The sequence below is a fragment of the Coenobita brevimanus genome, chromosome 23, assembly GCF_032717465.1.
Source record: "Coenobita brevimanus isolate Jiangsu-jjx chromosome 23, ASM3271746v2, whole genome shotgun sequence".
Taxonomy (NCBI): Eukaryota; Metazoa; Arthropoda; class Malacostraca; order Decapoda; family Coenobitidae; genus Coenobita; species Coenobita brevimanus.
The window spans coordinates 3,792,501-3,843,362 of NC_136976.1; the positions used below are offsets into that span (position 1 = coordinate 3,792,501).

General features: G+C 42.2%; 1 protein-coding gene across 1 annotated transcript; it reads left to right on the plus strand.

Moving 5' to 3' along the window:
* Window positions 1–3,343: 3,343 nt before the first annotated feature.
* Window positions 3,344–50,618, plus strand: Chc (clathrin heavy chain). The gene is made up of 26 exons (XM_080267213.1): window positions 3,344–3,499; window positions 10,914–11,121; window positions 12,242–12,292; window positions 13,000–13,098; window positions 15,579–15,793; window positions 16,335–16,514; window positions 17,683–17,856; window positions 18,307–18,456; window positions 19,080–20,012; window positions 20,388–20,564; window positions 21,150–21,338; window positions 21,704–21,829; window positions 22,905–23,076; window positions 23,650–23,852; window positions 24,854–24,999; window positions 25,971–26,154; window positions 27,179–27,371; window positions 27,979–28,136; window positions 28,640–28,785; window positions 29,383–29,509; window positions 30,572–30,739; window positions 31,132–31,281; window positions 31,458–31,589; window positions 32,479–32,760; window positions 37,236–37,539; window positions 43,629–50,618. The coding sequence occupies exons 1-26, from the start codon at window positions 3,458–3,460 to the stop codon at window positions 43,751–43,753; spliced, it is 5,034 nt and encodes a 1,677-aa protein (XP_080123339.1). The 5' UTR covers window positions 3,344–3,457; the 3' UTR covers window positions 43,754–50,618.
* Window positions 50,619–50,862: the final 244 nt, after the last annotated feature.

Genomic DNA, 50,862 nt, shown 5'->3' on the forward strand with positions numbered 1-50,862 from the left:
ACCCGATCCATACGCGTCACTCCACACATACTCCTCAGACACCTCATCTCCATTACATTCAAACTTTTCCTCTCTGCTACACCCATATTCCATGTTTCAGCCCCATATAACGCAGTCGGTACCACAACACCCTCATACAGCCTTCTCTTTACATCCATTCTAAGCGAACGACATTTAAACACTTTTTTCATTCCTCCCAGCACCTTTCCTACTTCATTTATTCTAAACTTCACTTCTGAATCTATTCTTCCATCCACAGCAACATGTGACCCTAGATATTTAAAACAATCTACCTCCTCAAGCAACTCACCATTCAAAACTATATTCATCCCCCTACTATCTATCAACCTCGTACACTTCATCACTTTACTCTTATTCTCATTTACTTTCAATTTCCTCCTTTCACACACCCTTCCAAACTCCTCTACCAACTGTCTCAATCTCTCCTCTGAATCAGTCACCAGTGCAGTATCATCTGCAAACAGCAGCTGCTTCAGATTCCACTCTCCACCATCAACATTCACCAGACTCAGACCTCCACCTAAAACTCTTGCATTCACCTCCCTTACAACACCATCCATGTAAATATTAAACAACCAAGGCGACATCACACATCCCTGTCGCAGCCCCACTCTCACGGGAAACCAATCACTCACAGCATTTCCCACTCTTACACACGCTCTACTATTTGCATAAAAACTTTTCACCCCTTTTAGTAACCTACCATCAAGTCCATACAATCTTAAAACAGTCCACAAAGCCTCCCTATCAATTCTATCATACGCTTTCTCTAAATCCATAATGCCCAAAACACATCCTTGCCTTTCGCTAAATACTTTTCACACACTTGTCTCACAGCAAACACCTGATCAACGCATCCCCTCCCTCTCCTAAAGCCACACTGCTCATCACCAATCACTCCCTCTGTACCCTCTCTAACTCTCATAATTAACACTCTACCATAAACCTTACCTACAACACTCAACAGACTTATACCCCTAAAGCTAGTACATTCATACTTATCACCCTTGCCTTTATACAATGGGACCACACAAGCACTTGCCCAGTCAATTGGCACCATACCTTTCTCAAAACACACATTCAATAATCTTACTAACCAGTCAACAATAGTCACTCCACCACCCTTCAGGCATTCCACAGCACACCCATCCATACCTGCAGCTTTCCCTGTTTTCATCTCCTTTACTGCCTTCTCCACTTCCTCCTTCGTGATCAAAGAATCATTCAACTCTCCCAACACATTTATTCCTTGCACCCTTCCATCCGCCACAATCTCAGCCACCCTTTCCTCCTCTACATTTAACAATCTTTCAAAATACTCTGCCCATCTCTTCCTTACTGCATCCATCTCAACATCCTTCCATCCTCTGATTTTACCCGTTCTTCCTTCCCAGACTCTCCCTTTCGCACCCTTTTCACCTCCTTCCAAAACATTTTCTTATTCTGTTGAAAATTCTCTGTCAGCCGCCTACCCCACCTCTCATCTGCTGCCACTTTAGACATTCGACTGATGGTTCTCAAAATCTTTTTCATCCTTGCCTGATCCTCAACCCGTCCACCAAGTCTGATCAAAATCGCATCAAAAACCGCGAGAGAGAGAGAGAGAGAGAGAGAGAGAGAGAGAGAGAGACCCTGCTCAGTGATAACAATGACATGAAATGGGGTTAAACAGGCAGATAGATAGATAGATGGATAGATAGACTCGATCGATAAACAGATAGATACCGTAGATAGATTGATAGATGCACACTGGTTCAGCCGATTGAGAGATAAGTAGATATAAATAGATATAAATGGCCTGGCGGACGTGATGCAGATAGATAGATAGATGAGTAGATAGACTGATAGAAAAATGCGTAAATAAGTGACAAATAGGTAGATAAATATAACCAAAGTGAGAGAGAGAGAGAGAGAGAGAGAGAGAGAGAGAATGTGGTGTGATGTAGTGTAGTGTGGTGTGGTGTGGTATAGTGTGATGCGGTTTAGTAAGAAGTGGTGTGGTGTTGTGGTATTGTGTGGTGAGAGATGGAGCGGTGTACTTGGTGGTGAGATGTGCTGTACTGTGGTGTGATAGGTATGGTATGATGTGGTGTTGTGTGATGTGGTAGGGTGATATGTGGTGTAGTGGTGTGGTAGAAATTGGTATGATATGGTGTAATATACAGTGCAGTGTGGCGGTGGTGACAGCGTGGTATTATAGTGTGGTATGGTTCTTCAGTTTATTATAGATTTGAGAGAGAGAGAGAGAGAGAGAGAGAGAGAGAGAGAGAGAGAGAGAGAGAGAGAGAGAGAGAATATGAACGTAAAAGTTGTAAGCAGCCTCACACCTCCTACGCCACAGAAGCAGAGAGACCACTACTTTGGGCTCCATCTCTCGTCTGAATAAAAGGCCTTGTTTCAGCTGAAGTAAATAATTTGAGTTATCAGTGTGGATCTGTCAGTCACGTTTACTAGAGCTGTCAACTTCCCTCTGCGGCGTGTTAAATACTCGGCTACATTATGCAAACGTCACCAACGAATTACAGAAAAAATAACACATTACGCTATTTATAGTTTTGGAATTATATATACTGAGGTATATATGCCAATTCGCTGCCCATCACGTTTTATACTGAGCGCGATAACAGTTTTACTCATACGCAGAAAGTTCTAAATTTGTGTCGGTAGTGTTTGGGTAATTGACCGTACGGTTCTGCACTGTCACTTGCCCCTTCTAAATTTACCCTCATTGCACCGAGATTACTTTGTTAACTTGAAGGATTGAAACTAATTATCATATAAAGACAGTCGTGCTGATTACAGCGTTGAATATAGTCCATGTTTTGATTTGCATTATATTAATAAAAACCTAGAAGAGGAGAGATCAGAGGATACAGATATGATGAAAGTTCATAATACCGAAATTATTTTGATAACTTGGGGCTTTAAAACCATTCACGTTTGTGCTGACTAATGGTGCTGGCGATATGAATGGAGTTCGGGGTCGAATGTGGTACGTGTTTTGCCGCATAGTAAAATAATTAAAGGCTGGAGTAAGAGAGATCAGAGGGTAAGGATACGATGGTGGATCAATGAGAAATCTGACAGAGGCTGCTCAGTTGGCAGCCGCGGTGCACTCATCCCCTTCCGCCACGGAAACTGCGCCTTTAAGCATTCCCATTTAACTCAAAATCAGGAGACAATAACTAATTACTATCAAATATTTGATTTTCCATAGTAGAAATGTGGTAGTCAGTTTGAAGAGCTGTAAGATAGAGGTTGTAATAAGTAGGCGGAGGAATACACAGAGGGCGGCCTCCTAGACTTGTCACCGAGGCGGACATATTGGATAGTGTTGGTCTCGCTGTGTGAGGCTCTGGATGGGTGGCGATAGCTCATAATAACCCCTTTACCGCCGGATTTTTCGCCTCTCTCACCCCCCTGCATCCGTCTCAAGATGTCGCAGTCCTTACCAATACGATTCCAGGAGCATCTACAGGTAAAATGGCTGAAATATGAAAAGGGGGGAGGTCATGATCTCAAAACACCCTCTGACCGTCATATGATAAGGCGATCCCACGGGAGGGAATTAGTGAGATCCAGCCGCTAGTTCCTAATCCCACACTCACCCAGGGCCCGACAGGTGCTCTGGGGGATTAGGGAAAGGAGCGGGTGGCTGGGGAGTCTGGAAGTGACGGGGAAATGACGATGGGTGGGCGTAGGGGGTGCCAGGTGGTTGGGTGGATTGCATTTCCTGTCACGAGATTTTTGCTCATTTCTCAGCCTTCCCGGTTGTTTAAAATCCCAAATCCGTTCCCTAAATATCCGACCAGTTGCTAGAATGGCCACAGAACCGCTAGAACCACATAGGAGGAGGGAGGGGGCTGAAAAATGCATAATTATGAATGGATGACCAAGTGAAAGCAGACATCAGTGACGAAAAGGTGGAATTTGCCGGTAGAGTGAGATTCATCCCCAAAATTTCGAGGGCGCGGCAGTATAAGGGTAGCATTGAACATTTGAACCCAAATTTTGAAATCCTGAAGGTAGAGTGAGGTTGGTGGGTTTGGATGGATGTATTCAAATTCATCATCATCATCCAGTCAGTGATCACCTTTGTTATACGTGGGGTAGTTTGATGTAGAAATTAGTAAAAGAAGGTATTGCTCATAAATACTTTAATATACCACACCTCTATTTGAAGGTAAATTTTTACAAGTTGCCAATACACCCTCACAAGTTAACCTAACCAAACAGACCTAACCTACCCATTTGAGCATGATTTCAAGCATTCAGATTTCTGTGAAACATGATTAAAGACTCAAAATTATGAGATCCCTAGTTTAACTCATATTTGCCATGGCTACTTTTCTATATTTCAAATGTGTAGTAGCGGTGTGCAGTTTTAAAGAGAAAGCATTACAGCAGAATATTAGCCTATGATATTTAAATTCAAAGTTTTGGTGACTAGGTTAATTTTACTGTTAACATTATTTGACAAGGAAAGGTCTTTCAGGTATAACTTTAGAAGTAACCAACATTACCAATTTTCATTATATTACGTCCCTGAACTATTCTAACTAAGACTTACCTTTTAAGCCTAGTTTGAGTTGGGGGAGCAAATTTTGTAGGGGTAGTCATATAGTGGCTTAGGTTAGGCTGTCGCTCAGTAACGGATGAATGTTGCGCCACATTGGCTGGTGCAGGCTTGTGCATTCGGTCTATGTCAGGCCCTAGGTTAGATCAAGTTAGGTTTGGGTTAGTTTAATGCAAAAAAGTGTGTTTTTAATTAATTGATCTTGATTTTGGGGAATAAACTCATTTTTGGAAATCTTACTCAAAATTCCAAAAGGGGGATTTTCCCCCCAAAATGAAGGTCAAAACTATTTAAAACACAGTATTTTGCATTGAAAAACAAAAAAATAATAATAAAAGAAAACATTGGTTACTTCTAAAAATTTACCGTCTTTCATATTGACGAGGTTCACTGTGGGTATATATCTCCCCTCCAGTTTAAAAAATATAACTGAAATTGAGTATACTGTACTTGTCAGTAACTCTCCATTTTCAAGTCTCGCAGTGATCAGTGTAGTGGAAATCCTCAGAATTTGTAGCAAGAATAGCCCTGGACTGGTTTTGGTTGGTGACCTTTTCAATATTTTATCATACCAGTCCTTAGAGATGTTCTGGTTATGTGGAGAGGATGGAGGAGAGACTGACTAGAAGTGTGTGTGTGAGAGGTGGATGGGGATCGGAGATGTAAGAAAATGGAGGAATGGAGTACAAAGATGAATGGTATAAGAGGAGGGGGTTGGGGGAGCAGGAGACCAAGGATGAGATGGAGGAATGGAGTGGAGAGAGATATAAGAGGGGGGGGTGACATGGAGGGGGGGCAATTGAATGACAGAGGATGGGGTGACTTGGAGGCAGTTTGTTTGTGGCCACCCCATATTCGAGTAACGTTCGTGGCTGTACATAGAGAGACCAGTACCTCGCCACTAAGAGTCAGTAGGTGGGCAGATGTTCATATGTTCAGGCTGATATTCCTTCATTTGTACCAGGTGAGGGGAATTACTAGTTTTCCGTTAAAGATCTTTGAATAAGTAAAAAGGACAGATTGTAAGGGATAATATGGAGTTATATTAATATCTGTAATGAACACTAATTGAACTGCTGTAATATAACCAAACCCATACATATCCTAACCTTGCTGTGCCTCAACAATTGTACCTTATCATTCACCTGTCTGACGTAGTTTAACATCCTGTTCTGTGCTAACCTGACATAACCTTGCTGCACCAAATCTAACATAACTTTTGCTTAGTGTGGCCTTACCTGACCTAACCTACTCAAACCACACCACACCTCACCACATCCCTTTTTTCCCCTCTCCTCACCACACCACACACCACATCTCTTATCTCCATGTTGTCTATCTATCTATCTATTGCCAGACGCCTCAATCCCGTTTGGGGTGGCCACAAACAAATCGCCTCCAAGTCGCCCTGTCCCCCGCCATTTCACTGCCCTGCTCCCAACTCACACCCCCCTCTCTCATATACCTCTCCACCCCATCCCTCCATCTCATCCTCGATCTCCCCCTCCCTCTTCCATGTTGTGCTAGGGTTAATGTTGATACACTGTATGTCTGTCTATTTTTGCCAGCTGCCTTAATCCTGTAAGGGGTGGCCACATATAAATCACCTCCACATCCCTCTGTCCTGTCACTTGTCTGCCCTCCCTTCAACTCTCTCTCCCAAATTATATCTCCACTTCATTCTTGTGATTTTATCTTTGGTCTTGCCCTTGTCCATCTTCCCCTCTACATACATTCACATACATTTTTCTAGTCAGTCTCTCATTTACAATCCTCTCATGTATGGACACTTGTAATTTCTTGTTTAAACCATCACATTTATTTTGCAATTTTTTTTTTTTTTTTAACCATTCTTTGTCTGCATGTCATGTATGTTTCCAGAAGCAGAAACAGAACTAGCATTTCTATATTTGTTACCAGTTTTTAAAGTACCTGTCCTGCAGTTTTCATGGTCCTTCAGCCAGTCTGAATTGTTGCTAAAATGTTTTCACTTTAACCTGGTCTAAAATTGCCTTCTCTTTGCATTGAATTCTGAAGTGCAGCAATATTTTAAGCTTAAAACTCAGTCCTAGTCACGAAAAAGTGCTATGGAAAGGCTGTAGAGTCGTGGTATTGTCTTTTCCTGCCACTGAACTGCACGGAATAAACTGCAGAATGATGGAAATCTGGGCCAAGTTGGAGTAAAAGGAATATAGTACCAGAGACATTTATAATTAGTCCGTTTAAGGTTTTTATGACACTTGTATAGCGAAAGGATATTTTTACCAGCCTGGTTTAAGGCTAGCTGTGTCCACGTTACATACCCAACTTCAAGGACAGTAATGAGCTTTGAGATGAGCTGTGACAAATTACATATCCAACTTTAATATAAGGACAGTAATGAGCTTTGAGAGACCTGTGACAAATATGGTAGTGATACATATCCGGTACCCTACCAGTTTATTTTCCCGACATAAGTAGGGGGCGCGAGGTATAAGAAAATAATTTAGTTTGCTCTGATATGTTTCACCTTATTGGGCACTTCAGTAATATATAACAAAATTTTCCATATTTTCATGAATATTTAGGACAACATAATCTTGGAACATAGGCTAAGCTGCGAAATATCATGACATCTTGGTGGAAAATTACAAAGAAATATTGAATGTTCATGTGCAGTATTGGTTAAGCATAAAATGAGATTGGATCAGTATTTGCTTCTCGTGCAGGGACATCATAAGAAACACAGAAGACCATTAGTTTCCCATTAAAGTTGAAAGTGGAGGGAGCAAGTGCATTCAACTCTGCAGAAAAAATACGGTAATCAAAATGTGATTATCCACTGATGAGAGAAACTTGTTGCCTAAACTGTTGAGATCAAACCCTTTAACACACTGACAAGAATTTAGGTGATTTTAAATTTTATGCTTGCTATTCGCAGTTTAAACATTTGGTAGCAGTAAGAACACAAGTACTGTAATAATGGTTGGGGGTGAAGAATTTTGTAATCATTGTAGGTGTTATTGTCATACTGGTACATTTTGTAATCTGTAATTTCATTTGTTTTGAAGTTTCAAGGTTGAAGATGATACCGGTAGTTTACCTTAACCTTCTGAGGATTTAAAAAAAAAAAAAAAAGTTGGTCAGTGTAGTGTACGCATTTCAAAATTTGAGGACTTTTTTTTTGGGGGGGGGGGCAGATAGCGTGAGAAGTACAGTTTAATTAGTTTAAGGTTTTGCCGTCAGTCCCTAATTGATCTATCCCATGAAAACCTCAACATGCCTTCTTGTGACTGTTATGTCCTGAAGTTTTGCCTTTGCTGAATAAAATTATGTCCAGTACAAGAATAAGACCTGAGAAATTACTGTTGAAAGGTGTTTGTTATTCAGTCTCATCCTTTCAGTCCAAAGACTCCCTAAGATTAGTAGCTAAAATTGTAGGGCAGAATTTTAAGAGAGAGCCACTGTACTGCGTAAGATTTCTGCATGTTGTGACGCGAGGAGGAACAGTACAAACATTGAAGGCAAACTGTGAAGACGTACGGTATATAACAACGGTACTTGAAGTGTATGTCTTGACTGTCATGGGTAACAGTACAAGACATTTAAGAAAGTACTGTGACATTGTGTAATAAATGGAATATATGTTGTGCTGTGAGGGTCTACATAACAGGCATTGAGAGTAGTGGGCGTTGTGAGTGATGTGCAAATGATGAAAGTATGTGTTGAGTGATGTGCATGTGGTGAGAGTGGGTTGAGTGATGTGCATGTGGTGAGAGTGGGTTGAGTGATGTGCATGTGGTGAGAGTGGGTTGAGTGATGTGCATGTGGTGAGAGTGGGTTGAGTGATGTGCATGTGATGAGAGTGGGTTGAGTGATGCTCATGTGGTGATAGTGGGTTGAGTGATGCTCATGTGGTGAGAATGGGTTGTATGATGTGCATGTGGTGAGAGTGGGGTGAGTGATGTGCATGTGGTGAGAGTGGGTTGAGTGATGTGCATGTGGTGAGAGTGTGTTGAGTAATGTGCATGTGGAGAGTGTGTGTTGAGTGATGTGCATGTGGAGAGAGTGTGTTGAGTGATGTGCATGTGGAGAGAGAGGGTTGAGTGATGTGCATGTGGTGAAAGTGTGCTGTGGTTTGAGGGGTGTGATGGTAAGCTGTATGCTGAGGACGAGGTGAGTGTTAGTGTGAAAACCAGCAATGCATAAAATTACCATCTCTCTATTGAATTCTGAGCTGTATTAACGCTAGAATATGGAGCTAGTCACAAAGAAGTGCTGTGGGTAGGGTGTATAGCTGCATTCCCCTATTCTTCCATTGAGCTACAGGAAATAAGTTGTAAAAAGAGCAAATCTAGGCTAAGTTAAGTAACGACAGTGTGGGCATAGAATTATCACTCCATGTTAAATTTCGAGCTGTAACCAGACATTAATGCCGGACTTTGGTGCTGCTCACAAAGAAGTGTTGTGGAGAGGGTATAGAGCTGCAGTCCAGTCCAGTTCTGCCATTGAGCTGCAGGAAATAAAAGAGGAAAATACAGTAAAACCTCTACAATTCGGCATAATACGTGCAAGCCTTGCCGAGTTGTAGGGATGAACTTTAAGCTCCCCTCTCCCCCAGCGCGCGCGCACACACACACACACACACACACACACACACACACACACACACACACACACACACACACACACACACACACACACACACACACACACACACACACACACACACACACACACACACACACACACACACACACACACACACACACACACACACACACACACACACACACACACACACACACACACACACACACACACACACACACACACACACACACACACACACACACACACACACACACACACACACACACACACACACACACACACACACACACACACACACACACACACACACACACACACACACACACACACACACACACACACACACACACACACACACACACACACACACACACACACACACACACACACACACACACACACACACACACACACACACACACACACACAAGGAAAAAATGGAAAGAAATTAAAAGTTTTTACAATAAACAGTAAAACCTGCCTTACATGATTCCATGCAGTCGTAGGGTGTATTCCAGGCACGGAGGAGGACTTTTGGTAGTTTTTGGAGGTGTTAGGGGGGCTCAAGATCACTTTTGGGCACATCTTTACTGTACTGTACTTGACACTGAACACTGTGTAAAGCATATTTAGCCTAATGCTATAAAGGCCATACTGTAATGTATTTATGACTTGTACTGTACTGGGGAACTAACCACTTAACACTTAAACATTACTGTACAGAACTTATTCACTAAACACTGGGGTAGCACTGGGAGATGCCATGGTTAGCTTCTGCAGGTACAATCCACTTAAGAGTGCCTAACACTTAGTCACTAGCAGAGCGAGTGAGGAGAGAGTGCAACACGGGCGGCGGACTAAGGCAAACTGGCCCACACGTGGCACGCAACAGGCTTTGTTTACATCCCCATGCACACGTGATGCCGGGTTACTCTTGCTGAATGTCGGTACAAGTCGGCATCTTACCGAGTTGGGGGGACTTTTGCCGACTCTCTTTCTCTCATGAGTGCATTTTTGGGAATTTTTTAATTTTGATTTTTTAAATGAATATTTTGGAGCCTTCCTGAGTTGTAGAAGTTTCCGACATGAAGGATGCCGAATTGTAGAGGTTTTACTGTAGCCTACTTAAATGAACTCTAATTAGATTCCCTTCCCTTGCAAAATTGTTACCTCACTTCCAAACACTCCAGCCCTGCAGGGGCTCCGTGTCACCGCCTGTGTTGTGATTTGACCCTCACACTGACATTGAGTTGCTGACCAAAATTGTGTACTCCCCAAACTCCTCCTCTTTGGAAATTTCCTCCCCAGATTAGTTCCCCCCAAACTCAACCCACAGCTGTTCAGGTCCAACTATTACCTGGTACAGATTTTGTTTTGAATGGAGGGCACCTGTAGTATGGTGTATGGATTTATTTTTTTTTCTGTTTTTTCCAGTGCATATTTCTCCCATCCTTTAAAAAAAAAAAAAAAAAAAAAAAAGTGTGGAAAAGTTGTTTATTCAGAAAAGTTTCAGCCATACTTGGATTTTTTTTCCCTGCATAAATATCTTTTCAGTATGTGGGTGTAATTTTTCCATTCGAACAAGTGTTGCCATGAAAAAAATTACTATGTATACTGTATATGCATTATTTTTTTTTATTATTATTCAGTGTGTCATTATTATATATACTGTAGTTAGTGGCATTATTATTTTTGTTATTATTATTATTACTGTATTTTTCAGCTCACCAATGTTGGGATACAAGCGTCCAACATTGGGTTCAACACCCTCACCATGGAGTCGGATAAATTCATCTGTGTGCGCGAGAAGGTCGGGGAGACAGCGCAGGTGGTCATCATTGACATGGCGGACCCCACCAACCCCATCCGACGCCCCATATCGGGAGACTCCGCTATCATGAACCCCGCCTCTAAAGTTATTGCGCTCAAAGGTAAGTAGTATCGAGTGTATTCCTGTGGGGTGAGGGAGGTTAGGAACGTCTCAGCTTCAGTTCTGTACATTCAAACCCCCTTGTACAGTCTCCCATGATTCAGTTGTTTACTCGTAGGATCTTAATGGTTTAGCACCTCCCCCCTTGCCTATTTGTTTTATTTTATTTTTTTTATGCTTTATTGTCATTTTTTTGGTTACTTGAATACTACCATCCCCAATGAATTATATACTTTTTTTTTTTTTTTTTAAATTGCTGTTTTTGTGTATAGTTGCTACAAACCCTGTTGAAGTACCTTATTTATTTATTTATTTTTTTGTACGATTGCCATTTTTGCTTATACAGTACAGTTATTACAATCCCCCACAAAGGACTTTAAAAAAATATATGAGATTACGATGTTCTGCCCATACAGTCACGGTGATCCCATGTGAAGCCCTTTTTTTTTTTTTTTTCATTATTATTATTGCCATTTTCATTTGTGTAATTGCTGGTATCTCTGCATTCAATATACGAGTGATCATTATACGATTATCCATGAATGTAACCCACTTGTATGGCCAGCTTTGAGTGTTCTGTAGTGGTTTATCTTGCATTACACATTTTTTTTTTGTTTTTTAATGGTATTTACTGAAGTTTCATATCAATTTGTTCTCCAGGGTAAGGGGTGGGTAGTATATTTTTGTGGGTTTAGGGAACATCTCACTTCTCAGCATCTGTTCTGTCAAGGTTAAAATGGATTGTACAATTTTTATCGTGTTATGTCCTTTGCATTGTTTTGTTGTAAGGGTGGGCTTGGGTTTTATTTTTATAAGCTTAGGAGGCCTTGACATCTGTTGTGGTGCATTCTTCATTTTGTTATTATTATTATTATTATTATTATTTAGTCTTGTGTCTTATCTGTAGCAAAGGTTTATATGCACCTTGAGATTAAAATTGACTAACTTTGTTCAGACCTAGATATAATGCAGCTGTATAGATCATTGATATCATCAGACCCCACCTGTGGTTGATTTTATTTCTTGATGTGTAAAGTTTTGAAACAAGATGGCAGGCTTGTTAGTAATGTTTATCTAGGTGGAAGGATTGTGTGTAAGCGTAATGTTATTTTTCTTTGCAGCTCAGAAGACGCTGCAGATATTCAACATAGAGATGAAGACCAAAATTAAGGGTGAGTGTCAGCTTTTCCCACTTGTCTTAAAGATAACCTTATGAATTATCCTAACTGAATCTGTCTGTCTGTCTCTCTGTCTCTGTCTGTCTGTCTGTCTGTCTCTCTCTCTCTCTCTCTCTTGCTCTCTTTTGTTAACTTCCAGGCTTCTATCACTTGGTTCCTTCTTCAATGCATTAAAAAAAAAAAAAAAAAAAAAAAAAAAAAAAAAAAAACTAAAGAGAGTTTGTTTGTGTGTTGTGGGAATAGGTCAGTCAGTGGCATCAATGTCTGTCCTGCATTGTGTTAATTTCCTACTCCTGCTGCCACACCCAGCCTACTTCAGCAGACTTAGCCATCCCTGTAAGGCAAGGTAACCCCAACTGAGTTTATTGCAGTGATATTACTAGTCTGCCCTGTATGTGGAAGCATTAAGAATGTGTATTGCCCTCTTGTTCTTCCTCCTCCTCCTCCTCCTCTCGTCTCTCCTCCCTCTCCTATTTCTCTCTTCCTCCCTCTCGTATTTCTTCCTTACCCTCCTGTTTCTCTCTTCATGCATTTTCTCTCCTCCCCCTCCTCCTCTCTTCCTCCTCGTTTTTCTTTCTTCCCTCTCCTTTTTCTCTCTTCATCATTTTTCTCTCCTCCTCCTCCTTAGATCTCAGTCCACCTCTCCTTCACCAAACCAGCCAAATATAATCCTGTCCCTAATAACCGTTTCTCCTTTACAGCACACACCATGGACACAGAGATTCAATTCTGGAAGTGGATATCTGGAAACAAGCTAGCATTAGTGACAGAAACTGCTGTGTTCCACTGGAGCATGGATGGTGAGTGTGTTTCATGGGTGTTTTCATCTTGGGAGGCTGCATAGAACCCTCTCCTTATCAGTTTCTCCTCCCAGTACAGTCCTTTGATTTTCTCGTATGCCTCACCAGTTTCTCTTCAGTTCTTTGATATTCTCGTATGCCTCACCAGTTTCTCCTCGCAGTACTTTGATATTCTCGTATGCCTCACCAGTTTCTCCTCACAGTACTTTGATACTCTCGTATGCCCCACCAGTTTCTCCTCACAGTATGGTACTTTGATCTTCTCGCATTCCCTACCTGTTTCTCCTCACAGTACATTGATATTCTCGTATGCCTGACCAGTGGAAAATTGGAATGATGTAAGGTAATATGTGAATAATGTGCAGTGCGTCCCTGTGTCCAAGGCCTGGAGGGGCTGGGTTTACGATGGAAGAGTTGAGAGGTAGGATGGGACTGGAGTGTATTGGTGTTGTGATGAGGAGAGGTAGATTGAGATGGTTTGGATGTGTGGAGAGGATGGGGGATGATAAATGGGTGAGGAAGGTGAGAAGTGTTAATATTGGGGGTGGGGTTATGAGGGGTAGACCAAGAAAGACATGGGACGAGGTCATTACGTGTGACCTCAGGGTTAAGGGACTGAACGGGGAGGCTGCAATGGATCGTGCAGCGTGGAGAGCCGCCATTAGGTGACCAAGGCCAACACATGCAAGCATGTTGGAGCCTTTGAAAACGAAAACGATAAAAGAATATACAGTGCTCGTCAGAAGTATAGAGCGCCCTGCGTCCCTCCTGAGAAACAAACCTTTCAACATTGAAAAAACATATAAATAATGCATTTTATTTACCTTTAGTGCTTCGTAGGGTAGCCTTTACGTTTCTTCACGGACCTGAGACGTCTTGGAAGTGATAGGGCGAGGCTCCTGAGGTGCTGGAGGGGTATTTTGTCCCAGGAGTCACAAATGGCGGCTTCCATCTTAGGCAGAGAGCTCACATCTTTCCCTTGGAGACTCTTCTTTACGAGGTACCAGAGGTTTTCAATGGGGTTGAGGTCTGGGCTATTTCCTGGCCAGTCTGTCATGAATGATACCTCGCAGTCACGAAGCCAATTGGTGACCGATTTGGCCTTGTGAGCAGGTGCACCGTCCTGCTGAAACACTCGTGCACCTGTTAGCTCGAAGGAGTCTGGTAAATGATCACACAAAAGCTCCAGGTAAACATCCTGATTCACTCTGAGGTTCTTGGGAAGTACAACAAGCTTCCCCAAACCCTTCCCTGAGAAACAACCCCATACCATGAGTGAATCAGGATGTTTAACTGTGCTTTCAACATACCGTGGGTCAAGTGGGTCACTACCTTTGCGTCGATACACACGTGCTCCTCTGTTACAGGTAACACTAAACGTTGCCTCATCAGACCACAACACTGACAACCATTGCTCCTCACCCCAGGTTAGATATTTATTAGCAAAGGCAAGCCTACGAATTCTCTGGCTCTTGGTGAGAAGAGGCTTTTTCACAGGCCTGTGACTTGTGTAACCAAGCTCATGCACCCTACGAGACACTGTTCTCACTGACACCTCACCAAACACTTCCGGGTTGCTCTCCTTAATTTTCCTTGCACTCACACGAGGATTAAACTCCACTGCACGTTTTAAAACATTAACAGACCTTGGGGAAGTTTTCCTAGGCCTACCAGACCGCGGTTTCTTTGTGGGAACTGCACCACTGTTTTCCTCCCGAAACCGCGCACACCAACGACGCACTGTCGATCGTGCCACACCAACCAATTCACTAATTTCCTTTGTCTGGTGGCCTGCCTCCTTTAGAGCAATGATCTGGGATATGATTTCACTCGATAGTTCACAGGTAGGTGCCATAACAAAGTTGTGAAGGCCAGAACACTGCGGGACACTCGGTAAAAAATGGCGCAATTTGAGAGGGACACTCGGCGGAGTTCCTCTCTCTCAGGCAGCCCGTGGGCGACTAAGGCGGGAACCAACCAGCGCGTCGGAAGGCCTCAGGCTACCGTGACGTCATGCTCGGAGCTCAAACTTGTGGCTCAATTCTTACCCCCCAAAATGGGTGATTCTTTTTGGGCCATAAGTATTGTGCGCCTGGCGGACAACGCTGAATACTTCTGATGAGTACTGTATGTGTAAAGTTGTAAAGCTTGTGTTGCCTGTGGGTTAAGATTGTAGTCATTATTGTGTTTGTGTGGGGATGGGTTTTGAAATAGGGCAACGATAAAAGCTGTCATTTGTCTCGATAAAACTGGTATTTTGGTATGGATTATTTGCTTGATATAGTTCATTTTCTGTCAGGGTGGTAGGTGAGGGTAGTATATGAGGGAGGGGGGAGTGAACTGGGGGGAGGGCAGTCAAATGGTGGGTGACAGAGCGACTTTGAGGCGTTTTGTCTGCGGCCACCCTTTGCGGGATTATGATGTTGGGCTATAGATAGATAGATAGATAATAGTAGGTGGTAATTCTCTCTCCCCCACAGGTGATGCCCAGCCACAGAAAATGTTTGATCGCCACAGCAGTCTCAACGGTTGCCAGATCATCAACTACCGCACCGACGCCAAACAGAACTGGCTGCTGCTCATTGGTATATCGGCTCAGCAGAACAGAGTGGTTGGGTTCATGCAGCTGTACAGTATGGAGCGCAAGGCATCGCAGCCCATCGAAGGACATGCTGCTGGCTTTACACAGTTTAAGGTGGGGATTCATATATAAATTAATTTCCTTGATTATCTTTGTATTGATTGTGTTTATTCCCTGTTAAGTTGCAAATGAGTTCTCTCTCTCTCTCTCTCTCTCTTTTTTTTTTTTCCCTAAAAGTTGTTGTGAAGTCAGGATTGAATTTTTGTGCTGGTGACTCTTTAATTATGAGCCAGAAGCATTTGCATTACTTTTGTTTTTTTCTTTTTATTCTTTCATATATTCTAAATGTTGAACGCCGTCTCAGTTACTTATTTTGAGATGGAGCAGAGAATTTTGAATACCTGAATGGTAACTGAATGGATATGTGGCCCATATCGCATGACACAATGAATAGTTCTACTCCTGTGCATAAATTTGTCTTTCTGGTTCTTGTTTACTTCATCTGTTAGTTGGAAATAGTACAGTGTTAGGATGATTGTTAGGGTTGGAAATAGTACAGTGTTAGGATGATTGTTAGGGTTGGAAATAGTACAGTGTTAGGATGATTGTTAGGGTTAGCTTAGTGTTGATGATTGATTTTTTTCCCCACCGCCAGATGGAAGGCAACGCAGAACCGTCAACACTGTTCTGCTTTGCGGTGCGTAACGCCCAGGGTGGCAAACTGCACATTATTGAGGTGGGTCAGCCAGCAGCCGGGAATCAACCATTTACCAAGAAGAATGTTGACGTTTTCTTCCCACCAGAAGCACAGAACGACTTCCCTGTGGCTATGCAGGTAAGAGGACAGTGATGGGAAGGGAAGGGATAGGATGGGATGGGATGGAAAGGAAAGGAAAAGAAAGGAAAGGTTAAGGAGGGGAGGGATGGACTAGAAAGGAAAGAAAAGGAATGGAAAAGAAATGGGAGACTAAGGAGGGAAGGGATGGAATAGAAAGGAAAGGAAAGGAAAAGAAAAGGAAGGTTTAGGAGGGGAAGGAAGGGATGTTAGGGAAATAGAAGCAGGAGGGAGGAAAAAAGGAGAGAGGAAGGATGAAATAGAGCTTTAGGAAGAAAAAAATAGATTGTGAAGGGAAGGAAGAAAGGTTAAGGAGGGGAAGGAAGGGATGTTAGGGAAAGAGAAGCAGGAGGGAGGAAACGAGGAGAGAGGAAGGATGAATTAAAGCTTTAGGAAAAAAAAGATAGATTGTGAAGGGAAGGAACATGAAGAAAGTAAGAATATGGCAGGGGTGTATATAAACAAAGTGGGATGGTCAGGTATATAAACAAAGTGGGATGGTCAGGTATATAAACAAAGTGGGATGGTATATAAACAAAGTGGGATGGTCAGGTATATAAACAAAGTGAAATATCAGCCATTTACCAAGAAAATATTGATGTGTTATTCCCACCTGAAGTACGGAATGAACCTGTGACTATGCAGGTGAGAGGAGGGGTAGGGGGGGAAGGGGGAAGGGAAGGGAAGGGATAGGAGAGGAAAGGTTTAGGAAGGAAAAGGAAGAGATGTTAGGGAAATAAAGGCAGAAGGGAGGAAAAAAAAAAAAAAAAGGATTGATTAATTGATTGTAATATTCTAGCATCCAAATTCATGGCCATGGAGAGGAGCGGGAAGAAAGGGAGGTAGATGAGGGAGGAAAAGTGTGGATTGTAAAGGGAGGGAAAATTAATAAAGGAGAAAGGAAGGGTATTGTAGAAGTGTATCAGTTTGTAAAGTTAGTAAAGGAGAAAGGGAGGGTATTGCAGGAGTGTATCAGTTTGTAAAGGAAAGTTAATAAGAAAGGGAGGGTATTGCAGCAGTGTATCAGTTTATAAAGGAAAGTAAAATTAAAGGAGAAAGGAAGGGTATTGCAGGAGTTTTATCAGTTTATATTACCTATGATTTTAAGTAATTATTCATGAGAAGTTAAAGGTAAATTCTAAACTAATTAACGTTTTCTCCTCTCCAGGTGAGCTCCAAGCACGACGTCATTTACCTGATCACAAAGTACGGCTATGTTCACCTGTACGACATTGAGAGCGGCACCTGCATCTTCATGAACCGCATCAGTGGCGACACCATATTTGTCACTGCGCCACACGAACCCTCCAGTGGCATCATTGGCGTCAACCGCAAGGGACAGGTGAGAGAGAGAGAACAGAAAAGATGGGTGATAAATAGAATTGAAAAAAAAAATGTATGGGAGGAAGATACAGAAGTGACGATAAATGATGGGCATTAATCTCATGTTAGAGAGAGAGAGAGAGAGAGAGAGAGAATTTACTGTATTGGTAAGAAGAGATAGTGAGAGAAACCTGTAATACACTGAAAATACAGATCAACAGTGGCATAACATTAAGAAGAAAAATATCAACTCAAATCTCACCACAGCCTCCCCTGCCCCTCCCAAAATTATCAACTCAAATTTCACCACAGTCCCCCCCCTGCCCCTCCCAAAATTATCATCTCAAATTTCACCACAACCCCCCCCTGCCCCTCCCAAAATTATCAACTCAAATCTCACCACAGCCCCCCTGCCTCTCCCAAAATTACCAACTCAAATCTCACCACAGCCCCCCTGCCCCTCCCACAGGTGCTGAGTGTGAGTGTTGATGAAGAGAACATAATCCCGTACATCACCAACGTGCTACAAAACCCAGACCTTGCCCTTCGTATCGCCACCAGGAACAACCTAGCGGGGGCCGAGGATCTCTTCGTACGCAAATTCAATACCCTCTTCCAGGTACGTCATCCCCTGCGTCAGCGTTATTTGTTGCCATAATCCCGTGGAGGGTGACTACAAAGAGCCTCCCATGTCTCCCTGTTCCTTCATCAGACTGTGCACGCGTCCCTCATTCATATGCCTCTCCACACCTTCCCTCCACTTCATCCTCAGTGTCCCCCTTTCCTTACTTCAGTACTGACACAAACTACAACCCACAAACAATCACTATGTCCACACCAGTGCAACCCCCACACCACAGCACACATACCACATCTACCCCACTATCACAACTCGGTCCTTCAACGTAGCCCCAATGAAAGATCCGTGGGAGTGCACAGTTGAAGTGGTCTGTTTCTTGCAGTCCACCTAGTTCACATCCAGATAAGCTTGGGGTAGGAACAACAAAACACTGTACTTCCAATTACCTTTCATCTTTGTGCCTCTACTTCATTCTTATCACTTTCCATTTTTCTTGAGTTACATTTTCTCAGGCATAAGAGACTTGCATACCTCTTCATAACCAGATTCTTTTTACATTTTTTGACTTGTCAGTATTTCCTCTTATATATGTAACCAATAATTGGCTAAGAAAGTACTGTGTAAATTTCTTCATTTGCTAATTGTATTATTCCTCTCCACAGAATGGTCAGTACAGTGAAGCCGCCAAAGTTGCTGCCAATGCCCCCAAAGGTGTGCTGCGAACCCCGCAGACCATCCAGCGGTTCCAGCAGGTGCCAGCTCAGCCAGGCCAAACCTCTCCTCTGCTCCAGTACTTTGGTATTCTCCTGGACCAGTCCCACCTGAACAAGTTTGAGTCTTTGGAGCTGTGCAGACCGGTGCTGGCACAGGGTCGCAAGAATCTCCTTGAAAAGTGGCTCAAAGAAGACAAGCTGGAGTGTTCTGAAGAGCTTGGGGACCATGTCAAGCCTGCCGACCCCACACTAGCCCTCTCTGTCTACCTGCGAGCTAATGTCCCCCACAAAGTCATCCAGTGCTTTGCTGAGACAGGCCAGTTTCAGAAGATCGTGCTGTATGCCAAGAAGGTTGGCTTCACCCCTGACTATATCACCCTGTTGAAGAATGTGATGCGAGTCAACCCTGACCAGGGCCTGGCCTTCTCACAAATGCTGGTGCAGGATGATGAACCCATGGCAGATGTGAACCAGATTGTAGACATATTCCTGGAGCTTAATCTCATCCAGCAGTGCACGGCTTTCCTTCTCGATGCACTGAAGAATAACCGTCCCACCGAGGGTCCTCTCCAGACCAGACTACTTGAGATGAACCTGATGTCTGCACCACAGGTAGCCGATGCCATCCTGGGCAACCAGATGTTCACCCACTATGACCGTGCACACATCGCCCAGCTGTGTGAGAAAGCCGGACTGCTACAACGTGCCTTGGAACACTACACAGACATGTACGACATCAAGCGTGCTGTTGTACACACCCAGCTCCTAAACGCAGAGTGGCTGGTCAACTACTTTGGCTCTCTGTCAGTGGAGGACTCTTTGGAGTGCTTGAAGGCCATGCTGACAGCTAATCTAAGGCAAAATCTCCAAATAGTTGTTCAGGTAAGCTTTCTTCATCTGTTAATTAGTTATTCAGAAGCAAAATTGCCATGTTTCTGTCACTATCCTCCCCATATATGCTGTTGTTAGTACTCCTACATGTCTGTAACGTTTAGTAACTTTCTTGTAAAATTGCATGGCATGCTTCATTTACAACCAGTAATATACAGCTTTGTTCTGTTCTCGCCTCCACCACAGTCTTCCTCTTCACTCACCAATCTGACCCATTTTTATCCACTGTGATAGCTTCTGCCATTATCTCATAAATAATAAAGTTTTGGGTTTGGATGATGGTAATTCCAGGTTTTATTAGTTATTTTTTTACTTGCCCATGTATCAGAAGGAAAGAGTTGTTATAATATTGTCTTCCCTTTTCAGATTGCAACGAAATATCACGAGCAGCTGACAACCAACGCACTGATTGATCTCTTTGAGTCATTCAAGTCGTTCGAGGGCTTGTTCTATTTCCTGGGCTCCATCGTTAACTTCTCACAAGAGCCGGAGGTCCATTTCAAGTACATCCAGGCAGCTTGCAAAACAGGGCAGATCAAGGAGGTAAGAGAGGGAATGTGTGTGTGTGTGTGGGGGGGGGGGTGCATGTCTGCCTACCAGCATATATGCATATGAGCTGTCAGATTGCCTACTGTTGATGAAAATGTTAATACAGTGATAGTGATACATCAATTGTGATTAGATTGATATTGCTGTTGATGATGGTAATGTGTATTTATTCGTTCATTCATCTAATCCTATATTGCCCCATGCATGAGAAGCGTAGGAGCCCAGGGCTAGGCATGATGGTCCTGACATTTAAGATGAGAGTGACCAGCCTCACTCATCCCTGAATACGTGTATAGTCGTGATAAATGATTGGTTGTGACTGATGATAATGGTGACAGTGATGGCGAATCACTGAGTGATGAGATTAATAATGCTATTGATATTAATTAATGGTAATGGTGGTAATGTATAACAGTGATAACTGATATTCCTAGCTTGTATCATTCCTCACCCCAATCATAGGTGGGAAAGAAAAGGAAAGGAAAGGATGATGATGGTGATGCTGATGATGATGTTGGTGATGCTGCTGCTGCTGCTGATGATGATGATATGTGATTAATCTTGTCCCCTTTAAACCAGGTTGAGAGAATATGCCGTGAGTCCAACTGTTACAGCCCAGAGCGTGTGAAGAACTTCCTTAAAGAGGCCAAACTAACTGATCAGCTACCCCTAATCATCGTCTGCGATCGTTTTGACTTCGTACATGACCTCGTTCTGTACCTGTACCGCAACAACCTTCAGAAGTACATTGAGATTTATGTACAGAAGGTAAGGGTGAACACAGGGTAGAATTTGTAACAGCAGATCGGTGTATAGTTAAGATATAAATAGGTAGATAGATTGATAGGCATTCTCTTTAACTTTGCCTGAAATTGCCATTTGTCCATTGTGAATACAGAGTTGCAGCGATAGATTTATAGTAGAATATGATGCTGCTCATGCTGTGGAAAGGATGTGGAATTGTAGCATCATCTTATTCTGCCATTACGTAAGCCACAAAAGAATGAAAATATGGGTCAGGTTAGGATGAAAAGAGTCTGGGATCATGAGAAACGTATCCCAAGATTGAAGATATGTGCCAAGGAAAGAGATCCAGGGTGTCTGCTACTGCCATATTTGTCTTGTGTTTCCAGGTGAATCCGTCACGATTGCCTGTTGTGGTGGGAGGCCTTCTGGATGTGGACTGTGCTGAGGATGTGATTAAGCAGCTCATCATGGTCGTTCGTGGACAGTTCTCGACGGAGGAGTTGGTGGAGGAGGTGAGTGTAGAGGGAGGGTGGTGGAATTGATGGAATGATTCAAGTCACCATTTACAGAGCTGATATCAACTCAATCAGTCAAGTCTCCCATCACAAACACACTATAATTTAGGTTGTCTCTCCTGTCATCAATGTCCATTTCCATCTGTCTGTCTATTGCCAAACACCTTAATCCCATAAGGGTTGGCCACAAACAAATCACCTCCATGTCGTGCTGTCCCCCGCCATTTCACCACCCTACTCCCAGCTCACACCGCCATGTCCCATATACCTCTCCACTCCATCCCTTCATCTCATCCTTGGCCTTCCCCTTCCTCTCCACTCCATCCCTTCATCTCATCCTTGGCCTTCCCCTTCCTCTCCACTCCATCCCTTCATCTCATCCTTGGCCTTCCCCTTCCTCTCCACTCCATCCCTTCATCTCATCCTTGGCCTTCCCCTTCCTCTCCCCCCCTCCACGTCACTCACATACACTCTCCTTGTCAGTCTCTCACTCTCCATCCATTTACTTGGTCTAAAAATGCCTTCAGTTGAGCTATTTATTTTCAGTGTCTGCAGATAACTTCAATTTTGGAAAGACAGAGTGGAGAGGTTATGCATTTCAGTCCATCAAAACTCCAGATGACATCATTTGGTTTAAGAAAGATTACAGGTTGGAGGGGTTACGTATAGCCCAGGACGATACAAAACAAGAGGCCTTTCCTCAGTTTAAAATCGTAGCTCGGTGATAGCAGGAATAAATTAAAATGGATATCATGCAGAGTCTGTTTAATCTGTCTATCTATCTATCTATCTATCTATCTATCCATCCATCCATCCATCCATCCATCCATCCATCTAGCTATCTATTTGTAAGTCTGGATGTCGCTTTTATCAGAATTTTGCATTTTTCGGAATAGTTTGGGTCTTAATTAGTCTGTTATAGTGAGGTCTTACTGTGGACATCATTAAGTCTATCTAATTTATCTATATATCTATCTTTTTATCTCTGTCTCTCTGTCTATAACCCGAGACCCTAATCATGCTGAGTGAAGGGTGTAAACGATGGTAAATAATAACACCCGCTTTCTTTCAGGTCGAGAAGCGTAATCGTCTAAAACTGCTGCTGACGTGGCTGGAGTCGCGCATCCACGAGGGGGTGACCGAGGCCGCCACGCACGACGCCATTGCCAAGATCTACATCGACTCCAACAACAACCCCGAGAGATTCCTGCGAGAGAACCAGCACTACGATAGCAAAGTTGTCGGTGAGTCCTGCCTTGTTTGCTGCAGGATGAGCTGAGGAATTTTAAAAGTTTGAATGGTGACATGTGGAAGTTGATGGGGCTAGGGAGTTGATGGGGTGCAGTTGATAGGTGTGGAGGGTCACGTTGGGAAAGTTGTGTGTGTGTGTGTTTTCTCATGGGGATGGACTTTTGAATTTTGAAAGTTTGGGTGGTGAATCTGATAGGCTGTATAATGAAATACTTGAATGGAAGGTTGAGTCAGGAGTTTGGGGATGTCAATGGAGAGAAAGTGTTTTGTGTTACATTTGCTTTGCCCATTTCACTGGTTGTCATTGCTTCGTTTCTCCCTCCATCACATTTCTCTTTTACTTTCTGGACACTGCCATCCGCTTGGGTCTTTCCTGTTTTATCATTATTTCACCTCTTAGTTACAGCTACAGGAGATACGAGACATTTAAATAGAAGACGATGACGTGGAGGACAGAGATAGATGGAGACAACTCGTATCATGTCCAACCGCGGCACTGGAAAGAGAAGGACACTAAACGAAGATGATGATGATGATTTCTTACCCTCATTCTTTTTTCACCCCAGGCAAGTACTGTGAAAAGCGCGACCCCCACCTGGCCTGCATAGCGTACGAGCGAGGGCAGTGTGACCGCGAACTGATCAACGTGTGCAACGAGAACTCCCTCTTCAAGTCTGAGGCGCGTTACCTGGTCCGCCGGCGTGACCCTGAGCTGTGGGCGGAGGTGCTGCAGGAAACTAACCAATACAGGAGACAGCTGATTGACCAGGTAAATAAAAACTAATGACTAGGTAAATAACAGCTAATTGATCAGGTAAATAATGGCAGGTAAATAACAGCTAATTGATCAGGTAAATAACAGCTAATTGATCAGGTAAATAATGGCAGGAAAATAACAGCAAATTGATCAGGTAGTTAATTGGTGATTGATCAGTTTTTATTATATTAATTATTATTATTATTATTATTTATACCGCTTCCCATCCGATCAGCGAAGTTAAGCAACGTAGGGTCTGGTTAGTACTTGGATGGGTGACCGCCTGGGAACACCAGATGCTGTTGGCATAACTTTCTCCCTACATGTCAAGTGGGGTTGGTGGAGGATTAGTGCCCCTCCCTGTAAAACAATTAACTCTAAGCCCTTGGCCACCCCGTTTAGGATACATGGCGTCTGGCAATGAATTATTATTATTATTTTTCTGCTTGGTGAAGTTGGGCATCTCTCACTTTGGATAATGTACTAAGTTTATCATGGTTATGTTAAATTCAGTGAACCTTAATTATGAGGGAGGGATGTGTGTCTGGTTCAGAGTCAGATTTAGTCCTTGGCCATCACCTGATCCGAAATGGGCCTGGGATCGTCATCATGATAAAGATAATATGTTATAATAGATATTTGACCTTGCATGTTTGGAAGGCAGTGTAAAGTCAGGTCATCAGGTTTGGTTTAGGGTGGGTTGGATTGAGTTGAGAGTAGTTTGTGTTGTTGAGTTAGATTGGGGTAAGTTTGGTTAGCTGTTAGTATGGGTAGGATAAGTTGGTTAGGTTTAGTTTTTAAGAGAAGTGTGTGAACTTGTAATAGAATTAACTTAGTTGGGTTGAGTTGAGAGTAAAAGTTGTTGAATTAGATTGGAGTAAGTTTGGTTAGCTGATAGTATGGGTAGGATAAGTTGATTAGGTTTAGTTTTTAAGAGAAGTGTGTGAACTTGGAATGAACTTTGGAATCAGTTGTTTGGCCTTTATAGACAAGGTTTGTGTGTATATTTACAGGTTGTACAGACGGCCCTCTCTGAGACGCAAGACCCCGAGGACATCTCCGTCACAGTGAAGGCCTTTATGACTGCTGACCTGCCGAACGAGCTGATTGAACTGCTGGAGAAGATTGTGCTGGATAACTCGGCCTTCAGTGATCACAGGTAGCATTTTGTGTCTGCATCTTGATAATGTTTTGTTTTGTATGGATGGATGGATTTATAATGAAGTTTGTGCACATGGCGACCGAGGATGAGGTGGAGGGAAGGAGTTGAGAGGTGTATGAGGGAGGGGGGAGTGAGTTAGGGGAAGGGCAGTCAAATGGTGGGTGACAGAGCAACTTGGAGGTGTTTTGTCTGTGGCCACCCTTTGCAGGATTAGGGTGTTGGGCTATAGATAGATAGATTGTGCACATGATTAGGTTTGTGAGATGGTAGTTACGACTCTGAGGGTGTGAATGGTACCTGAATGATAATCTTTCATTGTTTTTTGGAGTGTACCTTATCTCAGTTATGGGTGGGAAAAAATTTCAGAATGGTGAGTGATTGTGTTTTAATAGAATGGTTTTGTGTGTGTGTGTTCGTTGGTGCATGCATGTGTGGTGATGCTGATAAAGGTGAATAGTAATGTATTTGTGTTAATTTGTCATAGCAGTGGTTATATTTATGATGTTAATGATAAAAACAGTGCTTGATAATAGTGAATTGTGATGTATTTGTGTTGATGTGTGACAGCAGTGGTTATATTTATGATGGTAATGATAAAAACAGTGGAGTAGCGTTGTGGTGTGATGGGGATGTGATAGGAAGCATTATGAGAAACACATTAAGGTGGTTTGGCCTTGTGGAGAGGATGGAGAGTGAGAGATTGATGAGGAGAGTGTATGCGAGTGAGGTGGAGGGGGGGGAAGAGGGAGGAGGAGGAGGAGGCCAAGGAGGAGATGGAAGGGAGAGGTATATGAGAGAGGGAGGTGTGAGCTGGGAGCAAGGCAGTGAAATGGTGGGGGGACAGAGCGACATGGAGGCGAATTGTTTGTAGCCACCCCTTACAAGATCAAGGCGTCTGGCAATAGATAGATAGATAGATAGATAAAAGCCACAGTGGAAATCTAACTCTGTATCACCTCACATGACAGGAATCTTCAGAATCTGCTCATCCTCACCGCCATCAAGGCCGACCACACGCGGGTCATGGACTACATCACACGCCTGGACAACTACGACGCTCCGGACATCGCCAACATCGCCATTGGTAACCAGCTGTACGAGGAGGCCTTTGCGATCTTCAAAAAGTTTGATGTCAATACCTCTGCCATTCAGGTGAGGAGGGGGAAATTTGCTGTAAGATTTTGTGTGATGATAATGATGATGATGGTGGTGATAATGGTATGATGGTGATAATGGTGATGGTGATAATGGTGGTGATGATGGTGATAATGGTGGTGGTGATGATGATGGTGGTGATTGACGATGATGGTGGTGGTGGTGGTGGTGGTGATGACATGATGATGATGGTGGTGGTGATTGATGATGATGATTGATGGTGATGGTAATGAAGAATATTGGGATTGATATGGTAACTGATTATACTGACATTTGTATTGGTAGAAATGTGATGATGATGATGATGATGATGATGACTGTTTAAGATGATGGTGACTTGGGATGATGATGACGCTGATAGTGATGGGATGAAAAATTATATACTGGATGATCCGACATTTTCTAACAATATCCCCTAAACTTTGACAGTGAAAGTGACTCTGATAACTGCATAATGTGGACTGTGTGATTAGAATGAAAAAGGCAAAGGTGACATGAATCTGATAATGAACGATGTATTAAACTTAAGGGAACAGTCTATTAAACTTAAGGGAACAATCTATTAAACTTAAGGGAACAGTCTATTAAACTTAAGGGAACAGTCTATTAAACTTAAAGGAAGTCTATTAAACTTAAGAGAACAGTCTATTAAACTTAAGGGAACAGTCTATTAAACTTAAGGGAACAGTCTATTAAACTTAAAGGAAGTCTATTAAACTTAAGGGAACAATCTGTTAAACTTAAGGGAAGTCTATTAAACTTAAGGGAATTCTGTTAAACTTAAGGGTACAGTCTATTAAGGGAACAATCTATTAAACTTAAGGGAACAGTGTATTAAACTTAAAGGAACAATCTATTAAACTTAAGGGAACAGTCTATTAAACTTAAGGGAACAGTCTATTAAACTTAAGGGAACAGTCTATTAAACTTAAGGGAACAGTCTATTAAACTTAAGGGAACAGTCTATTAAACTTAAGGGAACAGTCTATTAAACTTAAGATACTAACAATATCTTCACCAGGTTCTGATCGAGCACATAAACAACCTGGACCGGGCCTATGAATTTGCCGAGCGTTGCAATGAGAGTGCGGTGTGGAGCCAGCTTGCCAAGGCGCAGCTGCAACAGTCGCTCGTCAAGGAGGCCATCGACTCGTTCATCAAGGCCGACGACCCCACGGCTTACATTGATGTCGTCGATACAGCCCACAGAACAGGTTAGTGGCGGTGGATTCCTGTGCAGGTAAATTGCAGGCTTTTCCTAGAACTGGTTTAAGATTTATTGTGAAAGTAATGTGAAGTCGTAAATCAGGGTTTTTCTTACTTTTTTCTCTTAATTGGCTTGGGAAAGACCTCGTATTGAAGATGATTTGTGAAGGCTATTTTTTTTTCTTGTTTCCTTGTTTCATTTTTTTTCCATTAAAAGAAAAAAAAAAAAAGAGTAAGAAAAAATGAACAAAAAAGTCTCCAAGTTGAAATTTAATTATCTGAAGGTAATCCACCCATTCATCATCGAATATTCTTGAGTAGTACCGTAATAAATATATCCCATTTTGAAGGCAGTGAGAATAAAATAATTAGTAAAGGAGTTAACTCTTCAACCAGGAAGACGCACATCATGAAAAGGTGATTACGAAGAGAAGCGTATTAACTGCAGATTTAGCAAGTTCGTTAGTTAGCTTAACCCCGAACACATGCCCTCCTTCATGTACTCTCCCACTGTAGGAAATAGTTCTTGGTCTCCGTACGTGTAATCTTTCACTTATGCGCCTTCTTTTTCGTCCTTAATGATTCTAAAGTTATGTGTCATTTGGTGTCGTGCAGGTCACTGGGAGGATTTGGTTCGGTACCTGATCATGGCGCGCAGAAAGGCCCGCGAGTCGTATGTGGAGAGTGAGCTTTGTTATGCCTATGCCAAGACCAACAGATTAGCTGACCTAGAGGAGTTCATTGCTGCACCAAACCATGCTGATATACAGAAGGTAAGGGCGGTTTCCACTCACCCTTTCTCCTACATATTCTCTCTTCCTTTCTGTGATTCCCTCTTTATCACTCCTCTCCATCTCCTCTCCATATTCCCCTCCCTCTCTCAGCCCCTCCCCTTCTTCTCTCAACCCCTCCCCTTCTTCTCTCAACCCCTCCCCTTCTTCTCTCAACCCCTCCCCTCCCTCTCTCAACCCCATCCCTCATTCACCTTCACCTTCCTCCCTCCACTCACTCCATCCCTTTCTTACCCTCCCCCTCCATCCCTTTCTTACCCTCCCCCTCCATCCCTCTTTTTCTGTCTACCTCCTTCATTACCTCAACCTTCCCTTTTTCCTTCACCCACCCCCTCCTCTTTTTCTTCCTTTGTCAGCCCTGTCTTCCCGTTCATTGAAACTTTGGATGATAATAGAATGTGGATGCCATTGCCTGTGGGATGATGCGAAGAACATTGATAAGTACCGTAATGTGAGTGTCGATGATGGTTGTTAAATGTGTGCAGATCGGCGACCGTTGCTTCGACGATGGGATGTTCGAGGCGGCAAAACTTCTCTACAACAACGTCAGCAACTTTGCCCGCCTGGCCATCACACTGGTGCACCTCAAGGAGTTCCAGGGAGCTGTGGAGTCTGCCAGGAAAGCAAACAGGTGGGTGAGCTTACCTGAACATTTGACAATTATTTATTTATTTATTGTATTCTTTAGTAGTGTATTCTTCATTTATTTCCTTTTCTTCTTCTTTTCTTCTTTTTTCTTCTTCCTTCTGCTTCTGCTTCTTCTTCTCTTCTTCCTTCTGCTTCTTCGTCTTTTCTTTTTCTTCTTTCTTCTTCTTTTTCTTAGTGGTGAATATGTATGGATTGCATAATTGCACCTCACTCCATCCCAAGGTTTGTATAATAAGTGAGAATGATGGTGATGACATGGGTATGCTGTTAATGGTTTGTCCAGTTTTAGAACTTAACTTTTCTTGTTTCTGAATCCCACCTTACCACATCTTTGGGTTGGTATATGGGTTGTGATGGTGATGATGATGGTGAATGATGATGATGATTGATGATGATAATGATGATGGTGATTGATGATTGATTATGATGGTGATTAATGATGATGATGATGATGATGGTGGCAATTGGTGATGATGATGATGATATTTTGCTTCAGGTGCTTATAATCCCATAGTAATATTGAAACAGACTAACAGCCAACCTTGCCCACTCTAACCATGCAACGACCTTGTTCCACCAGCACAAGGACGTGGAAGGAAGTGTGTTTTGCGTGTGTGGACAGCGAGCAGTTCCGTCTGGCCCAGAACTGTGGCCTTCACATTGTCGTTCATGCTGATGAGTTGGAAGACCTTATTAACTACTATCAGGTGAGTGGATGGTGTTTCAAGGACAAGCGGAGGTAGACAGAATACTAGGGGAAAGGCTTAGATAGAGGAATACATGAGAGGTACTTGATGAGGGGGGTTAGACCAGGTACTAGGAGAAGGTTAGAATGGAGGAATTGAGAGAGACCTAGGAGGAAAGAATGAGAACTAGGAGAAGGTTAGGATGGAGGCATATATGAGGGAGGAGAGGTTGGGAGATTAGGATGGAGGCATATATGAGGGAGGAGAGGGTGGGAGATAAGGAGGGTGAGGAAGAACAAGGTGGAGGTATATGAGGGAGAGAGATTGTTGAAGGAGGAGAGATAAGGGGATATATGTGAGTGTGATGGTTTGATGAAGAGGAAAAGGTATGCTGAGAACAAAGTAAGGGATATGATGGAGGTGGTTAGTAGTAGTAGTAGTAAAGTGGGCATCTTTGAAAGTGAGGTAGTGGGAAGGAGGGGGCTAAACCTGGATCATAAGATTGCAAGGATTAACAAGAGAGTGTAGAATGAGGGTAGTTAGAATATAAAAAACTAACTAGAACTAATATTTACCATACATCTTTTGAGTAATTTCTAGGATCCTAAAATAATTTGATTGATGGGGTTAATGGTTAAAGAGTCAGGTAAGAGCAGGTAGAATGTAAAAACTAGGAGGACATATCACTAATATTTACCATTCTTTTATATGTACAGTAATTTGATTAGATGATGATGATGGAAATGGTGGTGGTGATGATGATGCAGGACTATGGTTACCTTCAATTGGAATATAAAACAAATCACCAGAATGTCATACTACTGATATTTATGATACCATTTTTGTGCAACTTTCAGGATAGGAATATAAAAAGAATTGCCAGAATATCTTGCTACTGATATTTACGATACTTTTTTTGTGCAACTTTCAGGATAGGAATATAAAAAAAAGTAATCAGAATGTCTTGCTACTGATATTTACGATACTTTTTTTTTGTGCAACTTTCAGGATAGGAATATAAAAAAAAGGAATCCTAATGTCTTGCTGCTGATATTTACGATACCTTTTTTGTGTAACTCTCAGGATCGTGGTTACTTTGACGAGCTGATCAACCTACTAGAGGCAGCTTTGGGCCTGGAGCGCGCCCACATGGGGATGTTCACAGAGCTGGCCATCCTCTACTCCAAGTACAAGCCAGAAAAGATGCGCGAACACCTCGAACTGTTCTGGTCTAGGGTTAACATTCCAAAGGTGAGCTCAAGGGTTTTATTTTTAGGGTTTTATTTATCATCATCATATATATATTTTTATGGGTTTGGTTTTCTAAGGGTTATGTTATTAATAGCTTGGATTTTGTAAAGTTTATGTTAACTTATGAATTTGGGGGATTATGATGTTAATAACGTTGGTTTTTGAAGGATAGTCATATTGGTGATGATTAACTTGCTGGAAAATAGTTTAAAAATACTGATGATATATAAATAAATACTGTAATAGTGATAATGGCATGGCAGTTGATAATGGCATGATAGTTAATAATGATACAGATGAAGATGGTAGCTTAGATAATGACAGTAATTAGGACAGTGAAAAATATGCCTGCCATTGGTGCTGGTGCTAATTAAGTGAACTACCTCGTACAGGTACTACGTGCGGCGGAACAAGCACACCTGTGGGCGGAGTTGGTGTTCCTGTACGACAAATACGAGGAGTATGATAATGCCGTGCTAACCATGATGGCCCACCCCACCGAGGCCTGGCGGGAGAGTCACTTCAAGGACGTTATTACAAAGGTACGCCTCACGTGGTTTATTTAATTTTTTGTTTATGGTATTTATTTGTTTATTGGTTTAGAATATCAGTGAGGTAGACTACTGTGTATGTGCTTATTTTTTTATGTCAAGGTTTTAAATGATCAGGGGTAGAATTTGAGGTCATGTGTCATTTATATATTTGATTCCCTGCCCAGGTTGCCAACATTGAGCTGTACTACAAAGCCATCCAGTTTTATTTGGATTACAAACCCATGCTCCTCAACGACTTGCTGCTCGTTCTGTCACCAAGAATGGACCACACTAGAGCAGTTAACTTCTTCACTAAGGTATTTATTGACTGGTTTTTGTTGTATAGAGAAGTTTGAAGGGGTGAGGTATGCATGAGGTGGAAGGAATGGGTTGAGAGGTGAATGAGGGAGGTGTGGGTCAGAGGGAAGGCAGCCAGATGGTGGAGGGATTGGCCACATCTGTGATTAAGGAACCAGGCTGTTAATAGGTACAGATGTGTAGAAGGCTGATGAAAAGGTGTGACTATAGTGAAATGAGAATGGTTAGATAGGTGTGTGTGTGTGTGGGGGGGGAGATAGGTTGCCCAGTGCAGAGTTGAGAGATAGGGTAGATATAATATTAGCATGGTTTTGTAGGGACTGTGGAAGGATAATTGTATAACAAATATCAACATGTATGGGAAGAAATAGGATGGATTGTAATGGGAAAAAAGATGCCGAGAGCTCATTTTAGGGCTAAAGTCATAGTAGAGAGGAAGGAAGAGATTTTGGAGCTTCAAGAGCAGCCAAAAAGTTAACCTGTAACAGATGCTGAAAGACAGTAATGTAAGATTTTAAATATATTGAGAGATCCATGCCTGTATTTGGCCACTCATGTTCACCTGACGGCTGTTCTAAAAGCTGTTTGGTGTACTGCAGTAACTTCTGTCAAGCCACCTGCCCTTTACATGTGTCCTGAGAACCTTGTCCCATGTTTTCCTTTGTCTGGCTATAGTGGATTTCCTTTTACATTGAGTTTTGCAAAATATTGCATAATTGTTCTTTCATTTTTTGCGCTTCTTCATTCCTTCAGACTGCCCATACACATTAAATCATTAGTGGAGCCAATATCAGACCTTCTGAAGTAGATATCATGCTGTTAAAACCCAATATCAGCCCTTCTTACTTTGGTGCTGCTGCGTGGCTAACTTTTCCTTACCCCACACAGGTCAACCACTTAAAACTGGTGAAGGGTTACCTCCGGTCGGTGCAGTCGCTGAACAACAAAGCCATCAACGAGGCCCTCAACTCCCTACTCATCGAGGAGGAGGACTACACCGGCCTACGGACCTCCATCGATGCCTTTGACCACTTCGACAACATCGCCCTGGCACAGTCGCTGGAGAAACACGACCTGATTGAGTTCCGACGCATTGCTGCCTACCTGTACAAGGGCAACAACAGGTGGAAGCAGTCAGTGGAGTTGTGTAAAAAGGACAAACTCTTCAAGGTAATTTCCCCTCGGACAGGTATTCAGTTACCATATATTACCTTGAAAATATTACCTCAAGTGTGGAAGCAATATGTAAAGTAGTATAAAGAGGATAAACTTCTGGATAAATTTTTGATACGATGATGTACTTTTTAGGATTATATCATGTACAGAAAAGTAATCTCCAGTATTTGTAATTAAGTTTGTTGAGCTTTTAAAGATTAACGGATTGGATGGTAGATAGATAGATAGATATGATGACTTTGGGTTCTGCATATAATGTTTGGGTGGTAATAGATAGATGGTGAGCTGGTAATAGTGTGGACAGATCATTTATTTATGGGAGGCTCCCCACATACAGCTCTTCTCAATAGGGTGGAGTCAAAGGCTTTTCGTCTCATTAACTCTCCTCCTCTTACTGACTCCCTTCAACCTCTGTCTCTTCGCCACACTGTTGCATCTTTATCTCTTTTCTATCGCTACTTTAATGGTCACTGCTCCTCTGAACTGTCTGCTTGCATTCCTCCACCTCTACGACGGGCGTGTAGCACCCGTCTAGCAGCAAACTCTCATCCCTTTTCTGTCCAACTCTCTAATGCAAGAGTTAACCGTTACTCCCAGTCTTTCATTTATGCAACAGGTCAACTCGGGAACTGTCTCCCTCTGTCTGTATTTCCTGCTGCCTATGATCTCCAGCCTTTCAAACGCAGTGTGTCCAGGCTTCTCAAAATGATCGGATCTTGAATTTGGCTCTCTATTGTATTTTGTTTTTCTCTTGGAGGGAACTGTTATTGCAGGCTCATGGCCTTTGGTTCCTTCTTCCTCGCATTAAAAAAAAAAAACTAAAATAAACTGCAAGTGTTGTTGTATGCAGTGCAGTTTGCCTCAGAGTAAATCCAGGACTGAGATGGTGATACAGTAGTTGTAATGATGATGACTTAATTTTTCCAGGAGTTAGAGATTGTGGGTTTTGATAATAATAATAGTAGTAGTAGTAGTAGTAGTAATTGTTGAAGTAGTAGTAGCAGCAGTAGTAGCAGTAGTAATTGTTGAAGTAGTAGCAGCAGCAGTAGTAGTAGTAGTAGTAGTAGCAGCACTGTAATAGTAGTAGTAGTAGTAGTAATTGTTGAAGTAGTAATAGTAGTAGTAGTAGTAGTAATTGTTCAGGTAGTAGTAATATTAGTAAAGGTGTCAGCCAACTGATGACAGGGAGTGCTGGAGCTCCCGTTTCATCAGCCCTCAGGACTAGTTCCTGACCATCCCCCTTTGCTGAACTTTTTCAGTGTCTCAGTTACACAGAGAGTAGGCCAGCATGCTCTCCAGTACAAATTTCTCTATCTATCTTCACCAAACTACATGCACAGTACACACTACACTTCCTACTCAGAATTTACCAAAATGGCGTCAATTCACCTAGCCTCGGAGTCCCCAGGGGGGGGGACCATAAATGCCCCCGCCATCTGCCCCTCTCCCGGTGACGACTCGAGGTGCCTGGAACCACTGTCTGACTCTCTTCTTCTTCATTTCTGCAACATTCGCGGCCTTTCATCTAACTTTCGCTCTGTTGAGCACCACCTCTCCTCCTCTAAACCTCACCTTCTTTTCTAACGGAGACTCAGCTGTCTGAGGCAACTGACAGCAAACCCTTTTCTGTATCCTCCTACTTTCTCTATACTCATTTCAAAGCCAAAGGTGGCTGTTGTGTATACATACTAACGACTTATCTTGCTCTCGTGTTCCTGAACTTGATTCTTCTGAATTCTCCACTCTCTGGCTTTGGCTTTCCTGTCATTCTCTGACTAAATATATCTGTGCTGTTTACTTATCCCCTAATTCTACTGACTATCAAAAATTCTTCGACTATCTTACTTCTACGATGGAACACATTCTGTCCATTTCTCCTTTCTCTGAAATCTCCATTCTTGGAGATTTCAATGTTCACCACCACCTTTGGCTCTCTTCTCCTTTCACGGATCCACCTGGTGAACAAGCCTACATCTTTTCTATCCTTAATGACCTAGAGCAGCTTGTACAGCACCCTACCCGTATCCCTGACCGCCTTGTAGAGAGCTCCAACATACTTGACCTCTTCCTCACAACTAATCCTTCAGCTTACTCTGTTAATCTTTTCTCTCCGTTGGGCTCCTCCGATCACAACCTTATTACCTTAACCTGTCCTATCGCTCCAGCACGGCCTGCGGACCCTCCAGGGAAACGCTGCTTCTGGCATTTTGGAGCTGCGGACTGGGAGGCCCTCAGGCAGTACTACTTTGATTTTCCCTGGAATGATTATTGCTTCCATGGCCGGGAGCCATCTGAGTGTGCCTTGCGCATTACGGAGGTTATTCTCTCGGGCATGGAAGCATACATTCCTTTCTCATATCCTTTGACTAACGCAAGAAAGCCTTGGTTTAATCACGCTTGTTCTAATGCTGTCCGCAACAAGGAGAAGGCCTACAAAAGGTACCGGAGCCAACCCACCCCTGAATCACATAATCTTTACGTTTCTGCCCGGAATCGTGCTAAGTCTGTTCTTCGCTCTACTAAAAATAATTTCATCCATACTAAATGCTCTCAACTCTCCAACTCGAATTCTTCCTGCTCCTTCTGGCACCTTGCCAAAAATCTTTCTAACAACTTTACTTCATCATCCTTCCCTCCTCTTTTCTACTCTGATGGTTCTGTAGCTATTTCTTCTACTGATAAAGCAGATCTCTTCGCACAGACTTTCTCCTCCAATTCCACCTTAGACGATTCCGGTGCTGTTCCTCCATCACTTCCCCTCTGACTTCCTCATGGCTGACATTAAAATTTCTTCAGTTGATGTATTTTCTGCCATTACTGGCCTCAGTACTAACAAGGCATATGGGCCTGATGGGGTCCCTCCTGTTGTTCTCAAAAACTGTGCTTCTGTGCTTACACCCTGCCTAGGCAAACTATTTCGCCTTTGTCTGTCAACTTGTACCTTTCCTTCTTGCTGGAAGTTTGCTCTCATTCAGCCAGTCCCAAAGAAGGGTGACCACTCCCAACCCTCCAACTATCGTCCAATTGCTTTAACGTCCTGTATTTCAAAAGTTTTTGAGTCAATTCTTAATAAAAAAATTTTAAGGCATCTTTCCCATCACAACCTTCTTTCCGATCGTCAGTATGGGTTCCGTCAGGGACGCTCCACTGGCGATCTTCTCACCTACCTTTCAGACTCCTGGTCATCCTCCTTTCGGGACTTTGGCGAAAGCTTTGCCATTGCACTTGACATCTCAAAGGCTTTCGATCGAGTCTGGCATAAATCTTTAATTTCCAAACTGCCCTCCTACGGTTTCTATCCTTCTATCTGTACCTTCATCGCTAGCTTCCTTTCTGGTCGTTCTATAGCTGCTGTCGTAGACGGCCATCGTTCTTCTCCTAGATCTATCAACAGTGGTGTTCCTCAGGGCTCTGTCCTATCACCAACTCTCTTCCTTTTATTCATCAATGATCTTCTAAGCTGTACATCTAACTCTATCCACTCATACGCTGATGACTCCACCTTTCACCTTTCCATTCGGTTCCCGCAACGCCCATCTCAACAGTTACTTCAAGAAACAAGGGATGAGGCTATGGCACACCTAATGTCTGACTTGGCTCATATCTCTGACTGGGGTAAAAATAATATGGTTGTCTTTAATGCTTCTAAGACTCAGTTCTTACACCTATCAACCCGACAAAATCTTCCACAGGTATACCCACTAATGTTTAATAATATTCAGATTAATCCTGCATCATCCTTGAACATGCTTGGGGTTTCATTTACTCGGGACTTATCTTGAAAGATCATATTGCATCTCTTGTAAAATCTGCTTCCAAGAGATTGGGTGTGCTAAGCCGACTCCGCTCTTTCTTTACCCCTGCACAATTGTTGACTCTATACAGGGGTTTTATCCGCCCCTGTGTGGAGTACAACTCTCATGTGTGGGGAGGCTCCCCACATACAGCTCTTCTCAATAGGGTGGAGTCAAAGGCTTTTCGTCTCATTAACTCTCCTCCTCTTACTGACTCCCTTCAACCTCTGTCTCTTCGCCGCACTGTTGCATCTTTATCTCTTTTCTATCGCTACTTTAATGGTCACTGCTCCTCTGAACTGTCTGCTTGCATTCCTCCACCTCTACGACGGGCGCGTAGCACCCGTCTGGCAGCAAACTCTCATCCCTTTTCTGTCCAACTCTAATGCAAGAGTTAACCGTTACTCCCAGTCTTTCATTCATGCAACAGGTCAGCTCTGGAACTGTCTCCCTCTGTCTGTATTTCCTCCTGCCTATGATCTCCAGTCTTTCAAACGTAGTGTGTCCAGGCATCTCAAAATGATCGGATCTTGAATTTGGCTCTCTATTGTATTTTGTTTTTCTCTTGGAGGGAACTGTTACTGCGGGCTCATGGCCTTTGGTTCCTTCTTCCTCGCATAAAAAAAAAAAAAAAAAAAAAAAAAAAAAAAAAAAAACTAATCCTCTTTGTCTCAGGATGCCATGGAGTACGCCTCGGAGAGCAAGAACTCAGACACAGCAGAGGAGCTACTACAGTGGTTCCTGGAGAATGGCAACTACGACTGCTTCGCCGCCTGCCTCTTCCACTGCTACGACCTCCTCCACCCCGACGTCATCCTGGAACTGGCATGGCGGCACAACATCATGGACTTCGCGATGCCGTACCTAATCAACGTCATGCGGGAGTACGTCACCAAGGTCAACCGCCTCGAGGACATCGAGAAGAACCGGTCCGAGGAAAACGAGACCAACGAGAGCAAACCCATGATGAATATGATTGGTGAGTGATGTAGGGACGAAGATAGATATGACAGATGGAAAGGATAAGGGAAAATAGATGTGAAGGATAGATTGTTATGAAGAAAAGGTCTGAGTGGAAAGGCCAGTGAGGAATATGATTGGTGAGTGATGTAGGGACGAAGATAGATATGATAGATGGAAAGGATAAGGGAAAATAGATGTGAAGGATAGATTGATATGAAGAAAAGGTCTGAGTGGAAATTAAATGAGACCAACGAGAGCAAACTCATGATGAATATGGTTGGTGAGTGATGTAGGGGTGAAGATAGATATAATAGATGTAAAGAATAAGGGAAAATTAAGTAAAATAGATGTTGTTACTCCTCACCCTGCCCTGAGGTGGGGAAGGAGGTCTGGGTGATGATGATGATGATGATGGATAGATTGGTCTGAAGAAAAGGTCTGAGTAGAAAGACCAGTGAAAGGAAGCCAGTGATGAATATGATTGGCGAGTGAGGAGGTCAAAGAGGATAGATAAAGATAGATGTAAAAATAGGGGAAAGAATAGGTTAGATAGATATAAAAACAGGGGAAAGAATAGGTTAGATTGGTACAAAGGAGAGGTCTGAGGAAATTGACCAGTGAAAGCAAGCCAGTCATGAAAATGAATGAGTGAATAAGAGGGAAGTGAATGGGTGAGGTGATTGAGTGAATGAGATGTGAAGTAAGTGAAGGAAATGAAAGCAAGCTGGTGGTGTATATGATTGAATAAGAGGGGATTGAATGGTTGAGGTGAGTCATGAATGAGGTGTGAAGGAAATAAAAGCAAGCCATTGATGAATATGTTTGAGTGAATAAAGGGGAAGTGAATGGGTGAGGCGAGTGATGAATGAGGTGTGATGTGAGTGAAGGAAAGGAAGCAAGCCAGTGATGAATAACGAAGAAGTGTAGGCAGCTTTGAAGGCTTAATTACCTCATTGTTGGGTGGGAAAGACAGGGTGAAGATTGTATGAATGATGAATGAGTGAAGTGTATGCAGTTTTAGGTGTTTTAGTGAATGAAACAGTGGATCATTTTTCCTGTGCTTAATACGGTAAGTGTTCCTCCCCAGTTTGGCCTTACCCCATTGTTAGGTGGAATGAAAAGTCAGGATGATGATGGTGATGATGATATGATGATGATGATGAGGAGGAGGAGAAGGAGAAGGATTGATGATGATGATGAGGATGTGGTGATGATGATGGTAATGTTATGATGATGATGTGGTGGTGATGATGATGATGATGATGGATGTGTGCTTTCCCATACCTCTTTCTTAATTCTGCCCCCCCTTCATGCTAACCTAATAATACCTTTAGTCCTGTAGAACCCAGAATTTTTCAAAGCTTAAGCCCTGTGGATCAAACTATAATCTCTTTTAGTTTATCAGTACAGTCAGCAGGTGATTTTAAAAAGGTGTTTCTTATTACATTTCTGTCTAACCCATCCAGTCAGAAAAGTATGCCCCTAGCCTTGTAAACTCGTAGAAACCGTTAAAATCAGATTAAAAAGCTGGACTGATTGATTTAGGTGGGGAAATGGAAGCGTGACTCAGTTCTTGCTGGGGAACCTGTCAATAGGCCTCGTACTTTCGTTATTAAATTTTCCTGTCCTTAAATCTGACCCAGCCTGTTTATATATGTGGGAAATAGGGTGAAAATTGTCATGAGTGGCAGCCAACCCTTTTGTCATCCATGGACTTTTCTTTACTCAGACTGCCATAAGATGATTTTGTTCAGGTGAGGGGAATTCTGGTAAACACAAAGGACTGATTTGAAAGTCCCTCTGCTGGACACAGTAATTTAATTTTAGCCTGAATAACGTGTGTTGTAGGAGACTGACAACTTTAAGTCCCTCCCATCTGCGACTTCTGCTATAGTGTGTTAGTCAGCTTTTTTTGGGTGATGTGATGGCTTACTGTGCAGGGAGTCCACTATATTTGCATACAGCATACATACTGGGTTTATCTTTTATTATATTTCAGTGAATATATAAATTCATTAAAGGATGTGTTTCACTTGTTGCTTGTTATTTTTGCTGTGAATTCTTTAATGGTCAGTCAAGTGTATACTGAACACTTCCTCGTTAGTAGCAGTAAGAACATGTTTTTCTAAATTATAATTTTTTAATTAGAGTTGGTCTGCATACAACAGTGTAATACTAGATGTTTTTGTCATGCTACTGTTATATAAATTATTCTTTGAAGAAGCAGAAGTCAGCTACTGCATTGCAGTTATGAACTGATATAACTTGTTTTTAATTTCAAGTCACAGTTCAATTACAGCAGAAGTACTGTACTTCACAAGTAAAATATAGTATCTAAAAGCTTGACATGTGTGTGCTTGTCACTATAATGAAATTTATAACTTTCATGTAAAGATACAACTAAAGTGATGGACTGATGTAATATTTTAGCCTCAGACTAGAGAGGACTCTTACATGAGTGTCATCACATCACCACACGAAGCTGACTAACAACAGGTGACTATTACTGATGCATTGTGGCGCAACAGCCTTCACGCTGCTTGGTTCTCGTGTGCTGCTCAGATTTCCATATGTTTGTTCTCTCACTGGTTACTCTTTATTTCCCTTTTCATTATTATTACAGTTTCTTTTGTTTTCTCTGTCCTTAGGTTATAGACGATTCTTTCTTTCGTTCACCCTCTTGTGTGCGTCTCAAATTTTGTCTCGTTTGTTCGCTCACTTCCAGTCTCATCTCTTTCCCTCCCCTGGGCTCCCACTCTTCCTCATGTGCTTCTCAAACTTGTTCATTCATTTTTTGTCTTCCTGTAGTCAGCCTCACTACTCTTCCTTCCTCCAGTAAACCTATCTTCCATCTTTCCCTCTCTCCTCCATTTTTTCCTCCTTCCCTTGTTTACAGTAAACCTTCATAGGTCGAATTATGGGGCATACCGAAAATAATTGCAAAAAACCTTTATTACCCCCCCCCCAATATTTGCAAATTATATGTGATTACATGTTTATTAACACCAAACTAAAGAAGCAGATAAATAACAATGAAAATAACTAAAACAATTCAGTGCATGTCATGGGCTAGGCTAGGGTAGGAGGTTGCATAGGTGGAGGGGTGCAACAGTCACTTAATTACCTAAAGTTTTGTGCTTTTTAACTTCACATTACAATCAATAAAACTAAAATATAACACTTGGAATATAATAAACTAAAATGTTACCCATTGAATAAACACCAAGTCACTCCTCGGTAAGAGTTCGACTTAGCAGAAATTCCACCATCTGCAGGGTTGATTTGCCGAGGCCTCACTGTATTTTTGATTTTGTGGTATCTTCTTTCACAGTTTACCAGCGCCTTCCCTGTCACATCTCTCCCTCTTCCCCATTGGCTGCTGTTCTGATCTCTTACACATTTCCTTTCCTCCCTCACTTTCTTAACATTTCCTCCCTCCCCTCACCTCTTCCTCTTTCTTTTATGCATCGTTCCTTCCCTCCCTCACCTCTTCCTCTTTCTTTTATTCATCGTTCCCTTCCTACTTTATTCCCCTTCTCTCCCTCGTTACTTGCTACCATCCACTTAGTTTTTTCGCCTGATGTGTGTTGCATAATTTTCCATTCTATTTTCCAGTGTTTTTAATTATTTTATTCAGGGCATCTTATTAAATCGTATGCCACATTGATTCTCAGCAATTTGCCTTACTTTTTAAAGCATGAAATAAATTCTGCACATTTCCATAATCATTGCAACTCAGATTATGCACATGTCTGCCGGGATTTCTCTTAGATGCAGTACGTTCTGTGGTGTGTGTGTGAATCTGCCATGCGTGTGGGTCTAGTGGGTAAAAGGTAGTTGGGAGGTTTAAGTCTCTCAGTGCCTTCCATGTTTCCGAGGTCAACCACTTACTTTTCTTGGGTCTGTAGCTGGTAGGGGTAGTTTGGTAGAAGGTAGTTGGTAGGTTTAGGTCTCAGTGCGTTCCATGTTTCCAAGGTCAAGCACTTATTAATCTTGGGTCTGTAGCTGGTAGGGGTAGTTTGGTAGAAGGTAGAAAGGGTTAGATCTCCCAGCATGTTCCATGTTTCCAAGGTCAAACACTTACTAATCTTGGGTCTGTAGCTGGTAGGGGTAGTTTGGTAGAAGGTAGTAAAGGTTAGATCTCCCAGCGCATTTCATGTTTCCAAGGTCAACCACTTTAATGTTCTTGGGTGTGTAGCTGGTAGGGGTTGTTTGGTAGAAGGTAGTAAAGGTTAGATCTCCCAGCACGTTCCATGTTTCCAAGGTCAAGCACTTACAATTCTTGGGTCTGTAGCTGGTAGGGGTAGTTTGGTAGAAGGTAGAAAGTTGTAGATCTCGCAATTTCTTGTCCCGTGATTCCTTGGACAATCACCTAGGCTTGTATTCTCGGCAGTCAAGGAAGTCCCCTAACACCTCGTCCTTAATTATTTGTTTCTGGATACTGCGGGCTAATAATGTCTTGTTATTTGTGCAGTGGAGGGAGAGAAGGAAGGGGAAGACTGAGGATGAGGTGGAGGGATGGAGTTGAGAGGTATATGAGGGAGGGGGGGAGTGAGTTGGGGGGAGGGCAGTTAAATGGTGGGTGACAGAGTGACATGGAGGCGTTTTGTCTTCGGCCACCCTTTGCAGGATTAGGGCATCAGGCTGCAGATAGATAGACAGATACATAGATAGATATTTATGCAGAGTGTGGTGATGTTTGAAGGATTGATATAACGTAGACTAGAACTGTAGGGTTAGTAAGCAAAATAAATCACTAGGGAGAAGATGCTAGGGAGCTTCCTTAACCAACAAGAACACAGCCCTGTCTTCTCGCCACAGTTTTCCTCGACTGGTCCTTCCATTTGTCCCAGCCACCTCAACATGCCTCCACGATAGACCACACTGATGCTTTCAATATCCTGGCCACTCTTTCTCTCTCTCTCTCTCTCCAGCCACCACTCAGTGACACATATCAGCCTAGCTTAGTGTTTTATCATTAATTACTTCATCTAAACAATATAGTTATTATTTTGTTCTTAATACCACCAAACATGTTACTCAGCTTGGGAGAGACTTTTCAAACTTGAGTCAAATAGTTACCCCTCGCACTAGATGTAGGAGATGTCTAGGCTGGATGGCGCTGAGAGTCAGTGGATTGTAACTGTATCTCCACTTACTTCTAGGAACTTTTGAGTCCGAAACGCCAGCTTTAGGTTTACCGAGGAAGTTCTGGGGCCACATGAACCCTTTTGCCTCTGTGGACGTCTAGCTGTCTCTCTCTCTATAGCCTGATGCTCTAATCTATGGACATACTTGTGTTTTATTCAGAAGAGCATTAGAAGCTTTTGTTTAGCTGACAGGTATCCTGGATTGGTTAAACTTTTTCATTATTAACCATATCAGCCTCTTGGGTCTTATTCCAAATCTGATTAGCTGATGTTGGAATGACGTGAGATGTATTTGATCAGGAGTGGTTAGTGGAAAAGGCCTCTAATCACTTCAGCCCAAGTGGTTGAGTAAAATTCTCCTGTGTTAGCCAGAATTAAATGTGTCCTTGGGCTACTGTAGATGCATCAAGTTTCTGTTCAGTGTAATACCCATCAGGTGTTCACTTGAGATAAATATTACCTGTGGATAATTGGGGATTTTACCAGACTGTTTTGCTTGTCTAGAGTTTACTTAGACCATTGAGAGACTATTTTCCCTAGGCCTGTTATAATTTATGGAAGGGTATCACCGGACTTTTGCTTACATAGATTGCGGGGTATTAACAGACTAGTTTTGCTTGTCTAGAGTTTGTTTAGGGTAGTGATAGAGTTTTTCATTTTCTAGAATTTATTGTCTGTTCTCATAAGGCCTATCTAGAATTTATTGAAGGGTATCACTGGACTTTAGCTTATGTAGATTGAGGGGTATTAGCAGACTATTTTGCTTGTCTGGAGTTTGTGTAGGGGAGTAATAGAGTTTTTCAATATCAAGAATTTATTTAGGAGTATTACCAGACATTTTTGCCTATGTAAGAGAAATCCTAGCGATGTATGGGTAATCAGAAACACCTTTTTAATAGTTACACAAGCCCCAGTGTTGCTTGCTTGGTTGCCAACGTGTGTGTGTATGTTTCAGGTGAGCCCCAGCTAATGATCACAGCGGGTCCGGGCGTTATGGGTCCCGGCTACCCCAACGCTGGCTATGCTAACAACATTAACTACGGTGCCGGCATGCCATCCTATCAGGGCTACAGCATGTAAACACTAACCACCTCCACCACCACCGCCACCGCCACACACCCCCCCAACCATCACCCGGGACTGTTGTGGAGCCAGCAGCCCCGGAGCCAAATAGGACTGGAGTAGTTGACGATGTGGATGCCCCCAGGTGGATCATTCAACACTTAGTGGATCTGTTGATGGATGCGAATGGCCAAAACTGGATTAATTTGACACGTGAATTGCCAAAACTGGATTAATTTGACGCGTGAATGGCCAAAACTGGATTAATTTGACGGGTGAATGGCCAAAACTGGATTAATTTGACGCGTGAATGGCCAAAACTGGATTAATTTGACGCGTGAATGGCCAAAACTGGATTAATTTGATGCATGAATGGCCAAAACTGGATTAATTTGACACATGAATGGCCAAAACTGGATTAATTTGACACATGAATGGCCAAAACTAGATTAATTTGATGTGTGAATGGCCAAAACTGGATTAATTTGATGCGTGAATGGCCAAAACTGGATTAATTAGACGCGTGAATGGCCAAAACTGGATTGAATTTACCTGTGTGGATCTCTGAACTGGAATAAAATCAGTAACCAGATGTGGATGGCCCAGAGTGGATGACCGTAAATTGACGTGGAACAGTTGATGTGGATGCCCCAAACAGGAGCAGATTCATACCTGGATAAACACTCATTCCATTCCATCGATCGCCACAAGAAGCAGCAAGTGAACGGAAGCATCAGCGTAGCGCATATGGTTCCCTTGGTTGAAATAGGTAAACACTAACAGAAGGATTAGTTGAAGTAGATTGACATTGAAGGAGCAGTTGAAATATTGGCACAAGGTAGAAGAATGAATGGAAATATTGATACTAAAAGAGGAGGTCCGTTGACGAGATTCGGATGGAACAGCACACAGCGCATCAACCTGGAAACCATTGATAGTCACCAGCACGGATACCTCAGTCTTGAAATAATTGATACAAATAGAATTCCTCTAAGTGATACACATGGATTGTTGGTTGAACTAGCCCTGAAGTCATTGACACAAGCGGACACATCTATTGGAACCTCAAAATGATCAATACGGATGGATGAATCATTGGACACACGGATACACCAGCCGTGAATCAGTTTGCCACACGAAGATACACCACCTACAACCACAAAGTAACTATACAAACACCTGCATTACTTAGAACTTCAAAGCCATTATTTACAAAACGAAACATCAAGACACGAAGATACACAGCCCTTAATCCGAACACACCAGGCTGCATCCGCCACCTTAAATTGACACAGAGCTCAGCCCAGAATCCTCCGACACAGATGGATGCACGTGCCGGACTCCTGGACACGCACAAACACACCATTTGACACAGGATACGTGCGTCTGGAGTCCGTTGATGGCCGGTTGCATCAGGTGGGTGTGTAAATTTAGCACATTGTAACTACTGCTGGCATCTGTAAAATTAGCACATTGTAACTACCTTTGTCATCGTAGTAGTGGTCGTTAGTGCATCAGGCTGGTATAATTAGTGCTTTTAATTAAATGACTTGTAATGACTGCCCTTGGTTATCTAATTGACTTCTAGAGGTCATTAAGATATTAGGCTTATTTAATGCTTTTAATTATACGACTGTTGTAACGACTGCCCATAGTTATCTAATTAAGTGACTTCAATGACTGTCCTTCGTTAATTGAGATCAGAACATCAAGTTAATTTAAAGAATGGTTGCAGTTAACTATGTGACCTTCTAATAATTCCAGTCTAAACCAGGGTCATGCACACAAAGATATATAAGCAGCATCATAAATACAGTTGCTGGATGAGTAAGTAATTTGTGAGTGTTAAGATCCATACAGGGGAGTTGATAAGGATGGAGGGTAGATAAAGATCGTAATCTTATCGTCATCTGATTGTGAGCTGCCAAAATCCACATGTGAGTAATTACAGAGATAAGTAATTACAGATAATGGCCATCATTCACTGATAATTGGGGCTGTTAATGACCAGCACTTGTTGGAGTTGTGAAGGACTGAATCACACCGTCGTCAGGTGATATGAGGCCAGCAGGATCCACACATTAAAAAAATAAATAAAAAGTAGTGAGGTGGTAAGATGTGCATATGGAAAATTACTGGGCACATGAGAACACAGGAAAAATATCTTAGGTAATTATCAACACCTACACATGAAAACTTAATGATCGTCAACTACCCTCATGATCAGCCATTTGGGGCCATAACGACGCAACTACCTGCACGGGGAACCTCAAAGCTCGTTTAGACTTGTAGAGTTTATGAACGCTTGTAACTAATGCATTGTTATCTCCTACCAAGCTGTTTACCAAGACCCTGCCGGGATCAAGTTGGTTTGGTAGTATTTCGTAGATTTGAGTTGGCTTGTAAACTAACCACTCCAAAAATAAAAAACGTAAATTATCCTCTAAGTTTGCCAGTTGTAAAATATGTACCAGGTTACATAATAATAATAATAGTAATAATACTGTCGTTCCCCAGGGATGTGTGTGTCCAAATTCCGCTCGTTAGCAAGGGTGTAAATGGTGACCCGAGAAATAGGTTTAACTGTTGAATAGTGTGGTTAGTGTGCGGGGTGAATGCTCTGGCTGTTTCAAGGCTTACTACTACCTGTTCTCCATTGGGCACGAGGCACGACTATGCGTTCTTACATGCAGGAGGCTAGAAAGGTCCCTGTGTAGTGGAGACGAGAAGTGTGGCAGTGTGAGGAGTGACTGTGTGTGTGTGTAAGTGAGCTAGTGTTGCTGTGTGTGTTAGAGGTGTGATTGTGTGTGTGTAGTGTGAAATCTGGCAGTGTGAAGCCTGATACCTACTACCCAGTGACGTTTTCTAGCTGCCTATATATTGTTGATGGAGTTCCTTGGAGGTATATGGTTGTAAAAAGTAATTAGCCGATTCATCTCCCTTTGTACATAGTTATTCCCATTTTCTGCTGAATGTGATGTAGCATTGTTTTGCCTATCCCTCTTCAACGGTCTGATTGGTGTTCCAGTAGAGCGAGGTAAGGTTAAATATGTGAGAGATGTGATTAGAAATATGTATATATATATAGATTTAACATATGGCCGATTGTAGACATAATGGTGAAATAAAAAAAGCATATAATATCTTGTAAACTTAACTAAGTGTGATGTAACCCTCTTGCTGCTACAGGGCAAGCTTGGGTATGTGTCTAAGCTGGTGCCAGGCAAAGTTTCAAGCTGAGGGAAAGCTTAGGGATGAAAGGGTTAAGGGATGTGGGAAAAGCACTGAAAGGTTAAGGGATGTGGAAGAAGACTAAAAGGGTTAAGGGATGTGGAAGAATTACTTTGCCCCCATTAGGAAAAGTTAATTGGGGCGACGTAATGGTTTCAGCCCCACTTGGACCCTCCGTCAAAGCCATCTGTTAACTCTTTCACTGGGTGCACTTGGGTAATGTATTCAAGGTGGCACCAGTAACTTCCCTCAGCTTGTTTCGCTTGTCTGGACGCAGCTTGGGATGGGTACTCAAACGGCAACAAAAGATTCCCTTCACGTGGGGGGATCCTAGCAGTGAGAGGGTTAGAGACGGAAGGATAGGCGTATGACTGTCTATATCAAACCATTCCTTAAACTTCACTGATAAGACGATTTGGCCTTTCGTCTCACCAGCTTGGGTCACTCTCTGGCACCTCCTCCCCAGTGATTTATCTCTTATGTTATGCTTTGATATTCTCTCTTAATTTATACCCTTTAATATAGCACAGATAGATAGCAAAAATGAATATACAGCACAAGCACCATTGATGGTATTCTCTTGTCCTATTTATTATTTTAAGATACATACACTCATATTACAAAAATAATATGCAGTAAGTTAATGTTAATGTGTCTGTGTGGAAATTGGGTAGTAAAGGAGAAGTATTTGTCTTGCTAAAGTGATGAGAGTATGTCCCGTTGATCAGTATAATATTCTTGTCTTTTAATCCCTTAGGTTTGAGCATTGTTTATAAAGGCGACTGTCAGGAGCTGGCATTTTTTGCAAAATATAGGTGATTTTTCAAAAATTGCTCCTATGAAAACAATTAAACCTATCACAAAAATCTTTTTTACCCAGCAGAGTACAAGTCTTTAGCTTTAAAGTGAGTGCTGTTCCAACGTCCTACAGTTATTTATTGTAGAACAGTGGCTAGGAACGTTAGAGTGTCTAAATTTTCTGGAATGGGGACCGACATCCCCATGGCACACGTTCCAGAATGGGGACCGATCTGTAGGAGTTAAGGAACCCTCCTAGATCCTCCTTACCTGATTTTCTCTGCTCATGGCATGTTAATATACCTTTTTGTATTGATTTGGTGATGTTGATATTAAAGGGAGAAATAGCAAGAGAATACTTGAACAGCAATACTGTATATAATGAGCAAAACAGAATAGTGGAGAGAGAGAATTAGAAAGAGGAAGCAATGAAGAAATATAAATGGTGTAAGGGAATACCAAAGTGTAATATTCAGGATAAATCACCGAGGAAGAGGTGCTTGTTGGTCTCGTAAGCTCATGGGAAGACAAGCCTTTGCCCTATCCGATGTCTAGAAGGGTACTTGAAGGTGACAGAAGCTTTGTCCATTGTGTGCCTTCGACTAGCAAGCGGAAGGCTCGGAAATAAACAAAAAGACTATCGATGGGGTAGCGCTTTCCATTTAAAGGCCAGCGGTCGTGTGTTCAATGGTTGTTTAGGAGTTTAATTGCTGAACGATGTGGCCGGCAGCTTGTACTGTGGAACAGCCTACCTCGTTGGGTGTAAAAGTTTAGTTCGGTCAACAGATGAGATATATATTAAGTTTTTGCAATGCCTCGTGACTTCATTGAGCATAAATAATTTAAATAATTTATGCAGTATTCATTTTCAAAAGCCATCTCACTTCATGCATAAATATCTGATATCCAATATTCATTTTTCATGGAAGATGAGATATATTTTGGGTTTTGAGATTCCTTGAAACTTTTTGAGCATAAATACTTGATATCCTGTAGTTTTTCCAAACAAGATAGTTTATTTCAAGTGTAACTTGTTCACAAAGGTATGGATTGCAGTATTGTTTTCCCAGTCAAGCATAAGTTTCAAAAGTCTGTCTCATTGCTAATAATCACAGTATTTGGTCTACAGTACTGCCTCTTCCAGTGAGGTATAGTTAATTTGGAAAGCCTATTACAGTACTGGTTAATTTGATCTGCAATATTATTTCTCCATTTTTTTTTTTTTTTTTTTTTTTTTTTTGTGTCTGCATACACAAGAAGCACAGCCTAATTACAGCACTTCTTTACATAGATTTTCCTTATATTTTCTCAGCTAAGTCACTTTCCATCTGAGGACTTTTTTTCATTTTATTTCTACCGCGTTACTGCTAATGTGAAACTGGAGGGTAATTGAAGTGGGGAATTTCATGGAGATCCCCCCACCCTCCCCTTCACTGCAAGAGGATCCCCAGCAGTAAAATAGCTTAAAGGCAGCAAGAATAAATTGCAAGTGACATCCATGGGCTGAAGGATTTAAATTACTGTACTGTATTAGCACATGCACCACCTTTGCCAGGCAGGTTAATGTACATTTGTTACCTGTCTCAACACTGGATGCCACTATTATTTATTCCTTCTCATCTTTAAGCAATATTTTCACCTTTTGAGAGATTTCTTGTGGGAAAAGGGGACAGTGGAGTTTTTTTGCCATCCAGTCTCTACCACGCATCTCCAGGTTGAGCAAAAAAATCTGGTGTTAACAGGAATGAAATATGAAAGATGTTTTCAGGTGGAAAGGGTTTGAGAGAAAATTCTTACCAAATCTGTTAAATTGGATGGCTGTAAAGGTGTCTGCAATATTATTTTTTTTAAGGAGTGTAATATTTTAAAGTGAATTTAATGATAATTGGATGACAAAGGATTAGCAGTCTGCACTAATGTTTTTCAGGTCATATTTTGTATTGTAATAAATCTTTAATAATTGGATGTTTAAATGTTAACCCCTTCAGAGTGAAGTCTAAGATGAATGAAATATGTTGACAGCTGCAAGAATTTAAAGACATTTGTACTGAAGTTAATGTAGAAATTTTATTCCCCTTAGTTCAAGGTTTCATTAAGCAAATCACTTAAAACATGATGTCATTGTACTGAAGGGGTTGAAATGACTGGGAATATACCAGTGTGACAGTCTTGCAGGTACAGCTTGCAATTGCACTTAGACATTCATTTCATGCAGCCTTGCCTGTCACCTCCATTTTTTGTACCATGGAAACTCTACTTGTTTTTCTTTAGGCATTAGGGAAAAATACTTTGCAAACTGTTACGTACCTTGAATCTTTCTTTAGTAATATGGTTTGTGTTCTTGTGGGCTGGGGAGGCACTACAGCACCTCTTCCTTAACTATTTTATTTCAGCATCCATGTTCACCTGTATAATTTATGCAAACCATGTTGATAATGAAGGAATTAAATTAACATGCAAGAGAATACCAGGATGTAATATGCAAAGTAAATAATTCTTTTGTGTGTTACCTATGCAAGCCATGTCTATATTGAAGAGAGAATAACTGGTAATATACAAGGATTATTAAGTTGATTGCTCAGAATAAACTGCCAAGGAAGAGGTGCCAACAGTCCTTCATAGCTCTTGAGAATACATTCCAGCCAGTTGTAATTTTAAGTTAGAGCCTGTTCAGTTACCGGTAAATGTATTTATTATTAATAGTTCTTGGTTACATATGGATATCCATGGTGGTGAAGCCATACCATTCCAGCCAGGCTTCAGGGTATATACATATGGACTCGCAGCTCACAGGTTCTTGCGGACCCAGAGCGATGTCCTGTGGCCACACGTCAAGATAATAAACCTCCCACGAGATAAACACCTTTCATTCTTCCTTCATTGTCAGTCAGGTCCATCTTATCCCAGTTTACTATGATTTGTGCACTTCGTGGAAATTTGTCCTGAAGCTTATTTCCTGTACCTCAGTGGCATAAAAATACTGTGTCTACATGCTGTCCGCAGCACTTTGTCTTGGCTAGTGCCATGTTCTCATGTCTTGTTACAGCCTAGCATTCAGGATAGAAATGGCACATTTTCTGGTCAAGTGTAGTGAACAG

Coding starts and splice junctions, on each gene's coding strand:
- Chc (XM_080267213.1), top strand. CDS start 3,458: ATGTCGCAGTCCTTACCAATACGATTCCAGGAGCATCTACAG. Junction 16,515..17,682: donor ACTTCCCTGTGGCTATGCAG/GTAAGAGGACAG, acceptor TCTCCTCTCCAG/GTGAGCTCCAAGCACGACGT. Junction 20,013..20,387: donor ATCTCCAAATAGTTGTTCAG/GTAAGCTTTCTT, acceptor TTCCCTTTTCAG/ATTGCAACGAAATATCACGA.